This window comes from Pagrus major, chromosome 14, assembly GCF_040436345.1.
Source record: "Pagrus major chromosome 14, Pma_NU_1.0".
Classification (NCBI taxonomy): domain Eukaryota; kingdom Metazoa; phylum Chordata; class Actinopteri; order Spariformes; family Sparidae; genus Pagrus; species Pagrus major.
In genome coordinates, this window is record NC_133228.1 from 12868992 (window position 1) to 12941080 (window position 72089).

Below are 72089 nucleotides of genomic sequence, written 5' to 3' on the forward strand. Positions count from 1 at the left end.
AGGTTGAGTGGTGCCTTTTGAACTCTGACACGTTACTGACCTCGTGGCATCATGGATCCACTAAACAAGCTTCCCTCTCATGAGATTAAGCCTCTTAACCATTTTGATCTCTCTGACCGGAGAGGACCCCCAGTGGGACAGAAGGTGACCCTAACATGCCCTTAAGGCTCCATTCTGATGAATTGACAGCTAAAGGTCAACAGAGAAGAGAGTGCAGGTCCGACAAAGTAAAAAACATTTACCAAACGCATGATCTCACGTACTATTACCTCAACCTTTTGACCTTTCATAGTGCTTCAGAGTTTGCCTTCTACCACCAATCCCAGCGTCGTGGCCAGAGAAACAAAAAAAGGTGCTTTTCAGACATTGTTTAGCAGGTGCTGGGTTGCCTTTCTGCAGGTTATTTTCCTGACTTTCAGCCAAGTACAACCAAAACAGAGAACCCTTATTGGTTTTTTGTCCGCCATCAACACCACACACTGTCCATACACACTTGACGTCGCCTCTTTGTCATGTTTGTGGCGAGAGACGAACTCCCGGATCAAATCAAAACAAAATGATTTGGCATTTCTGTGGACACAGCAGAAGAAGAAGAAGCAATGGTCCGTCCACATGCGCGTCGCTCCGTCGGTGCACCCACACACACTTTTCTGGTTCGCACACACATCAGTATAGCGTGGCACCGCAATATGAGGCTATTTCAGTGACAGATCTCCGCTTAGCTCTCCTCTGTCATCAGCTCTGTCATATTGCACGGTTGCTATGACGACCGTGGCATGATGTCAAGTCGAGAGTAGGAAGGTAAAAAATAAGGTCTTAGAGCACGGCACCCTTCTATTTTTAAATGAGATTGACTTGATTATAACACATGGCACATACTGTACATGCAGGTAAACTGTGGTAATTAATTAAAATATGACACATCTGACAGGATAATATGTCTTTAACAAGCATTTAAAGTGCACTAAAATGCTTTTGACAGCATTATATTATATCACCGTCGGTATGTACCAATAAAAACCTGCACTCTGACCTTCTGTGCTTTTTTCCCCATCCAGTGTGGCTGTAAAATAAATGGCTTGATATTGGATCATAAACAACTGACAAGGTTGCTGCAGGATTAGAAAAACACAAGATTTTATAAGGTGAAAAGAGAGCTGTAAACATCAGCCTGTAAACGTTCTCGTGGCTCCATCCTTGTGAGAACTAGTGTGTTAAAGCCTTGTCACATTCCAATGCCAATGTCACAAATCCAACGGAAACGCTGTGAAAAATGTGCTGAGGCTGATTTTGGTGAACTTTGACCGACAAATTTGTGGCGCTGACCAGGATAGCAGGTTGTCGTGACATTGCTGCTGAGCTCCGAGGGCATCAGAGAAGAGCTAGAAAGTCCAAAATGACGAACGCTATCATAGCTTAGCTTATAAGATGTGCTGTACCATTCACTTCCACAAAAGAGACGTGGTTTTCAGACGGTTATGTGACAGCTTAGTGAATGGTGCATCTTTTGATCAAGCTAAACTAACATGCTAGCCTACCAAGTCTGCTAACTGACCAGTAGCTTGTTAGCTTTGAGTGCTTTATGTTCCTTCTTTTCTTCAATACATTTTTTATCTAATAAATTGCTTACGATGGTGAACAAAATACAGCAACGGGTAAACAGAACAGGAACCCGACCGGCTAGCGAGTTAGCATTCAGTTCACCAGCTAGCCTTGTCACTACACCACCAAGCTAAGATTCACAAGTTAATTTCACTGTACTACCTTCTGGTGCGATCAGGGGCAAAGTCTTCGCTCTCCTGTAAATCGCTAGTTGAAGTTAGAGCTAGGGGTCATGTTTGACTTTTAAGCTAGGACCAGGTTTAAGCGCTCAGTATGCAATTTCTGCTGCGAGGCGCCTAGCAAATGAAAATAAAAAAGGAAGTAGCATAGGGTCATAGAGTCTTCTTTGTTAAACAAACACAATTGCTGATGAAAATCTATCTACATGACTATGAGTGTAACGTTTTACAGTTTTATTCATGTTGTGTTCTGTCACGATTGCCAACTACCTTCCTCACGCTCTGATTCAATAGTTCGAGGGACAGGCGACCAAATAATGTAAAGTTATGAATTTCACTGGGTTTGAACATTGTTGGAAAAATGTTGGACCCACAAGTACACGACTCAAAATATATAACAAAGTTCTAGTCGTTTTGGGACATTTTAATGCAGAAATGTTACATACTATATCTTTAAAGAAGGCTGGTAAGGGTGAGGGATCAAATTGTGTGCAGACTGTGTTTGTGTGTCACCATAACCAGTAGGCTATGTGTGATAAAGGGGTCCTCCACAATCCTCATTAGCATTGTAAAGACTGCGGCCATCTGATCCTTGCATCCTTTTAACCTCTGGGGTCATAACAGAGCTGGTGTCAGAGCTTTGTGTGTGCACCGTCTGTGTTCAGGCTGCTTTGAACATCACTCTGTAATCTATGAAATGACCTGTATGTCGATGCTAAACAGATGGGTGTTAGTTAAAATACACAGCGTGCTAATTTGGTATTGTGCTCTTATGTTATTTCTACATAATATTAAATTTGAAAGGTAAAAACATTTAAAACATCACAAATGACAAAATCATCACAGGCATGTCAATAAAATTCTTCCTGTTGCTATTGTCAATTTTGACCTTTTAAGATGTTGTTGTTGTTGCAAACAAATACTGTATATTGCAGAATGGAATGAAAGCATTCAATTGGACTTTGATGGGTCATCTTCTCCTCGTAAAGCCATTTCTTTCTCTGTCGTATGGCCATCTTGGGGACCGTAAATTTTTTATTGGTCACTTTGGCCGAAGATTGGGACCAGCAGGGTGCTAAAGGCGCGCCCCGTCGATCAGGCGATCAATCACATTTATCTGTGTGTGGATCAGTTTGGGGACCGAAAAACAGTCTGTTTCAAAATATCTGGCAATATTGTGAGCATTAAAAAGAAAGCACAGCAACAAGGAACATTAGTCCCAGAAGGCCTGTGGCTTTCCAGCAGATGCAAGCAAATAAAACAAAATGCACTGTGGGATAGATCGGGTAACAGATCAGTGAGATTCGGGGCCGCTTAGATTTGTTTACCTGGTGATTTTATGACCGTTATGAATGATGTAGCAACAACCTGGACTTTTTGTACGGCTTCATCTGAAACGCTTCATTCATCAATAACATCTGTTAACCATCTGAAGATCCATGATTTTACCTCGAGGAGTAATGACATTTGCAATCTTGGAACCCAGCAGCTATTGTCTGGCTGGACCAAGACCTCCTCCTTAGTCCAAGAGATTACTACATTAGATACAGCATTTATAAAGAAATGTCTTGGGCTGTGCAGTACACACTGAAGAAGACAGAAGCCTGTTAGACTCTCATCACCCACTGAAGCACAAGCTGGGGGTCATCAGAACCCTAAACCATCGGGCTGAGGCCGTGCCCACAAAGACAGAGGGGGAAGACAGAAGCACATCAGCGGAGCACTTAAAACCTTCAGCTACCCAAACTGGACCTTTGTCAAAACCTCTAAAAGGTCCAGAGCGGACAGAGAGGATGTAAATACCTTGACCAGAGAAGACAGATGGTTTGAAAGAGGAGTAAAAGAATCCATCTATTTCAAACTGTGACGGCCGTCTTTGAACAGAGGAGGTGGCCTACGAGGTTACTTATCACCCACCTACAGTGCAGTACTGAGTTCCCTCCCCAGACAGCTTAACAACCATTCACACCTGCGCTCACCTAGCCCTAGCAACCCACATGAAGGCCAGTTGGGTCAACAACCCACAAGCGGCCATAACGACTCTGAAACTCAGAGCTCACACGTGTCCTCAACGCCTCTGACACTCCCACGCAGAGTTTAAAAGCCTGCAACTCCCCTCCAGTTAGTTAGAACTGAAGGAGCCTCTTGGATGAGAGCTGAAAACGTCTTCAAGAAACTGAAACACGTCTAGTCGCCGATACAGCACTACAGTAAATGTAGCATTCTGAATGAGAAGTCTCCCGTACAAGTATTTTCATTTAGACCTCGTAGGAGCAATTGCAGGAAAAATTGTAAGGAAGTTGATGCTTCAGAGTTATCTCGGGTCGCAGGATTAAAACGCCCTTGCAGGTCAAAATGCATAGAGTAAAACCGTGGTAAATCTCGTGCCCAACAAATGACAAAACAACTTGTTAAGTCATTTGTTTGTGTGGTACAAAATCCCCCGCTGACCTGCTGCATAGATTTACCCAATATGGATCTGTGTTCCCGGGGATTTGCCAAATTACTGTATGTTCTACAATCTGCACTGTATTGAGCATATTGACTGTAAGGCCAACCGCTGCCAGTTAGCCAGCCACACCCTTAGCCGCACAGGGCCGCAGATCAATACTGTGTGCTTCTTCACTACATGGGCTCAGGCCCCTGTTGTTATGGACGCAATGTAGCGCACACAGGGCTTCCACATGTAAACTCAACGCGTGCGCCTCCTGCCATGTAAAGGAATTGACAGCAGAGCAAACAAAACATTTGTGGGGCAGGGATTTTGTACACATGTTCATGGCCAACAGTTCCCCCAGAAAATACCAAAGTTGATTTAATTTTTCTGTTTTCGGTGACATCTCCACACGTGTCTTTTGTCAATTTTGTGCTTTTCTGCTCCAGACGGCGTCATTGTTCCCAGTGCTTCTCTGCTGTGACCACACCTCAGGTTGGCACATTGACATAAGAAGCACCGTTATACACAGACATAAGGAGGATCAGGGACACAATAGACCTTCCCTTATCTTCCTGGCAGGCAGTAGCTTGTCCTCTGTCAGGATTAGACAGGAAAAGGGGGCACCAGCAGCTGGAACCAGGAAGTGAGACGCCACGCGACATCGCGGGCCTCACTTCGAGCTCAGTGGCGTATGACTAATCTTGTGTCCTCTGACCGAACACGCTCTGTCTCTTACACTGCTTTATCACCGTGTGTGGGGGGCCAGATTAAGGCCACATTAATTCACAACAGGGAAGCCCTTTTAAACTCAGCCGGTGCGCTGATAAAAATCGAAAGGGCCCTGCTCCACCGAGGGGAGGATGTGCATGCGTAAAGCAGAGGAGAGGGAGGCGGAGAGAGACTTTGTCAAATGTCTTGCAAAAGAGCAATCTAGTGCCTCCCAGTCCAAATGTTTAATAGCATTAGCATTAATACTGGTGAGCTTTATAAAATGATTTTGCAAAACATGTTTCTCAAGGTCTTGCCCCCCTCAGGATGAATCATTACCACTTTGATGATCTTGTATAATTTCCATCTAGTGCCATCATAAGGTCAAAATTTCAATATGTTTTGTATGTCTCTGTTTCATGGCAAAATACTTGCAAAATAAATGGCTTACACACCAGCATCAGCTGTTTTTTGGGTTAGGGCTCATTAACAGGTGTTAGCATGCCCTAAACTTAGAAGGCAAACATTATACCTGCTGAGCATCAGTCACTTCCTTTGAAGCATATTACTATTTCAACACATCCTCATACCTAAACGACTGTATAGGTCGATTGTCAACATCTCCTATCACCATTCCCAAAACAACATGAGCGTTGCAGTTCAGCAGTGACATACGAACGTACCTACATAACCTAGGAAGGCTAACTTAGCTCACATTATGTATGTTACATAACTTCACTTTGTTGCTAAGCTAAAAGAACTCACCGTTGACTTCTGGTTTCACAGTGGACATGAACAGTGATCTCCTGAATTAAAGTCCTGTGCTTGTTAAAACCGACTGTCCATCCCTGACCTCCACTGTATACAGACTTTTCACTGTTTATACTACTACTCCTCACTTCCTCTTTTTCCAGCTATAATAATTACTGCAGTCAATGCGGCCTAACAATAACGGTAAATAAAGGTTTTTTGGACTGTGGTGGGTTTTAGTTTTATTTACACTCATTTTGTAACCCTGAGCATCATAGCATCACACTGTATCTGCATGCTTGGCCAAGCATGGTCCCTGTCCTTATCCCTAAAGCCGAGGGATGTGTTCCTTTGCTTCTCGTCTGCCTTTGAAGTTTTAGGTTAAGTCTGTGTATGGTGTGTCGATGTGTGTGTGTGTGTGTGTGTGTGTATGTGTGCAAGAGGCTGGCCTTGTGCCCCTCTGTAATCCTTTTTAAGCACCTGGACAATAGAAGAACAGCTGGCTTGGCCTTGCTGCACTCTGCAGCGTAGAGGAGAGGATGATGCGCGCGGCATTCAGATGGGGAGCTGAAAATAGAAAAAGATGGACATATCTAGGTATCCATTGATCTATTTCTTCCATCTATCTATCTGTTTTATCTATCTTCCTTCCTCCCTTGGGTCACTGCCGGTGCTCTCCTGGCCCTGGCGCTCCATCCATTCTCATGGTTAAATACTGGCACAGATGTTGTGGAAAGATTGAGAGGCCCACTCGTGCCATTAGTCCAGCAGCAGAGCCTGGGAGCAGCAGGGGAAGACTTCTCTAATCAGTTTTATTGGAGCTCTGCTATTGGGTTAACACAACAGGGGCAGGCCCAGAGCCCGGCAACACTCTTGTGTAAATGTGTCTGTGCGCAGACAGAGGGTATCTGTGTATGTTTACACCCTAAGGCTATAGCACAGATAGTAATGTCTCCCTACCTCTTTGTCTCTTGGTTAGGGGTGGAACCTGAGACTCAGCTGTGTGGCAGATGAGCTCCAGTTGGTTTAGATGCTGTGATCAGATAACTGCGTGGGATCACAACTTACAGATTTATTTTTGGGGGGGGAAACGAGGATGAAACATAGTGTGAATGAATGAAAGGGAAAGAGACTTAAAAGCAAATAAGCACACAGTGCATTGAGCTAAATGCTAACGTCAGCATGAATGCTTAAAACGACTGTTATATTAACATGCTTATGTTTAGGTTGCCTCCCATGTTTGGTAGGATTCATCCTCTGGGAAACATGAATCTGTATTACAATCATTTTGTCACAATCTATCAAGTAGATGTTGAGATATTTCAGTGGATAAGTGAAAAATATGACTTGCAGATGACCCTATAGGAAAAAAATCATTGGGAGTCATCCTCTGGCGACCATGAATATCTGTACCAAATCTTATAGCAATCTGTTAAATAGATATGCACCAGCCAAGAGACCGGCATTGCCACGGCAAAAAACAATTGAGTGTACAAACCAGCTTAGACCAGTCAAAAGAAGAAAGTGTTTTGATCTTGAGCGTAGCATTTTGTCCTAACTGTCACTTCCTGCAAGACGTTAACATTTTGCAGTGGAACAAAGCTCTTCCACGCTTCGTATGCTGATTTTCAGTGAACACAACCTGCTCAGTAGTCAAAGACAAGCCGCTGAGGGGAAACATGAACCTGTGTCCCAGTGCCTGAGGACAACTCCATCCTTATAGGCCACTTGACCCTCCCGGGCCAACCCTGGTGTGAGGTCAGCTGGTCAGACGCCAGTTTGGCTGCTTGCTTATTGAGTAAAGAGGCTATCAAGGTCTCATATTCCCCCCGGTCATGCTGCATGTAGTGGTTAAGTTGCTGTATATATTGAATAGGGAGAGAGAAAGGGGTAACACTGCCTCTGGGGTGTTCGCAATGGTTCAAGAAATGTTGCCATTTGCTTTTCTAAATAGCCTCGTTCAATGGAGCGAAGAAAAAGGAAGTGTTAACGACTGGTTCAACAGTGATTTGAATTGTTTTAATGGCTGACACGCCGAGCTCCAAATGGTTAATTATCACACGTTTTGTCTGTTTTGGAATATGCGTGAATTTGCCTGGCTGCTCAAAGGGGACATTACTAAGATTGGACATTAAAGCACACTGTTTCTACAACAAACCACTAATGAATGATTTTTGCCCAACTGGCAGTCTGCAAATTACGAACAAAAGGTCCCTCTGTGTTTCGTTAAATAGATCCCAGTTTAGCTGTTTTGTCTTATCCTGACTTTTGTGGGCTGACCGCCTATTGTTTCTCTTCTAACTCTGCTCATAATTTGATAATTAAATGACTGGAATCACACGTGCTCCTCTTCTTTTTTTCCTTTTTTTTTTTTTTACAGAGTCAGTCATTTTGCTCGAACAATCGGGATCAGGAGACAATGAGCGGAGGAGAGATAGTCATTATGAGGATTGGATCTGAACGCCGGCCTCCTGCAAAGTAATTAGACAGTAATGAATAGTTACAATGCAATTACTAGAACAAAAAACAGAAAAGGACGCAGCTTTTCAATTACCATCACGTACCATCATTTCCCCTCGGCCTTTAGCTCTGTGCTGTAAGTAGCACTCTAATCGTGTTTTTACCTAGATGAATGGTTCAGAGTGTTAAATAATGTATGGGTTATGGCTATTGAGAGCCGTGTGTGGGTCGCCCTCGGGCTCTTCTCACGCCATTGGCTTTGAGACGCCCGGCTGTCTACGCCAGCAGAAATGCTGCTGTTTTGCATTGATCTTTCCACATGTGGTGTGACGTCTAAAAGTCACGTTAAAGACAAACTTTTTCAACACAGGTGCTTGAGAACTGACTTTGCTGCTAATTGAAGAACCTACAGACCATATTCACACGGCGGCCATTTTCAAATCTTTGTTTGTTGCTTAAAAAGCGGAAATTTAAAAAAATGCTTTCTACTTTGTTCAAGTCTGCAAGTAAAAAAAATGTATCTGAAATCTGAAACACTGTTATAATTTCACCTCTTTCTGATCGATCAGCAACTGAAAAAACGATGGATGGAGGGTCATTGTGCCATATTTCAAGGAAAAATAACATATTTGATAACCTGTTCCGTTAGACAACAGCTAACGTTAGCATTCAACCGCTTCCCAGTTATCATTATTGTTTGATAGTGTTACACAATATGATAGGAAAGGCGTAAACTAACAAAAATATGGACATTGGACTGGAATTGGACACATTTATTTGAATCAGGAAGTGAAACAAACTGGATGTTATCAATCGTTGATGTAAGCGAGGAATCAGCTGAGTGCTAACTTTAGCTGATGGATTATTAAATATGTTGTTTTACCTTCAAACATGGCCTGATGTCCCTCCAGCTTTTCTTTATCCATCTTAATCCATTCTTTATACAACTTGCACTGAATCAACTGAAAGACAATGGGGTGCTGTTTTGAGCATCCTAGAGAGTCATAAATGATATACATGAAGGACACTGTCAAATCATCACAAAACAAAGATCCATATGTTCTGGTGGTGTTTCAGTCCGTCTGCGCTGACGTTAAAGACGCCTCTCCGTCGTATCTGGGTTGTGTCAACGCTGATGTGCTTCAAGCCAAGTTTGTGAGAGGAAGAGAGAGAAAAAGTTTCTACTAGTAACTTATTGAGCAGGCAGTTTGTTGGTATTCTGCATGGCAGGCCTTTGAGCACAGCCCGAATGCGTGATCATCGTTCCTGATTAGATCATGATGCACTGCTCCGTCTGTCGTCAAGGATACTGTGGCCTTTGAACATCTCGGAGAAGGAATAACGCAGCTGTAATTACCTGCCTAGAACTCCGAGATTTCCCTTTTAAAAGTTTATACTCAGATTAAATATGGAGTCCATACTGAGATGGCTCAGAGCTTACCTAACAACTTTCTATTTTCAGAGAGGAACGTGCGAACTGGCCAATTTTCTTTCAATCACAGCCATATAGGACATTATGCTAATGCAGCGTTTTAGGCTGCCTTTGAAGTGCAACATTTTCCCCTGCAGCAAGCTATTTTTGGTTAACCTTTGACTGACTGGCAGATCACACTGACGGACTTTACCATAAAATATGAAACGGCCCGTCCAGCTGTTTGAACCCAGCTCGGCCCTCCTCGTCTTAAAGTTAACTGCCTGTCGGAGGATTTATTGAACATGCAACCTTACAGGTATGACACCACTCTGATGCTGTATTGCCAGTTCGGTTGTTCAGACATCACAGATGATGAAGTAGGCATTTTGTTTGTGCAATATTCCTGATCTGTAAGGGTTCAAATCCTGCGTCTCTTAAAGTTATACGAGTCTCTTCAATTTTATATGAGAGCGTGAGCCAGACATCTGTCCAGTGTCTCCTGTATACAGAGGCAATAGGGGAGGATGATGAAATTGGGGAGAGATGATGGAAAGCGGGTGATATAAACAATAAAAAATATGGGGATAGGCCATAAATGACCACACTGATGATGTCACCTCCAGTGGAAACGGCATTCATCACAGATTGACTTTCCTTTTAGTGGAAAGTGGAACAATAAGATGGAAAATTTCACATTTTTGTTGCATGCTGTTGACACACTTTTAGCTCTCTATGTGTGTGTCCGTCAGCAAATCTGAGCTTATGGATGATCACAGGGCCAGTTTAACCAGACTCTGGTAATATTGCTAATCCCACACTCAGACTGCAAACATCAGCACTGGACGTGAGCAGGAGAGGCTGACAGAAAAAGAACAAAGGAAAATAATAAAAGAAATAGAAGCACCCCCAAAGTTCCTTAGGTGGTGATGTCACCCTTGAGAAGTCACCTTCAGAGGTCAGCGGAGAAAGCGGTGACCTCATTGGAAGGGGACGAGAGTGGACGGAGAGAAAAGGGTTAAGTGTTATCTGGGGGGCTGTATCTGGATCTGCTCCGACGCCCTTGACCGAACCACCATGGTCCTTGTACCTGCATGACTGGTGATAAGAGGGATGACGCATCTGTGCTCTCCGCTCATAGTCTTAGCTGTGACAGCTATTCGTCATGCAGACGCAGTGTAGCTGCCTCTTGACTGGAAGCATTTGCCATAACAGACTTTATATTGTTACGTTCCATTGTAAAGTCAGTCCAGCTACAGTATAAGCTGTACTGACCTCTTGTAAAGAAAGAATGACCCAAACGTCTTTACAAGGAACACTTAAGTTAAGAAAATCTTCAGTACAATACCATGTTGAACACTAAGTGAGTTCCATCCCAGTATATCGCTGAAGGCTGTCCTTACAAACCACAGACTGTACCTCTCATATGACAGTACAATGTGCAGTTTCATATTAATGTGCAACAGACGGACCACAATACAGTAGAACAATATTCTTTATGTAGGCATGTCCTCAGGGAATAAAGCAAATGCTACCATATGTTAATTTATACTGTGAAAGCGTATTAATATTCACCTCTATCTCCCAGAAATTTGTTTTGCAAATGACGTTTTCAGGGGAAATTGATTATAATTTCTGGCAACGTGTTTTCCAGAGAAGGAAGTTCTACTTTTCCGTACCACAGGCGAGTTGTATGGAGGTGGTCAAGTGGAAGGCGATTGACAAAGTACAGGACTTGGAGCCTGATGACCAATTGTAGTTTTAAAAAACAGCATCAATTATGTGTTTAGCTTGTACTTGACTCAGCTTTTGACTTCAGCCAAAAGCAACGTCTAGTGGTAAACTGTCTGAGCAAAATACAACATGATGAGTCCTTCCAAATGTTGAATATTGTAAAGGGACACGTGTCTTAAATCACGGAACATAACCAGCAGTTCTTATCACACATCATCAACTAGAGATGCCACTTATACACACGAATAATGTGCCCTTTAGCATCTGTGTGTGACGTGCAAAGCTTTCCCTTTGGCGTTTATGTGCGCCGCGCAAACTCTTCCTACCAGAAACCCTTTCTAACACGTGGTTACAGTGAAACTGCAGAAGTGGCAAAACAATCTTGCATCACTGTTCGTGGGCTTTAGAGGGTCATGGATATGATGCCGATAGGAAACACCCCCCTGAAGTTTAGCTTCCACAAATCTGTCCAAAGAATTTGACGTGTAGGTTTCCTTACACAAAAAAAGTTCAGCGTGAAAACATCTCATTACAGTTGAACTTTTAATTGTCTCATTCTTCAACTCACTGTCCACGTTTCCAATATTCCACCAAGACCCTGATCTTCCCCTGCCGTTAATCAACGTGCTGTGAGTGCTGAAACACAACCGTAGAAATGTTCATTGACAACTTTTCCTCATTATGTTGATGAAAAATGTAATCTGGGCGGCATTACGTTTCTGTCAAGATATATTTGCCGTGGCAAATTAGCATCCATTTCTAGTGTGACAGGTCTGTAATACCATCACTGCTCTGTCAATTTATCTTTACAGCATCTCTTCCATCTTCCATCCCCTTCTCTGCATCACTCTCCCTTTCCTCCACGACCCCTCCTCTGTCCCCTCATCCCTGCGGAGAGAGGCCAGTTGGGCTGGAAGCTAATTTGAAGCCAATCAATACTAGTCTGTGTTTCTTCCTGTGTGTGTCAGCCCAGTGTCTAACTAGAGAGAGAGAGAGGGAGCATCTGTTTGGTGACTATCGCGCTCTGACTGTAAATCCATGGCGGCCACTAAACACCACTCCTCCGACCATTGTAGTGAGTGCAAAAGGCTATCTGATTGAATCCAAATGAGATTGATTTCGATGCCAAATCCAGTTGTCGAATGTGTGCACGGACAGAGAGCCCTCTCGGTAACTTGATTAACTGTAGGGGATGGCATTTAAACTCCTGTTTGCATTGATTTTTCTGCATTAAAATTTAGGGATTTGGGATTCTGCCGTTTGGCAGAACGTGTACAAACAGATGCAGCCACAACACACACGTCCTTCACTTCGCACACCGGTGCTCAGATACTGAATCTGCCCGAGATAAGACCAGTTACCTCCCTCCTCTCCCAGCCCCCTTCCCTTAAACAGCCAATGAGGACGCCGTCTGTTCATGAGCTGGGAGTAGGAGCAGGCATGTGTAGGCAGCCTCACACAGGAGGAGGTGTGTCTCCGCCAGCCAAAAGTGTGTGTGCGTACCAGTGTGTGCTCACACTGAGAAGAGGAGGTGGCGGAGAGAGAGAGGAGAGAGTGTATGTAGGCATGCAAGAAGTGAGAATCAGGGGAAGGAGTGACAGGCAAGAGGGAAAGAGAAGCGAGGTGCTTTTACTCGTCTCACCACTGATACACTCCCCACAAACACACACACTGAAGGAACTACACCCACAGGCTCCTATAGCAGTGAGCTCATACACGTGTGTGTGTGTGTGCGTGCGTGTGTGTGTGTGTTTCCTGCGCTCGGAGCGAGTGGAGGGGATCTCTGAGGATACACGGATGAGAAAGAGGAGTGGGGGAAGCCAAGGAAGAGGAGCCCGAGTGTGTTTCGCCCCAGGGGGAGCTCACACACACCGCAGACAGCACACACACTCCAGCGGGCACTCGGCACTGTTTCCCTGACAACTAGAATGGGCTGCAATTTGTGCACCTTGCAGAAACGGGAGGAACACTACAAACTGCTGTATGAGATTGCACAGGTAAGTGGGGAGGCTTGTCATCAGTGTTGCTAAACTTGATGACGGCAGAAGGAGAGAAAGTGGAACAGGAATGGACTGAGGAGAGGGGTTTTTGGGAAAGGTTGAAAAAAATGGGGAGAGGGGACCTGATAGAAATGTATTAAAAAAGTGTGAGAGAGCCAGTGTGTCTGTACGTACATATGTGTGTGTGTGTCTGTTCCTCTCTCCATCAAAGTGAGTGCAGCTAGTTATTTCTCCTCAGCAGCAGGAGATGTGAGAAGTTCAGCTCTTTTTTCCCGCGCTGGCTCCAGGGGAATTCATCACATCTCCTCCTCGGTGCCTGCGACTGTCTAGAAGCGGCAAATGTGTTTTGCCTGTTCTCTCCTCTGTTGTCTGTCAGGACCGGACTCGCTTTATTTTTCCATTCTCCTGACCCGATGTGGCGGTTTTCACATTTATTCGTTGGATGAGTTCATTGACCTTTGGCCCTTTTTGTTTACAACATTTCTGCAATGTATAGGTAGAAATCAAACACCGGGAAACACTTTTACCTCCACAAACAATCATTTTGTAATTACGAGCGTAGTAAAACACTGTGAATGTGTAACTTATCTTCTTGTACTGGGCTTGGCTGGAATGTGTTGATTAGATAGGAAGTGTCAGCAAGTGTAAAGCTGCTGAAAAACACCTTCGACATGACGGTCTTTTGGGAAATGGAAAGAAAATGATGTCTGTTCCTTGCCTGTCAGCTGCATTTCAACCAGGTTTCCTCTGTCAACGTGAACGTTAAATTCGAGTGCAGAGGAAGATAAGCATGTGAAGTGTATATGGACGTTTGTACAGCGGAGATATGGTTCTACATGTGGAGCTGATTGTGGGGAAACACGTGCTCCGGGTTTTCACTGTTGTTGAGTGGAGTACGAACGAACACGAAGCCAGCAGCAGCAGCAGCAGCAAGCAGCGAGCACTCATTCATCATTTAGTATCGTACATGGTTACAGACAGCAGGGTAACTGGATACGGCATAATGAGACTGAGCAGTTCTGTTGAATACTTAGTTTTGTGTACTCTTATCCATCCAAAGTGTGCAGTCGTGTCAGAAAAGTGTACATTTATAGCATGGGTTGGGAAAGAAACTCCCTGTTGACCACTAAAGGTGACAATAACTGCCTCTTTTTGTTATCGGCTCCTTAAAATATAGGAAGTATATTATTCCATTGCTTCTAGATGCTACGTTTGTGAACGTCACTCACACTGCTGCAGCCTCAGGCTCATTACGCTCTCTGACTAAATGCCCACATGCTTTAATGAGACGGTGGATATGTGTCTGTGTTGTCTGCCTGTATGGAGCGCAGGAAAATTAGCCCTGTCAGTTTGAGGAAACCCTAGAAGGTCAAGACTCCTTTTGTATTGTTGAGGTTAACGGAATAAACCGGCCAGAACAAAGGGATTAAGTGTTAACATGCTGAGCAGTGTATTGGTATTTGGCTGTTTAAAGACGTACAGCACCAGTGTCGCTGACTGAATTATGCTTATTTTAAGGAATAGTTTCAACATTTTGGTTTCTTGCTAAAAGTTAGATGAGAAGATTGATACCACTCTCATGTAGCCTAGCGAGAGTAGCGGTTGGTTAGCTTCAGACAAGACTGGAAATGGGAGGAAACAGCTCGCCGGGCTTTTTCCCAGGGTAAAGAAATCCACCTATCAAAACCTATAAAGTTAACTTTCTTGCTTGTTAAATCCATTAGCTTCCATCTTGTTTCCAGTTGTTAATGCTAACGTAGCGAACGGGCTACTTGATAGTCTCATATTCACCGTACCGACATGAGACCTTTAAACACGTATTAAATTTAATGTGGCTAATTCAATTTAAATTATAAGTAATATAGTTTAAAGGAATAGTTTCGACATTTTGGTGTTTTGCCAAAAGTTAGATGAGAAGATTGGTACCACTCTCATGAGTATAACGAGAGTTGCGGTTGGTTAGCTTCGGACAAAGACTGGAAACGTCGGGGAAACAGCTCGTCCGGCTTTTTCTAAGGGTAATGAAATCCAACTACCAAAACATCTAAAGCTCACTATCTTGTTTATTGTAGGGACTTCTGTGTTTTGCTGGAAGCCTGTCGCTAGTTAACGTTAACGGACTCCAATTTCTAAACTAACGTTAGCTACTGGTGCTCTCTGTTAGCGGAGCGGAGAGAAGCACTGAGACGAGACTGGGACGGTCGAACTTTTCTTGTCAAACCAGTTGTTTCGTAAAGCCGCTTTAAATCCATTCAAAAGAAGAAGTTTTAAAAATTAGCACTTGCTGTGTAGCTTTCCCTCTTCTTTCCAGTTCTCTATGCTAACGCTACGTCGCTACTGTACTTGACAGCTTCATATTTATTGTGTAGGCACGACAGTGGTGTCTATTTTCTCATTTAACTCTTGGCAGAAAAGAGAATAAGCATGCTTTACAAAATTTCTTACTCTGCCTTTAAGTTTGGACCCTTTTGACAGTATGTGCTGGATGTACTTATCTTACAGTAGACATCCACATATGGCACAAAAGATTAGAGCTATAAAACATCTGTAGCTCACTTAATTTTCATTTCACATATCGTAACAGATGTATGATTGTATCCTAAAGCGTAGTGTTAAGGATATTGGCTTGAACTGGACCCTTATGGTTTCCTTTCCATTTCCACATCGCTCTGTAGGTGTCCTGGCAGTGTGGCAGACGTCCAAGAATATTGCGAGTGTGAGCGAGCACACCCGCTTACTGTTAAACGCGCGGTGGTGTGTATGTGACGGTCGGCGGACACCTACAGTTCTCATTACCAGTGAGAAAGAAAGCGAGAAAGAGAGACAGAAAGAGAGGAAAAGAAAGAAAGAGAGCTCACCAGGCAGTAAGTGTGTCAGTGTGACTTTGTCCCGAAACTGAGGGCTGAGGGGATTCTGCAAATCCAGAGAGACTCCTCAACAATCCCTCTGTCTCTTCTCTCTTTTATCATCCCAGACTCATTTCTTCTCCTTCCTTTTCCCTGCTTTCTCCTCCGCTATAACCTTCATTAGTTTCTCTCCCCCTCTAGTCTTTCTCCCTCTCAGCAATCTGTTTCTCCCCTTTCTCCTTTTACTTTGGCACACACACACAAACACTACAGACTCTAAAAGTGTTTTTGTTCTGTTGCACTTCCAACGGCGCTGCACAATATGACACCACCTGCTCATTATAACAGCAGAAACCAAAGGATGCTGATACTGTACCAGCAACGTAGGGATGAAACAGGTGCAGAGTGGCACTGGACTGGAGCTTTGGGCCTACTGTAACTCTCATTTGTCCTTTTTGTGTGTCTGTCATTTGCTTTCCTGCTGATGAAAATAAGGAAAAGACAATTCACAATTCATCATGTTGTGGTATCATCAATCCATTTTTGATTGCATTAACTTCCACCTTATGGAGACAGGTGTCTAGTTGTGTTTGAACTCTGCACAAGTTTCAGAGCGGCGTGATGTTAATTATGTTAAATCGATTGAAAAAGATGTTATTTGCACTGTTTTTAAAGCTGAAATCTTCATGGTAGCGGCTAAAAGGACCAGGATGAGTGCCAAGCTTTGAAGCCAGTTTTCGTAATGGCAAAACCGTGTGATTTCATCGTCACGTGATGCACTGGGGCCCAAAAAGACTTTTTCCCATAAGCTAACATTGTGAAAGAAGCGTCGGTGGATACATATTTTTAAACGTCACAATCCCTGCGAAGAGACTTTGTTGACTGTCATAATTTGAGCCATTAGATCCAATAACATCTGGAAAGTCTAGAAGAGCCGCACGATTATATTACTTTATCCCCATTCAAGGTAGCCGGGCGCTAAACCGGAAATTAGCCGGCTCGGTCAGCAGAAGTCTGGGCCACACAACATGGAAGATCCAGCTATTTTTGGGCCATTTTAGCTTCATGCACCACTGAACAGCTTTCATAGGAATGAACGGGGCTCCGTCTCCATGGCTGTGTCCAGATATAATTAAATGTCCTTGGTCTGAAGTAGGTGCACTGGCTCGCCCGCACACAGAGGATGTAAATTACATCTTTTCGATGCGATTAGTAGATTTATATCTTTCGTATTAAGTATAACTTTGATTCATAAATTTCTGCCACTGACCTTAAGCAAGCTGTCTCCATAGTGCCCACCTTTGAGGCGATTGGACACTCCAAAATGGAAGAAGCTAACGTAGCTTGTTGTTGTAGCAACCTATTTTCTTACCTATTTTCTGCTGTCAAAGTATAAAAATCACATAAGGAATGGTTCCTAGGCAGTTAGGAGACAGGAAGTAATGGTAAAAATACATTTTGTCTCAATTTATTGCTAAGTTAGGGACTGAGCTAACAAGCTTGCTAACTTACAGCAAGCACTTAGCAAGTTTCTGGACTCTGAGTGTCTTTTTCCTTCTTCAGTAAAACTCCTTATTGATGGACAATCCTGATCCAGGATTGAGTAAATGGTACAGAGCAGAGAACATAGAAGCTATTGTGACTAAAGCCAGCCTGGTCCCAACTGGCTAACTCGTTAGCAGCTAATTAGCCATCAAGAGCAGTCCTGCCAATATAGCTAGCCCTGCCAGTATAGCTTTTATACATCTCAAAGCTGAAAAGACATGATTAATGTTGCTGTGGCACATCCCGATGAGGCCTTTTGGGTGATGTTATATGTTGTTTGTGGACGAAACAATAACACTTCTACAAAACTGATGGCAGCCATTTTCGAGTTACAGAAGCCTAATGATTCCCCCGAAAATGGACATAATCTATAATGTTGGGAACAAACTTGTTTGGCACCTTTCATTGTGAAAAAGTAACAGAGCATTTCAGAAGCCAATTCCAGCTTTAAGCCTGCAGGCTGCCTCAGTGTCTCCTACGCACACAGCGGCTATCTCTGCTCACACAGCCGCTCTATTCTGACAGGTCTGCTGGCTGCCCGACCCCGGCTGCCCAGCGGCCACCGAGAGATTTATGACTCTCGTCAGACCATTTACATTCAACGTTTCATTTGTGATTTGGTGTGTGTGCATCTCTGCACACTCGCGCCGCGGGGCTCCATTCTTGGCTGTAGCAATTGCCATTCCATGTATTTTGCTCGTGGCTGTGTTAAATTGTCCCACAGCCTCTGGCCTCCGGAGCCTGACAGGACAGGTGTTTTGTCACTTTAATTGCACCGAATTTAGCATTTTTTGTGACACACAACAATACCTTAAAGCATAAGTTAAGCTATTAGATGTTGAGCTCAAATAATAGTCAATATTGTCCCCTTTGTACATATGTGGGGGTGCCCACTTGTGACCCAGGCCAATCTTTGGTGTGGGCCTGTCCTCCGGAGGCAGATGCTGTGCCACATGTCCAGCCTGTTAGACAGCATGAAAGGGGGCTAGACAGACACCCCTTCATCCCGCTGCCACCTATGGTGTCCAGAGAGTGCCACACAGAGCAGGGGAAGCTGTGGTCAGACCCACACAGCCGTCACCTCCATATGGCTACCTCAGACCTGGACTATGACTTCATCCAGATAGGGATGTGAAATATGTTGGCGATATTGCTTACAGCAGCCCGAGAGAGTTTTGGAGATACGTGCAAAGCATAAAATGAAGTAAACTTTCGCAAAAAACACAAAATAAGTGATCCAAGAGTGAGCATGCATGTATGGGATTCAGGGAATGGTGATCGATATAATCTGCTCCCAGATCTCACCTCAGATTGATGCGGTTGAGTCATAAAGTGTGCTACAGATGAGCAACAGGGGAAGGAGGGAGATGGCATCACCAGATTCATCAGCTGTCCACTTCTCAGAACTCACTGCTGTCTTTCCTCTCTATTTGAGCTTTTTCCAGAAACTATCGAATGAAGTGACCTTTTCTATTTCTTCGTGCGTTTTTCAGACAAACAAGTTGTCTTCCCCTCTGTGCGGGTCAGTGAGTTTGACCTTTTCACCTGTGAGTGTAATTCCCCTTGACAAGTCTCTCTTGTCCACACACACAAACACACACACCTGGCAAAATCCAAACAACTATCCCTGAAAGACACCTTTATTCTGTTTCCAGTCAGCATGCGTCTGTACTTGCATTTAAATATGGTGATCGGCCTTATTTCTTTTATGTACTTTACTTTCATTCCATCATAAGAAAGCAGTTAAAAAAGTAAGAAAATGACTGCAAAAAAACAAACAAAACGCAACGATCACACTTTCAAAGCTCCGAGGTACTAAATAATAAACTTAGGCAATGATTTCCTCCCTAAAAATGTTAATCTAGCGTTATGGAAATGAACTCTGCCGCTGAACACGGATCATCTGGTGTCTTCCATCATGGTTATAGTTGCTCGTTGGAGCACAGCATGGTGATAATACCACATGATTTAGGGGTGCATATGGCCTCGTCACTGTGGGTAACACGTCTTCTGGTCGCCGGCCAAAAATGGAAAGAGGAAATGGGTGATTATTCAGCATCAGGTTAATGCCGGGTTAAAGGGGCACTATGTAGAAATTCAAACTCAGAACTTTAATATTTACAATATTAATGAGGTAATAACTCAAACTCAGAAATATTAGTTTTTCCCACAACTGAAGAAACAAGCTGTTCTGCCCATTGATCTCCATGCTTAGCTGTCTTTCTTTGTGTATTTGGCTGTATGCAATCATACACACACACCACTTTTATTTGTGTGTGTGTTGGGGGGGTCACAAAGTCAGGGGAAGACCGGTCCCGCCGTGGATGGGGGAACAGCAACAGTCGCCGTTTCGCTCCAGCGGCCAACGATCTCCCCCTGTGTTGGCTCTGATAAGCCCAGCATGAAAGCCCTTTCTGTGGGCAGAGTGACACTCCTCACCCCACCTCCTGCCTCCCCCTCTAGACGAGGCGAAGGATGCGAGCGTGATGCATTCACACACGGCAAACTACACGGCGCCGTTAAGAGGCAGATATGCCTGTTTGCACATACTGTGTAAGTAAAATCACACAGGGTCCATCCATTCATCAGCTTTACAGCGTGTTTTCCTTTTTTTACGACTGTGTAAAAATGTCATTCGAGCTCTTAGCACCCGTCAAGAGGGCTTATCAGTTGTTATCTGCCTCTAGCTGATTACCATGCTCGCCAATTGGCCAAGTGGCCTGGCCAAGATGATAGGAGGTAGGGGGGTAGGGTGGGGGGTGAGGGGGAAATGGAAAGGTAGTGAAACAAAATAAGGGAAAGGTAGGAAGAAAGACGAGATGTGTGCCATCAATAAGTCTTTTAAATCCCCCTATTCTTCTCATTTCTTTCCCACCTCTCTCCCACCTCCTCCTCCCCCTGCTTCCATCACTTATCAGTCGCCAGACACAGTTTCAAGTCCGTTCCGTTCCACTGCCCCTGTCTGTCTTTATGCCTGTTTGTCACTGTCTGTCTATCCGACTCATTAATACACTTTGGCGTGACCCCGCCCTCTGAGGTGCCACGGATGTTCTCCGCGGGTTGCAAAAACCCTGGAAAGAAAAATAGAGTGATGGAAGACACGGCGACTGTCTTGACTGTCTGTCATTCACGTGCTGGAGAGAGACACTAATTTTCTCTTGTCTCGCTGTGAATGCTGTCAGCCGGTCACTGTTATAGGGTTTGAAACCAACCTTGTGCCAGAATAACCCAATAATAAACCTTATGGCCACACGCTGCAGGCAATGTTTTGTCAGGTTAGACAGATGTTACGACGAACCATCTGGAGCCGTTATGGATACGTTACAGGCATTTGCTGCTACAAAACTGCACACACACACAAAATACGCACACAGAAGTTCCCCTAGATATTTAGCCGTTGCAGGGGGAAATGCATATAACACAACTTCTGAGACATAAAACCCCCCAAACGCCCAACATATTAGCATACAATTCCTCTCAGTCAGATCTTTGCAAGAGCTTTTTGGCAGCGAAGGCTCAATTCTCATCTGAGACCAAATGTCAGTTATGCTACAAAAAAGAAAACCTCCACTTTCTTCCTTTGCCAAGAATTTCTCCATCACGCATCATCATTTGGAGGAGAAGGCGGTTTTTGTTACAGCTGTGAGTCGTGAACATTTACAGCCCTTTGCTTGTAATCTCAGTGATGATGTTTCCTCTGACAGCCATCATGACATCTGCTCTACGGCATTGTCAAAGCCAAATAATGCTGCAAACACGAAGGCTGTTAGCTACAGGCTTGAAGATGCACGGTTGTGCTGCCACTGCCATGTGCGGTTTGAACCCACAGGGTGGATCCAGGTGGTCTGAAGGGAGATTGGGTTACAGCAGGACGCTGGTGTTAGATTCCCACTTAACCAACTTGGGTTCAGGAGTCATTAGGCCCACTCAGAGCCTGGCATCGAGTCCAGTTACAGATAGAATGACACTAAACCATCTGCACAGTAGGGGGGATGATTACATTTAGAGCGGGGTGTAATCATAAGCCTTGTGTTGATATGGGAAATGCCCCTCAGGAAGGAGAGTGACCAGAGCACTGTGGATGGGTCTTTGTTGTTGTTGTTGTTGTTTGAGAAAATGTGTTGTCGCTTATATTAGTGCAATTTCATTCAATCTTGTTGGGTTTGGGGGATGTATGAATTATCTCCTTAAATGCAGAGATCACAGCAACTGTTTAACATCAAGAGACATGTAAGATCACTTGAAAACTATGGTTAAACTTTCTACTTGGTTAGGTTCAGGGAAAGACTGTGGTTCGGTTTAGAAATCTACACACAAGGCCCACATTTTCTGGACCTTTCAACCATTTCACTTGGTCTTCTACCAGTGGATAGCTTTTGCTCATTGTCATGTAAGCGTAGATCTTTCTGTTACATTTAGCTCTTTCACAACTTCCCACCCATGTTGCCTTAAAGGTCCTATTTGTCCTATTTTTGAGTCTTATTCAGAACTCGCCAAACACGGTATTATAGGAAGCGGGGAATTTTGAAAAGTTGGCATTGGATGTGAAAAAAAAAACACTTGTCAATCTCCAATATACATATACGGTAAAGTATGTAGAGTTGAATATTTCCATTCAAACAGATGACATGTGGGCCACAAGAAGTTAAAAATCAGTCCCATCTTCTTTGCATACGTTCTTAATCAGTCATCGTCATTTCAACATGCGTCACGCCCTTTTTACATGGAGGCTCGCACAAATTAGGCCTGTGACCCATTTTGAGAATAAATGCTTTGATTTAAAGAGTCAATCTGTAATACAGTCTGAAAATTACCCAAACGCAGTCACTAATCATCATCTGACTGATAATACATTGGTGGCGGATGTGATTAGCCATTCACTCATCATATTGTAGGCTAACGGGAAGTCTTGATTGAGGCGGGTTGAATGAGGACTAAATTGCAACAGTGTGTTTCTCCCACTTAACTAACCAACCATGTTTGGGGATGAAGGTATTTTTCATCGCAGGAAGAGCTGTTTTCGCCCGCTCACAGTTAGCAGAGTGTGAAGTCGTTTTTCTTCTCCACCAAAGGGCGGACCGGGGAAGCTTGGTGTTATGAATAATGCTAATGGGTTAGGTGCTTCCAGTGAGCATAAACATGCAACACTTTAAATGAATAAGGCAAAGGTTTGGTGGGGGGGGGGGGGGGGGGGGGGGGGGGGGGGGGAGGAGGGGAGGGAAAGGATGGTAAGTTCACACTCTAGGCTTCTTAAAAAAAAAACTTAATTTTATGCAAAAAGCAGCACATAAATCTTTGATTTTTTTTTTTCTGCTCCCCAGTAAAATGTTTTCACTTTCCAAGCTTTAGCATGTTTTGCTAATTATGCCCCTGAATCTGGAGCTGGCTCTTTTGCCTTCAACCAAATCCGGGCTCATGTGAATAATAAAGATTCATAGCAAGACTACATTCAATAAGGATGTCCCCTTTTTTCAATATAAGATGATCATTACCCCACTTATTTATGGTGAAGCTGCTGTAGATTAATTCATGACTACAGGATTATGGGTCCCGTGCCCAATATTCTTTCCTCTAGAGTCCTGTCTGTCTGAACTCACAGATTAATGATAAAGATTATAAACGTGGCATTGCTTTTCTAATGTTTCAATGTTTCACAGCTGATAGGCTCTGCTAATTTTCCACAGTCTTAGTCAGCTACCATCTCTTTCTCTGTCTTTGTCAGTTTCATGACACTGTTCAACCCCTGCTAGTGTCCGTATAGTTACCCCACTATTATTTGGTTGCTTGCTACTTTTTTGAAGGTCTATGGCACAGAGGAATAAACTATATCAGGTCTACTTCACTTTTTAATGGGATCTGGTGATGAGAAATACAGCCATATATCACCAGGCTCGTTCTTTAAGCCACATACAGTACAAGAATAGATGACATGCTTGGATGGAGAATGTGTTGTTCAGCTTCCCCATACAGAAGAGTAACACATCACCTCTTTGTGAACCCAGCAGTCTGGATGAATTATGAGGGTCTAATCGGTGACCCCCGAGAGCCTAATTCAAACTCATTGCTAGTATGTGTCAAGGGGCTGGAGGAAGGGCCACTGTATTGTTCAGCCCAGCTCGCTGGCTGTTGTTTTAATGGCAGATGAGAGATTAATGGCGATCTAATGACTGTGGGGAGGACACAGCGCAACAATAGAGTCCTGGTACGACGCAGGCCAAGTACATTAGTCAGTCAAGGCAACTGTCTGCATGGATGCACACACGCAGACACAAACACAAAGCATATATGCGCACACATTTGGTTTATCCCCAGACGCACAAACACATTGGTGTGTACAGATGCACGCAGAGTGCAAATGAAAGCGACTTCTATTGATTTGTCGCTAAAGAAGTTTTGCACTCATCTGCCATCAGTGCACCCCGTCTCATCACGTGCAAAACAAACCGAGCTAATTCTCAACCCGCCAACCCCCCAATGTGACAAAAGAAGGCTAATTTATGCATTGGCGACATGGTGTGCGAGGAATAAGAGTGTGGCAGCGGGGCTGGATGCTCACTCGTGGATCGCGGTAATTGTGATTTGGTTGCTAGGATGTTGAGGGTAATGAATGTCTTGTTGATGCAGTTTGTCATAACTCGTGCCATCCACGGCTGCTTGAGGACACAGAGCCTATTAGTTAAACACAGACACACTGGCCCTGCCATGATGTATGAGCCCAGCAGACAGAAGGCATTAGTCATTTTATGAGCCAAAATGAAGAAAACTGCCAGGCTACAGTTGATGTTGAATAAGATTGTGGATTAAAGTAGGCAGTGTGAAGCAAACCTCTTGACTTCTGCCAGTGGGTTTTTAGTCATTTCATCTAATAGCATACTGAGGTACAAATTAGGGGACAGAATGTTTTAATTGGATTTCATAATGCCTTTGATTACCTCTACGATCATACCGTAGGAGGTTGTTTTCGCTTGAAAGTATCACTGGCACTCCTGCTACTGTGGTTGTCTTATGAATAAAAGAAAAAATACTTGTATTGTGTTTCCAAAAAAGCCAAACACAAGACAAAATCATGTTTCATTCCAAGGTTTTACCAGTGGGAAGTAGCTGTATTCATGAAGCCTAATTGAAAGGAAGCCCGCCTTGAATATGGAAGTGGCACAAAGAACAGGAAATGAGAGGGTTCTTAATGCGTTCGCTGACAGATGATAACCTTTGATTTCCCCCCACTTACATCAGAAATGGCTGCTTGGAATGACAGTCACAAGTCAACAGTGTGTGATGTGTGCGTGCGTGTTCCTACCGCTGGTGTTGTTGCGGCGGGGTGGGGAAGGATAGACATGTGAAGAGCGAGAGGAGAGAAAACCCTCGAGACACACACAAAAAGCACATAGGTAGAAATAGAAAGCGTTGTGCTGTCTGCTTTTAGAGTGCTTTGGCAAAACACAGCCTTTCTTTTTACCCACTGAATCTAAATGAAATGGGCCGACTTACAGTGACAATGACAGACAAAAAGGAACACGCTGACAGCAAGACAAAGAAAAAACATCCAACATAAAGGAGAATAAGATAACATGAAAAAAACCAACTAGACATTTTAAAGAAAATAGAAATTTACACACTCCAGTGCAGATCAGCAGTAAAACTCATTTCCAGGCGCCGCCTCACGGTTGTGGAGGAAAAACATACATATATTTATATTTTATATTTTCAGCCACCACCTTATCTCACCTTGTTCTGCCAACATTCAACTTGTAGACAGAGAAAATGAGAATGGAAAAATCATACTGTTGAAAAACAGTGTGAGAAAGTACCCCCATTCCATCAGGACTTATTATTTCATTATGACAATGACAGACCAGACGAATTTACTGCTGCCTAGTTCACATTAAGTGATAATGACTACATTACTGAAGTGCTTGAGATGAGTTTTTTATTATTATAATTGTTCCATTTAAAGCAGCAGGATATTTAGTGATGGATATGTAGTTTTCCACTCATGGCAATAATGATAAACAGCACATTTAATTGCCACATCTGACAATTAAAGCTAATATAACTTGATGGTATGGCAGCTTGCAGGCTAAAGTTAGCGGCTGAGCTAACGTCAGCTAATATAATAGTGTCACAGAACAAGCTGCTGCTCAGCTCTGAATGTTTGGAGATCCTGATTGAGGAGATTAGATGCACATCTGATGTAACTGAGGGATTATGACTGTTGTTGACCATCTAGCATTAGCTGTTGGTTAGTGCTTCAAAGATGGTTTATTGACCGACAGACACATCACTCTGTTGGTCTCTATGGAGGGTAAAAACAAGTAATTTTGGCTGTGAGTGGCATTTCACTCCCTTAAAAACATCTTTGTCAGAGTGCACTGACACAGCCCTGTTAAGCACGTTTGCCAGACAACAGCAAACACTTCATTTAGTAGTTAACTCATAAAATAACTATTGGCAGCTTATAAAATCTGAAACGTGAGAACCCTGCCAGCACCACCGATCCTACCAGTGATTTTATGGGGGGCAACTTGGCGGAGAGAGAGTGGAGCGAAGAGACTTTTTATGGTTTTAAGGCGTTATTGGTGCAAAATGGCACTCTGGCTGTTATGAAGATTGTCTTAAGTGATTCTGGAAAACGTACGAAACACTATTTTGTTTAAGCCCTCCGCAGAGACATAACAGTGGATGATCAGCTGTACAGCAGCAAAGTCGATCTTGTTGAAGGACACTTCAGCAGTGCGTGAGGGGCTTGCATGCAGGATAACCAGCTGAAGGACAGTTCACCAGCCTGTTGCTTTTAGCGGATGTTATTGGACGGGGACATGTGGGAAGCACTGCTGCGAAACCATTTGAAGCACGCGACTCTTCTGCCAAAAGTTAATACATTTTTAACTCTTAGGCTCCCTCTGAAGCTAAGATCTAAAAGGTAAACACTGTGAAGGGCTTTTCCTCGAGAAAACACAGGCTAATCTACTGCGCACAGATACTCTGTGATGTAGAAGGGATTGACCCAAGCGGGCTACTTAACACCGGTCCCGACAGCAGCTATTTAATCCACGTTTCATGTTGTCATGTGGACCTCCTCCACGCAGAACTAATTGGTTGTTTTCTCCTGTTGTGCAGGAGGCCATGTCTGTGAAAAAGTGTGAAGGACACTCATTACAACTTGGGCGCACAATCGCGGGCGTGGACACGGATGCAGTCATGGGTGCAGACGAGCGCGTAAACACAGTCAGGAAGAGCTGAACTCTTCCGCGACTGAGAGTCCTAACACGAGCGCTGAGCGAAATCTCCTTGAACCCATTGCCATAGCTTATCACACACACACACACACACACATAAACCGAGCTAGCAGCACTACCACCAACACAAACACACCTCTCTCTTTCTCTCTCTCGCCACCCCCCCTCCACACTCTCTCTCCATCTGATTTGCATTTTGGTTAACAGTCTAATTGCCTCTCATTAAATACCTTGTCAGTTTGATTAATTGGCGCGATACAGAAATGTAAAACAGCAGAGCATTACGATGCATAATGAACAGGCGCTGATTGGGAAAGACGAACAGGCCCCGGTTCAAAAATGCAAAACAGAGGTGAAATCCCACCAACTCCTCACTTTTAAAGTTGAGTCAGGGTTTTCTTCTACTCCTGGAGTGAATCTTTTAACACCTGAGAATAAAATGGCACAGTTAAGGAGAACTATCTCACGATTCTGACTGAAATGTAGGCAATGCAACGAGGCGCTGGTGAGCTCTCCTTGCACCTCAAAAATTCATCTCTCTTCTAATCCATTTCTTGTTACAGGGCAAAGATAAATGCTAAGGGCGCCATGAAATAGAGAATCAGAATAAAGGAAGGCCGTCAGAAGCCGGTGGTTGCTCTGGTTAACGGCGCTGAATGATGAGAATGCTGCTAAGATGGGATTCAAAACGCTCCAGAAAACTTCCCTGGCTAAATGTAGGTTGAAATGAATCAGATCAAAGCATAACAGCAGTCATTTAAAGCAGTGAGTCATCATACTCAGCTTGAAATTGGCTATAATTGTGGTGAATTATATATTTTTCTCTCTCAGCCACATCCTCAACAAAGCTACGGGATTCTCTGTCTCCTTTGAAAAGGCAGGTGCACTAAATGCGAGGTAATGTCAGAGTCACTTTCTGACTTCAGAGCACAGAATTTAAAAGTCGCAAACTAAACTTCACTGATATCTACCGTTTGAAGAAGTAGCATGTAATCTTACAAAATCTTGACGTACAAAAGTTCCGTAAGAAGAATTCTGACATTTTTCAACCTGGCAGACGTCGTACTCACAACCTCTGCTGGGGAAACGTTAACTCCGGCAGAACAACGGGTTCCTAAACCTTCCAAATTCCTTATATCATAGATAAATCATTTCAAAACTTTTCTCTTCGTCCAATCGTTTTCCCATTTGCAAATAGTTTAAGCTGTTATAAAATGTTGGACATTAGCTGACAGTATGGTAGAGTGAATAGTCAAAGCAGTTTGAAAACAAAGAATAGAATAAAAAGATTTATTGATTCATTGATTCTGTTTTGCTAGCTCGCCCTGGGTGCTGGGTCACTCAAAAGCAACACTGTAGCCTATTGTCATCCCGAGCAAGGCTAGGGGTCAGTGTGACTCAGTTGACCCAGCATGGCCCACCAGTTAGACATCTCACAAACCTGATGCACAAAAGTTCTGTAACCTAAAGAGAAATTCTGATATTTTTCAACCTGGGAGATGTTAGCTAACAATGGGAGATGCTAACATTGCAGTCACCACCACCGGAGAGGACATTCAGGGAAATGCAAACTCCAGCTTTCCAAATAAACTTTTATTGTAGGTAACTAATTTCAAAACTTTTCTCTTCATCCAATCAAAAGGAAATACAGAAATTAGACCCCTGGATTAGCGACTGACTGCGGCTAAAAGCATGAGGAATTTACGGGGCAACTTGCTAACCAAAGCTGCCTTCAGAAATCCTTTTTTTGACCATTTGAAAATAGTTTAAGCTGTTGAACATTAGCGGATAGTATAGTAGAATGTTTTGGAAAGACAAATAATAGAATAAAACAAATGTACGTCTTCCATTCTGCTTTGCTAGCTCGTCCTGGGTGCTTGTCACACATGCATCAGTAGCATCATGGTATTCTCATCGAGCGCAAGGCAAGGGTCAATGTGATTCAGTCGACCGAGCATGGCCCACCAGTTGCACAGCCTGCCACTCAAATTTATGAAACCATCATCTTCTTTGCCGCCGCTGCGCCGGGTGATATTGCATGTCAGAGACTTTTATTATTGAAATGACACATTTATGACAGGGAGCCCTCGCCACACGAGAGCGGCCCCCTGAATCATCTCAGCTAAAGGAGGAAGAGAAATGAGATATGGCAGATTATCGGAGCACGCCACCTGCGCTGCGTCACTCATCACAATATGCCATTTTCCATGAATGAAAAAACAATCTCACTTGTATTGAGCTCGAGTTCACAAAAATCATGATCTGGGGGGGGTTTGTGGTTGAAAAGCTTTCTGGTGGTCTCCTCAGGGGGAGATGAGGTCGGCCTTGAATAGGCGGGGGGGTTTCTCTCCTCGGATGCTTATTGTTTCGCGGTCCACTGTGAGCCTATTCAGTCGGAGATAGCGGCATTCAGTCGAACATAATGCAAACAACCGCATTGTAGAGCTGTTTTAAGTCCGCTGGGAGCTGATGTAATGTTTAAACTGTTTGTGTGCGTCGGCTCACAATGACACCATATCTGACTGATTTAGCTGTGAGGTTGAGTGGCTTCCATCACGCCCTTATCTCTGCACAGCAAACACACCCATTCACATATATACACACACAGAGAAACACACATTCTTATCTGTTGGCTTTCCTTATCGCCCGTTTGTATTCAAAAGTGGAAACAGCATTTAGCCATCTTAGTGGCCAACTGATTACAGTCAGTGACACATTTAAAGGTTGACACGGGCCCCTCGCTTAAGCATATCGAGAGCCTCAGGCCTGGCACCAATTTGCTTTAACTGTGCTACTTTCAACCCCGTCTCAACACACGCAACGGCCGTTTCCACACCATGGTCCACTAGTAACCTCTCATAGCCAGTGATGTGTGTAATTGGTGCATCCCAGGCAGCAAGATGTTGTATTAATAGGTAACTGAGACTGACCGTTTTCTTTCTGTGTGACCTTAAAAGTCTGTGAGGAGTTGTGTCAGGAAGTGAAACATCAAATTAAAACAAGCCAGAAAGTGAAAGATCAATGTGTATTCGGGCTGAATTCACAGGACTTTTCAGAGCACAAGAGGAGACAGTGCTGTGAATCAGCTACAGATACATTTACTTTCCTAATCCTATACTAGCTAGCTTACCTTAGCAGAGTATGGTTAGCAGTAACTGTCATCCAATCTCCTGAGTTTAAGGAATTCGGGTGCGTTCGAATGTTTTTAGATGCCACAGTAGGGGAGGGTGAGACGAGGGGCGATTAGTTGGTTGCAATCTGCAACCTCAAACCTAGATGCAACTAAATACACACTGGACCGTTCAGCTACCCTAATCCCACATTCAAATGTATTAAATTATAGATTAATTCATTTTCTTCATCGATACTGTGTTTACCTTGCATCCTAAGACTGTATAATAATCAGGACTTAAGATATGTGGCAGATTTTGTTTAAATATTTCCTTGATCTTCATAAAATGAAGACAATTGGCTAACTAATCAATGTATTTTAGCCTTCTATCCCTTTTTTTCCCATTGTAGGCCAGTGTAGATAGATATAAGAACAAAAGAAAGAACCATGCCATAGGTACCTGAAAGAGTAATAACAAGCATACAAAGTGGGCTGATAACAAGAAAATGACATTTTCAGTAAAGGCTGTAGATCGATGATGACACACAAAGTAGAAACACACACACTCACATAAGCTATAGTACGTATGTTCTGTCCAAGCTCCCAAACTGTAGCACATCACTTTGAACCTCGACCTTTAGGAAGAGACAGACAAGAAGCTTTGGTTTAGGGCTACTGGGAACCATTTTTATTGGCAATGGTAACCTTTAACTTGAGAGGTATATGAAGGCTGCGCTGGATTGTTGGTTCATTACAGCCGTCCCTGCGGACCGCCGTGAACTTGGACTATTTTTGGTGTTCTCGAGGAGCTTTCGTGGGTTATACCAGATGATGTAATGGGTTGATATTGTCTCTCCGTCAGCTTGGTCACAGGCGCGCAGTTGAGTAATGAGAAAGGGAGCTTGTAATCAAAATGGAATTACTGTTTGATATTGATGGAATCCGCACACCTACACGTCTCAGTACATCTCACCCGCACTTGTATGTTCTCCATGCATGCTCGCCCCACTCATACACACAGATAGAAGTTAAGATCCCATACTACGACTAAATTAAAGTACAATCCCTATGAGGAAACAACCTGTGCTAAAGTAAACAATAATAGGAACCCAAAAGAAAAAAATACGTAGACGGAAAATGAGGTTATTTCCGCCTCTCAACTGTCACAATGCTTTAAAACCCTCCTTCAACTTGTCTTATCCTCTTTATCTCCTCATTTGTGATTTAATTACCTCAAACGCTGTGTAAATCCAGCGTATACGATCTACAAAATGTGTGTTGCGCGCAAACACGTACACACACATAAAACCTGCTCGTTCTGAGCCATTATCCCCGGTCTTTGTCGCATCTGCTGGCTATTAATCAGCCCCCAGTTAGCTCATCAACAGGCAGATTGAATAGAGGAACAACAGCAGGTAAACACGCTGGCAGGTGTAGCCGCGCAATCACTTCCTGCCTTCCAGAGCACTCCCTCTGATTGGAGATTAATGTGTCCATCTGGACCTCATTACAACTTAAAACAAGTGGAACTTTCTCTATCGTTTTTTTTTCTGAGATGCACATAGGTTCAAACGGGACGATAAAATGATGCTAATGTGAGTGAAGGGGAAGTTTTATGTGGCAAAAACATGTCATAACGAGAAAGGTCACGGGTCCGATGGAGCCATAAGTTAAAGGAGCACTCTGTAGTTTTGGAGAAGAAATTAAAACTCTATATAATAATATTAATGAGGTAATAATTCAAACTCAGAAATATTTATTTTCCATAACTGAATAAAGAAGCTGTTCTCAGTGGAAGCTAGAAAGGTGGCAGGGTCCGCCACATATAAACAAAGTAAAACAGTATGAAATTGTGTTGTCCTTTAATGTCAGTTTGTTTATTTGGTTTATTCACACATGAAAACAAAGAGAGTTTGTTTATTTGGTTTGTTTGTCAAAATGTCTTCCCCAAAACTACATACTGCACCTTTAATAGCCATCATAGGTGCAGATGGCAGTAGGATGAGGACTGATAGGCACCTGTAGCTGCAACACTTTTCTAACTTATTGCACTTATTAGGGTTAGTGTGTCAATGAATTAGTGTGTGTGGGTCCAACATAATGGTATATTTGTTTACATACCCATCCATGATCTATAGTAAACATGATGTCCAATTTGCTGCTGCTAAGCCCTTGAATCAGGCTAAATTGTATGAGATATATCAGAATACAGCTCTTCATATGTCTAATTTGTTCTCCCAATAATGATGCTGACATTTGGCATATGCCTCCACATTTTAACACTCTGACACTGACTCAAAATCAATGCAAACGATCAATTCCAGGGTGCGGCAGGCTGAAAATGAACTTGGCATACAGAGGTTAAACTAATTGGGTTAAACTCAGCGTCAGAGAGTGAGGTGTGTGTGTAATCTCGCAGCTGTCAGTGTGACATCTCTTCTCCGCTGATTCCCTCGTGGTACAACCTTGTCTGATCTCGCAAATTAAGTAGGTGCTGCATGCTAAAACTGATATTCCCCATGGAGTGAGGTCCTCCCCCGCTGCTCCTCCTCACTTTACTGCTCATTTGCTTTAACCAGTATTATTATGTGTCCAGTGGCCTTAATGGTAAAAATGTAAATAATGCTTTGTGCATTGAGGTAAAAGAGATCATTAAAGGTGCACTCAAAACAAATAGGGGGCAGCGGATCATCAGAGTAATCGCTAACTGCTGCTAACTGTAGCTGCCGTAAGGATAACTGGAGTGATGGTGCTTACACAACAAGCACAGGACAGCCTGGGGCTAGCTGGGCCAGACATCAGCCGACATCTCCTTATTATAATACATATACGTCATAAAGTCAGAAATTTAACTTCTTCACATTCTGTTGATAATTTAAGTCCACTTTTGATTGTTTTTCACCTAAAATTCTCACACATTGCACCTAAAGGGGTTTTCTCCTTCAACAAATGCTGCAATCTGGTACATTATCCATTCTCTGTAAATCTGGCAGTAGCCAAAAGGTTAGACAAGTGCCTTTGTGAAAAGCTGGTCAGCAGTTAAAAGGTCTGAACCTGCTGGGGAGGCACGCTGTGCAGGGGAAACAAAGGAGAATATGTCATTTGCTCCCTCCATCAAGAATTACTGCCAAAGTGCCCTTTATAAAAGGCACTTAACTTGTAGTTGTGTTTCTGGAAGCTGTCCGGTGCCTGAATGTGAAGACGTGTGGAGGTACTGTGAAGCTCCCAGGTGTGAATGGGAAACAGTTTATTGCCGTAAAGATCGTGCATGTCTGTCAGATCGTCCTTGGATAAATGAAAGTTAAAACAAAAAGGCCCTGTGATCTTTTAATCTTTGAACACAACGTCTTTTCCCCATAACATCCAACATCAGAGGTGCCTGATTTGGTCCAATCTTCCCCCAGGTGAACGCACGCGACTTCTCCAAGGTCGACCATGACGAGGCAGTGGTGGAGGCCATCAGGCGAGACCCCATCGTCGTCCAGGTTCTCCGGAGAACCCCCACCAGAGCCACGGCTGCTTGCGGACACAACGACAGCGGCACGCCACAGGATGTGTGCGTGGTGGATGTCTGCACGCAAACGGACATCACCTTCGAGCACATCATGGCACTGGCGAAGCTTCGGCCTGCCACCCCGCCCGTCCCTGACATCTGTCCCTTCCTTCTGTCTGACAGGTACAGTTGTAACCAGTAAAAGAATGCTCCATCTCCTGAATGTTAATTAAACACACCGAGATGAAAATTATTACCCTATATTTTGTTATCTGGAACCAAGAGATAGTTCTTTCCATCCCAAATTAGCATTAAGCTTCCCCGAGGCTTCACTGTGGTTCTCTTTCATTTCATGGTAGTTATTAAACAGTTGTATCACAGTGTGGAAACCCCCAGCATAGCTAAGTACTCTGTCCCTGTGATATCATTATGCAGAGCCAAACCTGCATCCAATAATTGCTTCTGTGTGCTACATCCATTTTCTTTAATGGGAGCTTTTGCTGGGCGATTAAAAGCCAATGGGCTGATAGAGCAGGCTTTCTGGCTCTACGTCCATTCTGTGGCTATTTATAGGGCTTTGCGGGGCAGCAGATGAAATCAATTTGTCCTATAAAACCACAAATCTACCAGTCTTGGTGAGTGATCATGGAGAGGCAGTTATCCTAGTGACAATCGACAGAGGTCATGGCTTTGATGAGGCCACACATACAAAATAACAATACTTTTATGTTACGTAAATTTCAAATTTGAGATAACCAACATGGAGACACATAAGGGTGCAAACATTAATGATCTTTAACATGCGCGTCTCTTCTTTTTTCTCTCCAGCTGCCATTCCATCCACACGATGGAACATGAGTTTTATGAATGTCCAGAGTACCTGTCCAATACCCCAGCTGAGGTGGAGAGGACTGAAGAGTATGAGTATGAGGTACAGTTTGACATCTTTCTGCTGAATGTGTACGAATAATGTTTTCCCCCTTTCTTTTCTGATATAATGCTGCATCCTCTTGCACCTCCGACTTCCAGAGTTGAGAAGCCGTTCTTCTGACTTTGGAAGTGTTCATGTGCATCAGTTCGGAGTATGGGTAGCAACATGGATGCCAAAAAGAAGTTTGTCAACTTGTTACTCATTATTTCCATCTTCAGTCTGACATTGCCTCCCACTCTAACTGATTTACGTGGGGGAGGGGCATTTTGGTTTCCCTACTGGCCAACATATTCACCCAAATATTACGTCATTTTAAGTCGACACCAATACATAGCCCTGCTGAGTTTAAGAGTGAAGCAGAGCGAAGTAAGAACAGACTACGATGTTGAGTGATATTGAAAGGACATGCTGTCTTTGTAAAAGCTCAGTTGGTGGAGCGTGTGCCCGAGGCTGTGTACTTGCTGCAGCAGACCTGTGGTCCTTTGCTACATTTCCTTTTTCTTCTCTCTCATCCTGTTTCCTGTCACCCTCAGTTGTAGTGTCAGAATAAAAGCCATGAAAAGACCAAAATAAGTTGCCGTTGTTGGTCATTACTCCCCCTTGGTTATGGCACACCGCCTGTGGTGCTGATTGGCTAATCATTAGCCCCGTGACGACACTCGCTGCATCATCTGCTGTTTCAGACGAGAAACAACTAGTCACAATGCCAGATGACTCAGTCAACTCGGTGGAGTGGATGGATTGACAAGGTCTGGGCCCGGGCAGGTCCTATTCATCTGTCAGTTTGACCAGCTTTGGTCCAGAACAAGATAACTTGACAACATTGGTATCAGATTTGGTATACATTTTCATGGTCCACAGAGGATGAATACTAATGCATTTGGTGACTCCCCTACCTTTCCTCGTATGGCAAAATCAGAAATGTCTTTCTTAAGAAAGAAAGAAACATTAAAATATAATGGGTAAACTTCCATGGACTTTACAAATCAGCCTTCCTCTGCTGCTTTTGTTTGATTGGTTCTGAAAAGGATGTCTCAAACTGGGAGCTTGATAGTGACATGCACAGCGTTGAGTTTTCCAATGGAGATAATGCTGTATCAAGCTCATATGAACCCGCAGGATACACACAGCTCATTACACGGGACACAGAAACGCTCAATTGTGAAGCTATTTGTGGCTCCAATGTAAGTGCATTGAATAGGCTTAACATTTTCTATTGAAGCAGTCGGTCACAAGGCCACTGTTGTGTCAGTAACACACAATATCCCTGGACATAATCCAAGGCTAGCCCTGCCATGCGATGCTCACAGGTCCCATAACAATACAACAAAAATTGTCTACCACAATAATAGAGGAAAATTGGCTGCCCCTTGTGAGAATTGCACCCACTCTTCAGGTTGTTTTGTGTAGCATAGCGAAGTCCCTGGGTTTAAGACGGAAGGCCATTTTTCATTCAATCGTACCAAAAGAAAACCCCTCTCTGAAAGGCCTCCCTGTTGAATTACCTGTGTTTTTCATTCAGACCGCTGTTAGTTTCCTTTTCTTCATGCGCTGTCCCTCAGAATTGTTTGAGCCCCTTTTCAGACAGCCACTTAAAGCTGAACAGAAATTGTGAGTATGTTATGTGTCAAGAAGGACATATTCACTGGAATCAGAATGGATTTGGTGGGCTTTCCATTTACAACTCACAAAATGATTATTAGAGCATAGTTTCGAGGTTTGGGTGAGCAATGACCTTGCACTGATTCATTAATCCGGTTATGTTCATTATTAAGTTATGGTTGGTGGTGTATCTGCCATCTGTGGTATGTATGAAATCAGTTTTATCTACTGTATGTCCACCACTTATACAAGTAAACCTCATAAATAGGAGGCAGCAGATTGTGAATGGAATCAATTCACTCATTGCTCGTTTGTAATGCAACAAATTGTGCTTCTTTACAACGCAAAATGCCTTAAAGCTGCATTACTTCCACATTCCCCTTAAGTAGACATATATATAGTCGAAGATGAACATCTGCAGGCCTGCTAGGATTCTTTGAGGCCGTCTGAAGTGCAACGCTAAGTGATAACGTTGGCGTGCTAACATGATCACAATGAGAATGCTAATGTTGACCCTGTTCATCTTACTTTAGCATGTAAGCGCTAACCTTTGCTAATTAACACTAAAACACAATGTAAGGCTGAGGCTGATGTCGATAAGTTTGAGTTTAAAAAAAAAAATAAAAAAATGTTTTACCTGATAAGAGCATAGAGGAAACATCAGGGGATCACCAAACGACAAACTTAATTACCTGTATTTGTATCTGTATGCAGGTGGCGGGGCTTAATCTGGAGAGGGAGGTGCCTGAATATGAAATGGGTGGGGTTTACAGGAAGTTGTTGATTTAAGCCTTAAATTGATATTGATGGTTGTAATTAGAAAACTACGAAGATTTTGCTTCATCAAGGGTACGGATGTGGAAATACTCAGACGTTACTCAGTTCAACCAAGTGCTCACTCAACCATAGTCGAATGAATATTATAAATAAAATCCAGGGCCATATAATAATTAGATTTTTCACTTAACTCAAGCACTCCCTGTAGTTTAATTGACCAACTCCACTGGCCTTTGTTGAACTGACAACAATTGAATCACATATAAGTTTGTCCAAGTAGCTGGTTATGAATGATGAAACCCAAAACCTGCCTATTTTATTCATACATATTTCATTCAGTGAGCAGCTCCAGTTATGCCAGCTTAAGGTGTACGTACTTTAAAATCTTGTGCTCAGAAGAGGGCAGTCTGCCATTCAGTCGAGTGTCACCCTTGTCAAAGATGCATCATGCCAGTACGACAGTGGCCCTCGGGGTCATGCTAGGTGACAGTGATGGGTGACGTTTGCTACTGTCAGTGGTCCCCCCTGGTTTAATAGGCACTTCCTGGCTCAGTGAACTGCATTGTGGGTCATTAGGATTCCTCTGCTGCCAGCTGTGGCCTTATACCTTACAGCGTCATCTGGATGAAAGAGTCTCCCGTGTGTGTGTTAGAGGTGGGAGCGGGGGTGGGAGGGCTCATGTGTGGTAATAGCAGTAGTATCAGAACAAGGTCAGCTTTACACACACACACACACACACACACACACGTACAGTCAACTCCCACCCCCACCTGCCAGACGTACACACACCAAATCAGCCATCCTCACTTACCTCTGTCCATCCATGTGTATCTAACTGAAACATGAATGGCTTTTCTCCTGGATGGAACAGAATAGGGCTGCCATTACTTCTGACAGGTTTAGCTTCACTTCCAACTGATTGTCCACATGGGTACTCCTGCTGTCATAATACTCCTGCTACTTCTGCCAAATCTACCAAACTATAATGCTGCCAAGTAGCAGACAGTGGATGTAGTAAAGGAGTTTCAGAGCTAACAGTTTTACGGATGCTTTGATTGTTAAAAGTTCACAGTGGAATAGCACGATCCCAATCGCAATTTCCAAAGTTACTAAAAATACTGCTGCGACTATCAGAGTTAATCATGTTCTCAACAGTTGCACCCCTTTCGGATATTAATTTACTTCTCAGGCAAAGTGATTTTAATGAACGCTCTGTTTGGTCACCAGGTTACACAGTGCTGTTAATGAACTGGCAGCAGCCTGCCAGAAAGCAGCCAGTCAGCTGTTTGCCGAATTAATCAAAATAAACATGTCTTAATTATGAATCGTAAACCGGTGCCAAACATCAGAAGCTGGATGTTTTATTAATCCTCAAAAACAAAAAATATTGGTATTCAAAGGGCGTACAGGGGGAGTGTACAGCATATTAGGGGACTTAGAAAAGACAGATTTAATAAAGAATGGTCAAAATTAATGCAGCCTGGGCTAAAATATCCCAGTTTTTACTCTGTCGTACGAGCCAAGCACAAAAATGCTGGATCCTAGAATCCAACATACTGTGTCCTCATACCCTAAACAACTGAATAGGCTGGTTGCCAGCTACTCCCAAAGCAACATGCGAGTGCCAGCACCTGGCAAACTGGACCTTCATCATACACTCGCTGTTTAGTTAGCAATAGTTTTTAAACACAATCCAATAAAACCCCTGATGGCATCCTTAGGGTACCTTTGTCACATTTTGAAAAGCTACCCTCCCCAGCACCAACTGGTTTGTGTTGAGGTTGTCAATGGCCATACTCCCACGATGTACCACCAAGTAGCACTAATGCAAATTAACAAAATGCTGAGGGAAGCTAAAAAAAACATAATTTGTAAGCCTTTCCTGACAGAATCATCATCACTACACTTCAAAGACTGTTGCTGTAAAAACAGTGACAGCTGGAAGGATATCATCACCTGCAAAGTGGAAACAATGAGCCAATGAACAGTAATGGCAGTAATGTCTTTTGAATGAAGCATTAGGTAACTGTTAGGTGCATATTAAAATGAATGTTTCTAACAGATGTGTAATTTGGCTGTAAAAGACCTATTGTCATACGTCTTCATTCCTCGTACACCTTAGTAGCATGTGGTAAATGTGATCTCCTGTTGAAAATTGGGAAAACACAAACAGTAATTTAAGAAGATAAATTCCATTAGTTGTCACTATGCATTATAAGACACGTGAAATTAGTTAGACATCACTGCTGGGCCATAATCCAAACTCCACAGTGGCACATATTAGGATCCAATCATCACTAAATGAGCCTCTCTGCAGTTTCAGCACCCACGGCTCCACACATCTGGAGACCAATCACTGGTGGGCTTCGCTCCACCATAACTGACTCCAGTAATCCAGTAAAATCCAGAATAATGTGCACTGACATTAAGGCGTGCTAAATGCTATCTGATCTCACTGTCAGGGTGTGTACAAATCAGACAGTTAACTTAACCGGTGAGGAGCGTGTGTGGGTAGTCAAGACCAGCATATGGTGTTACTATATTATAAACTCCTAACACACCCCAACCTTTGAAGGTCAGGGCTGTCTGCACAGGGGGTTAAATGCCACAGAAATTAATTACTTCCCCTGTCAATCTCTGCTATCGTGGTTTCCCATGACAGAAAAAAAGGGGGTTGGGGTTTAATTCTTGCCCCCCCATCATCATCCCCTTTTTACCCCGCTCCCCTCCTTTCACAACTTCACCGTGCTGAAATGAATTTGGCAGCGTGGGGTTAATAAAGATTACCCCCCAGAGTTATCTTTATGTGATTACCTTTATACACAGCGGGGATCAAAAGGAGCCAGTAGCTGGTCGGGGGCTAAATTTAGAGATATTTCCTGTGGGAGGGGACCAATCGGTGAAATACCACCACTACAGCCATCAAACACCTGCCCTGTACGTTGCCACATGCTGGATTCAGTTTGATACTAACAGGCTGTTATTCCATTGATGTACAGAACACATGCTGGGGCTGTGTGTGTTTGTGTGTGTGTCTCTGTGTGTGTGTGTTACATTGTACCTTACACTCTATTGTGTGTGTGTACATGTTCATTCATTGTGCTGGCAAGACACCTTTTTCTCTGATAATCTGAATAATAGCTAACAGCCTAGCAGGGTAGCAGCTTGATTTAAGTTATGGAAGATAACCAAAGATGTTTTTTTCAAACTCATTTAGTAATCATCCTTCAAGCTGCACTATATTTATATTTTTATACTGAATTTACAAAAAAAAGACAAAGTGGCTGTGTCGTGGGTGACTGCAGTTGCCCTTAGCTCTAAAGAGCGTTAGCTTCTCTCAGCTAACTGTTTTTAACGGCAACAATTTGACCCTTTTGGTGTACTCACATGCTCTATTCAGCACCATTTCTGGACACAGCAGGCAGTTAAGTTGAAAAATTCTGATAAACCCACAATACATTGTCCAGAACAAATGACAGAATATGTTAGCAACTAGCTGGTGAACATAGCGTAGCATTAAGGAGCTAAAGAGATGTTTCTTGTTCCTGGTCTCTTTTGGAAACTATATTTTGATCTCAATGAGACTGCCTGGTTAAATAAAGATTAAATGAATCCAAATATATGAAATATTTCCTTCAGGAGTTGGTGGAGACCAAAGAAGAGCAAAAAGAAGAGCACCAAATGAATACTAATTTTGCTACGTGTCTGCTGGATGTGTAAGCAGGCAAATGTTTGCCAACACTTTAGTCATATCAACTTAAATTATCAACAGAAAACAACGTCAGTTCTGATAATGTGTCAAAGACGTGGATGTATTGTGTTGCAGAGGTATCTCCTGAAGTTAGCATGCTAACAGCTAGCCCCTGCCATTTCCTGGGGTAGCAATGTAAAGAAGACAAAAACTCACCCGATGCTCGGAGCTCTCAGTCTGGAGCACTAGCTGCATGGCTAACTGATCTAGGCTAAAGAGAGCTACTGTTAGCGAATGCTCAGGTGATATTCTGCGCCCCTATTTCTTTGGAGTATGAATTTCCAGGTGGCCAGTTCTTACATATTGCACCCTTAAAAGCCTTGACATGATAGATAGGCAATCAAGAACATGTACTATTGCAGCCATGTCTCTTAAATAGTCTACATCCAACTGCTTTGGACACCTCCTGTATGTAGCTAGCAACTGTAATGATTAAAGTTCTCACTGGTTATGTTTGGTGGTTAGGCATGTAGTTGTTACAGTCAAGGTTAGGATTAGAGGCTTGGGAATACACTATGCAACAATCCTCGCGCCTGAAGCAAATTCACTACTGAACAAAAACACTCCCAAAGTGATTAGTTACAGTTATGTAGAGCGTAACCATCAAGTTGGACTTCATCTCCCATGGGTGGGGGATGAAGGGTGGGTGGTATCATTTCAGCTGTTCTGTAAAACAGATGAATAAACTCTGCGTTTGAGTTGATATGGTTTTGGAAACCATCAAATCCACTAGGGAAATCATAGGCTCCCAACAGGTGGCCCGTGGGAAAACTTGTTTGGTTTAAAACATTATTGGTGTATTTGTGTGTGTTGTAACAGGAGGTGGAGCTGTGCAGGCAGAACAGCCAGGAGAAGCTTGGCTTGACACTGTGCTACAGGACTGATGATGAGGAGGACACCGGCATCTATGTCAGCCAGGTAGGTACAAAAATACTGTTGCACATTGTTATTTAACTATCTTCTTTTTAGGATTTAATGGCAATTGCTTCTTCATGTCAGACAATTACCTTCCACATAATAGATATTTACTGTTCTGTAAAATAAAATGCGACGCTCAAGAGAGGCACTGGAGTAGAAACAAGCGCTCCCCGATGAAGGCTGCAGGTTTGTTAAATCAAACTCAGGGCGATCACTTTCCTTTGGAGCAGGAAGTTATTAAAAGGTGGCATGAAATCCCATTTGAATTTCCATCCTCACATCCTGAAGCAGGGAGCAAGTCGAAATCAACTAGGGAGTAAGGAGAAAGAAATGTTTGCCAGTCAAATATCAACTCTGAATGAGCCACGCATGGCCAAAGAGGAAGTCAGGTTTGAAATGTGAATCTCATTCTCATTCCTTCTCCTTTAAAGTGATTTAATTGACGGTTTTAATTAGCTCTGAGCTACAACCCTCTCCTCCCCGCCCCCCCGCAGTAAGTGAAATGACACCCATTTTCCCATTTACTGTACCCCCTCTGAATACCAAACACTCACAACAAAGAGGGAACATATTGCAGAGATTCCTTTTTAAAATTCAAATCATTTGCAGCTCAGGAAAAAAAAAAACTTCCTCTTGCAAAATTGTTGATAAGAGAAAATGAAAACAGATTATTGCATTATATGGAATTATTAGGGCTTTAAGCACTACAAGCCGAATTAGAAAATGTTTTGTCTGACAGCAGGTGCGGTTTCAATCCAGTTATGAAGGAGAAAAAAGGCGTGGGAGTGAAAAGTAAAAGCTGTTATGAGGATTAGAACGCTGCCATAACAGTGTGACTGGCAGAAATACAAAGACCTGTGGCTCCTTTTAACCTTTTTAAGATTGCTTATATTTCTCTGGTATTCAGATGAACAATCTGAATACAACAAACAACACCGGTACCAGCTGAACCTCAGCAGATTGTTAAAGCAGCTTCCCTCCGTCATCTATTTTTGTATGTTTGTTAAAACAGCATAAAAATGCTAATTTCCCCTCATTAAAATGTATGTATGGATAGTATCAGTGCAACTTTGGGAAGTGCTTGATACATTTTTTTTCCTCCACATGTAGCTATCTCTCTTGATCTTCAATGTGAGAACAACAAAGTTTATGAAATGATTATCGAGGGCTTGTAGTGTTGTTGCAGATCCGCCGGGATGCGTTTTGAAAAAACGCGAGGTGTTGATTCGTTCAACTAAAATAGAATCACGTCTGTGCCGTAATCACTTGGGACTTTTCTCGAGTCTTCTCCTCACGGTCTCTCGTGGTCTTTCCGCTCATGCTTCATTTATGACTCGCAAGCATCTTTTGTATGATGTCAAGGACTTACATGTTACCTCAGTCAGTGTCGCCAGCTATTAAACTCAGGATAAATGAGAAGCACTGACACAAGAACCTGTGAAAACCCACCTGTGTTGTATGAAAAAGACAGGGTTGTCAGCAGGAAAATAAGCAAAAAGAACAGACTTTTATTCCTGACGGCAGAGATGAGAGAGTGTTAGTGAGAGAGCGGTGCATCAGTGGTGTGTCAGAGATACACAACGACCGGTTGTCAGCATTGATTTTCACCTTCTTTTGTGCAGGTGGAGCCAAACAGCATAGCAGCCAGAGATGGACGTATCAAGGAAGGAGATCGTATTCTACAGGTGTGTGTTTTCATCTCAGTACATTCTCGACAGATTATATTACGAACTCACGTGGCTTTACACATGTCAAGGTTTAAGCCTCAGTATTCTTGACATCACGGACAGGATAATAACTTAACTAAAAAAAAAAAAAAAAACCCTCTACTTCTTGCTTCCTTTGCAAACATGCCATGTAGATCCTCGGAGCCACTTGCAAGGCGGTCTGTTTAGAGGATTTCCAATCTGCTGGTGTCCCCAGTCTGGGCAAGCATATGTATATTTAATGACCTCGTTTTACCAGGGAAATTAAAGTCCCTGGTCGCAGCTACACCAGGCACTACATCATCTCAAGCACTCCTTATCCCTTCTCAGTCTCATTATGCAAAAACACCTATGGGGGTCGGAGATTGTGGATAGTCCTCTCTAACCGAGAACGAGTGAAATGCTGCAACCTTATATTTACTTTCCCAACATATTTATTCTTTGGATTTTATCTGTATCTGTACAGGATTAACAAAAGGTTTCTTGACTCCAGGCTAGCCACGGTAATAAGTCCCTCGTTAAGACTTAACGAGACATCACCTATGCTCTCTATGTTTGATACCAACTCAGATATGGGTATGTAGAGGTGTTTTCTGCATTCATTAGATACTCCTGTAGGCGTGACCTCACCCTATTAGTCGCTGAAGTCATTGAAAACACCTTCTGCCTCTTACTTGCCCTCCTGACATCTGTAAGTTGTGCTGAAGGCTTACAGATCTGTTCGCCTGTGAAGAGTCTCACAGTTCCCTTTTAGTATGCTTTCCTGAATGATGAGGTCATTGCGCTGCAGAGCAGTGTGGTCTTCTTGTAAAGGAGAGGAATATGCAGTGGCAAAACACCTTTTCAAAAATGAGTCTGTATATTGCAAAGACGAGCGCGCCGCTTTGAAGCCATACGCTCAATTTCACCAAACATGATGAAATTTCTCTTTTCAATATGAACTGACATAGACACTGCCCTCAATAAAGAGGGATAAACATCTCAGGCATGTCTCTTCAACAGTGAACTCAGGGCACTTCACTCAATCTTATCGCTTTTGATCATAAGTCAAGTTAGAAAACACACACGTCAGCTTTCAATGCAAAATTTACATTATGCATGCATCCATACTGTAAAAAGATAAATAGAAAATGTGTATTTATTTTCAAATAGAAGGGTTAAAAGGGTAAAAACTGTCTTTATATAATGCAGGTTGAGCTGCAATGATTAATCGTTATTGAACAATTACATGAATTGCAAAACTATTTTGAGAGAAAAAGTCAAGATTCTCTGATTTCAGGTTCTTAAAGATGCAATATGTAAGAATTGGCCACCTGTTCAATTCATACTCCCGACAAATAAGGTCAGCATATCACCAGAGTAACAGCTAACTGCTGCTTACTATGATTGTAGCTATTGTTAGCTAAGTTAGCCATGCAGCTAGCCTACTGGGAGAGTGTTTACTGTAAACCACTAGCACAGGAGCTTTGGGCCGCTAGGAGAATGGTTTTTAGGTCTGGTTGGCTAAGCTGGTTAGCATGCTAACTTCAGTTGATATCGCTGCAACACAAAACATAGCAGTCTTTGAGTCCTGCTAACTAATATTCTTACATATTGCTCCTTTAAATGTGAATATTTTCTAGTTTCCTTACTCCTCTATGACAGTAAGCTGAATATCTTTGGTGTTGTGGAGAAAACAAGACATTTGGGGACGTCATCTTAATCACTAAGCAACATTTTTCATAATTTTCTGACATTTTATGGACCAAACAACTAATCAATCAATCATAAAAGAAATTGAGAGATTAATCGACAGTGTAGGCTACTTGATATTAAAGTGTTCTGTAGTTCTGTATGCGTCCATTAGACAGTTGTGACAGATAGGAAGGCATTATGTACTTTGCCGAATACAACATTGTAGTGGAACTCTGAGCTGTGACATTCACACAGAAAGGAGTACTTTCATATTTATTCTTGTTAGTTTATATAAATCTGATTTCCTGAGGTATTTCCATTACATGTAACGCTAAAATATAGTTTGATGTCGTCTTGTGCACCAGCATTACCTCTCCTCCATATTTATTGTCTATACTGTAACACTGAGTAGCTCTGTTCTCTCCACTGTAGTGCTTCTGTGTCCCAGTGGTGTGAGTGATTGTTGGTAGCGGGGCCTGCTATACTCCAGGCCCTATTATCTTCTCCTGACAGCCCCATTACTCTAGTGAGGAAAAGATGAACGCCACCTGTCAAAGAACAGTTAATTGTGTGTCTGGATGTGTGGTGAGAGCAGACTCTCGTGAGGTCGGACTACGCACTCGCAATTGACTTCCTTACCAAGCGTGCAGTCTACCCAGGCCTTTCCTGGGGTGCGTGGAGTTGGACGAAGTGATGGCAGGAAGGAGGAGGAAAAAAAGTGTGAAAAAAGACTAATGGAGGGAGAAAATGGGTAGAAAGAGTGAGCGAAGAGGAAAGGTGTCAGCATGTGATTACTATAAAATGGATGATAATGATAAAAAGCACAGATTGCCTTTCTCGGGGATGTCTTTGGGACTTTTAACAAGTTCGTTCTTCTTAACATGACCATCTGTACTTGTCTTTGATGTACAGATTAATGGCTGTGAAGTGCAAGACAGAGAGAAAGCCGTTGCCTTGCTGTCAAGTGAAGAAGCCAGGAGCATCATACTACTGGTGACAAGACCAGAAATCCAGGTAAACACACACAACCCTGAACCGGCTCTTTGCCCTATTTTTGACAACCCATGTCATGTCAGATAACAACAGCTGCCTGCTAAGTGCCTTCTCCTTTCCTTCGAACTGTCAGCATGATTGTCTGGAGTTTCTACACACACACAAACACACATACATCGCACATGGCAAGAGAGACAGGGCTTCTGACAGGATTTTGTGATTTCAGCTGGAGGATGAGGTATGGCTTGATGAGGAGCAGCAGCAGCTTGTGGAGGAGCTGAAGATGGAGATCCTGGAGGAGAGGAGGAAGCAGAGGGAACGCAACTTTGACAGGGGAGATGAGGTGAGAGCGTAAACTACGAAAAAACAAGAGACAAATCTCCAACAAAGAGGCAGAAGGGTGTCAGGAAAAGCGGGAGCAAATGTATTGGGGGTAGGGAGGAAGGATAGACTAAATAAACAAAGGAAGCAGAGGAGGAAAGATGATGAGAACACAGGATTTGATCTATGCAACGTTACCATCATTCAGTCCTTTTGCCATACAGGAATGTCGCTGGATTACATTGAATGCCAATGATGCAAAAATTCTTGTTTTTAACCCTGGCAACTCCGGTATAGTGGAGGAAGATCGTGGCCATTACAAATAAACAATAATGAAGCAGGAAAGATTATGATTTTGGTAAATGAAAGGGCAAGCATTAACTGTAGGACTTTGACAGGACAGAAATTTCAACTCTCTAGTGTGAAAGTCAGACGTGCTAATGTCAATCAACCACGGTGAAATTATCACCCTGACTGTCAGCCTCTTTATTATCTTACTCTTTTGCCCTTGAGGAGGACTAACAGTATCTTTCTTTATACACCAGCATCAAGCTGAAGAAGAGATGACAACAGATACCGCTACCTGTTCCTCCAACAATCAAGACAAAGACAGTGGGTTCGGACGATGTACAGACAGTCCGGAGCACCAACCCTTGCTCGGTAGACTCCACAGGAGGACCCCTGCTCATTGCCTGAGGGACCGATGGCGAGCGGAGCATCCACACACAAGACGAGGGACTGTAGTGCCACAGGACACCCAGGGTCCAAGGACATTGTCCAAAGGCCAAGGCCATGAAGGGGTAGTCAGTATTCGCAATGGTGGAGGTGGGATCCTAGGTTTAGAGAATCGCTTCCAACAGCTCTTGGAGCTCAAGTGTCAAATCAGGAACGGAGGCGAGTGTGGGGTGTACTCCATTCGACACAGTATAGAGTGTAGTCTCACTGAGCAGGGAGGAGGGGATGGAGATGACATAGATGGTGTTGGAGGGGAGAATGGAGTGGAGCAGGAGTTGAGGATGCTAAATGAGGAACTGCGCAGCATTGAGCTCGAGTGCCAGAGCATCATGCAGGCGCATCAGCTCCGCCAGGCCAACCAGCTAAACGCCTCACAACCCGCGTCCTCACCTGGACGAAGCCCCAAAGATGGTCACAAGCGGCACGGCAGGTTGGCCGACATCCACGAATACCCAGAAAGGTCGGACAGCGATAAGATCCGAGAGAAGGACAGCTCCAGCGCCTACAACACGGCGGAGAGTGCACGGTCGACACCTCTAGGTATGGAGAGATCTCCTGATCACTCACTGCAGAGACACATCAGCATCACCAACCAGAAAAACCTCAGACTGGCTTCCTCCACACCCTCCAGCCCCATCCCTATCCCCAAGCTCCAGGGCACACCCAGTCATAGCAGACCGGCAGACCCAGGCTCTGTTATCTCAAGCAGCCCAGACCAGAGCAACCCTTCCCGGTCTGAGTCGGATCCTGCCCTTCCTGCAGATGATGAGAGGTGTGAAAAAAAAGGGAGGACCAGAGATTCCAGGAGGGGGCTTCCCTATGGGTCTTCTTATCAGACAACCCCCTATACAGGCCAGGGAGGATCCAGGCAACTTCAGGTAGGTGAAATTGAGACAAGACGTGTCAACCCAATGCTGATATACCTTTGAGGTGTGCTAACAATGTTGTCTGTGTTGCAGAGCTACATGCAGCTACTACAGCAGCACTCATCCCTGGAGTATTCCCAAAGCCAGCTGAGCCTGCTCAGTGTCTGTCGAGATCCTGTGAACCGGAGTGGGCGCCCTGGGGAACCTCGTCTAGAGTGGAAGGTCAAAGTTCGTGCTGATGGCACACGTTACGTGGCCCGGAGGCCCGCTCGTGACCGCATTCTGAGAGAACGAGCACTAAGGATCCGAGAGGAGAGGAGCGGAGGCATGACCACAGACGACGACGCTATGAGCGAGATGAAGATGGGCCGTTACTGGAGCAAAGAGGAGAGGAAGCAGCACTTGGCACGGGCCAGGGAGCAGAGGAAGAGGAGGGAGTTCATGCAAAAGAGCCGCCTCGAGTGTCTAAAAGAGGGGCCGGCCAGTGGAGCCGAGGGCAGGAAGGAGATCAATATCTTGGAGCTAAGTCACAAAAAGATGATGAAGAAACGAAACAAAAAGATCCTGGATAACTGGATGACCATCCAGGAGCTCATGAGCCACGGGGCGAGAGTCCCAGAGGGCTCCAAAGTACATAATGCCTTCCTATCTGTCACAACCGTCTAGTGGACACATACAGAACTACAAAACACTTTAATATCAGGTAGCCTGCATTTCAGGAACTACTGCTTTATGTAAAAATATGTCAGTTTGTGAAATGAAAACTGTCACTGCTGAGGACGTCTGTAGCATCCCGAAGGCAACTTTGTAACTATCACTTTAAGAATGTCCGAAAACTATCATTACAAAACCTCAGCCTTTCAAAACACGACTTTTCACTGTTCTTACACTGGCTTTTTGGTAACGCAGATGACTTTGGTAGCATATTGGTTCAAACTGATGACAAAAAAGTGACGAACCAACACATTAACTTCATGTACACTGTGTATCGTGTCTCCATATTCTCCACTCTTCTGTTTCACTGCGTATGAAGCGACTTCACTTGCCTCGTTCGAGGCGGCATTTTTTTACAACGGGGAAAATACAATATTTTTCACACTTTATAAACTCGGTAACTTTTTGTAATGAATTTTTCTACACTGAATGTCAATGTACTGTAAACATTTTATTGTAATTTCTTATTTATGTTCGTATCACCAAAACCCATCAAGGTCAGAATTGACACTATTTGATTGTACTGTAGCCTGCATCGTATGCCGGACCTACACGAAGAGACGACAGGAGACACTCGGTGAATCCACATTTCAAACGACCCCTTTCCTGAGAAGTTTAGAGCACTCAAATTGAAGCACTGGAAGTATCGTTATGCTTTCTCTGAAGCTCATATTATTCATGAGCTGGGAGGGCTTTTCCTTTTTTAACAGTTTTACCTCAACTTACAGTCACAACTCTGATTTATCAAGGGGTAGAATACCTGGTTAATTCAAACATTGACCCAAACAGTCCTTGGGTCACACCTGAACCATTACTATGAACCATAACTGTGTGAATTATGTTTAAAATGTGAAATAGATTCATATTTATATTGTTTACTGTTATTTCTATTTATTGTAAATTAATTTTTATGGTCCGTCTGATAAATATTTCACATTAAGTGGCTACCCTTGAAAGGCCAACATGTTTCAAGGCATTGTCAAGAAAATGTATCATATTGCAGCCTTTCAACTTAAATCTGCTGCTTTTCACTGTAAAGCTCATTGAAGAGGCCTTGAGTTCAGTATTTGTTGATGGTGATATTTGTAATAAAACAATAATATTAAAAAGATTTCACTTTTAGTCACTTTATTACCTGTACTGGACTTAACCTTCACATGTCAATATATAAATCTTAGTCTTTTAGTCTTGCTAAAGTGTGATACCGACATCTCAAAATTATCCAGTTTTATTACCACTAACACGGCTGGAAAATGTCCAGCTTTCTTTCTACTAACACGGCCGGAAAATGCCCCGACATCACCTAAAAATATTCGGTTTTGTTGCCACAAAGATGGCTGGAAAATGTCCAAATGTATCCTCCACAATATCCGGTTTTGTTGGTGAAAATGTCCCAATGTCTCGTCAGAAATGTCCCAACGTCTCCCCAACACTATCCGGTATCGTTGCCACTAACATGGCCAGAAAATGTCTCGATGTCTCCTCAAATATAGACAGTTCTGTTGGCACAAAGACAGCTGGAAAATGTCACGCACACCCAGTGGTTTCATGCTTACCGCCTCGGACAGCGGTCTCTTCCTTGGCAGCTGTCTGGCCTAGCTCTAACTCCACCACCATCCCCTTCACCTCCTGACTTGACAATCAGCTCATATACGTGTACCGTGGACGTGATATGACCTGTATTTAGTCTAACAGATCAGGCAGAAAAAGTCTTCCTCAGTCATTTTTGCATTCAATAGATATCCTCCATACACTGAGCGGAAACAATCCCAAGTGACCTGGCTGGTGACCTTCTGACTACTTTCTGTGGAAAAACTCAAAATCAGCCACATCATGTTTCTGCTCTCACCCCCTCTGCTCAGAATGAAACGCACAGAGCTCCAAAACTTTTTAGTAATTCAGTTTGAACGTGGTTCAGCCAGCAGTGAGTGATGTCTCCATCATACCCAGCATGCATTATGCATGCAGGCCGGCGGTTCACATGTTTGGATTCGAGAGGCAGAAGAGCAACACCGGCATCTCCCTTCTCCAAAATAAAAACGTGCGTTTCTTTGTGTGGAAAATGTATTATTACCTGCAGAGAACAGCACATTTGATCCGGTGTGCTCGTGCGTGAGAGGAGCCAGGTTGTTTATCTGCTACATCATGCAGGAAAATCCTCGTAAGTGCTGCTCGTGATCAATACCTTGCAATCAGCTTACGCTCTGAAAACAGAGCGTCTATTTGTGAGCGATTTACAAAGAAAATGATTGCGAATCGAACACACGGGAGAATTAGATGGGAACTGCGATGATTGCTGCACCTGGAGAAGTCCTCCACCTTCCTCCAGGCTGAACCAAACCAAGCCTCCAGATCTCCATATTCACACTCTTAGGAAAGTCATAAAGCATTTTGATGTTTTGTGGCTTGATAGCACACGGAGTAATTTACCCTGTCGCTACAGTTTACAGTATTCATGTATTCACACTGGGATGACTGACTGACGGTGTGTGGGGGGTGGGACACGGGTGCACGGAGGCTGTGTGCACGTGGGGGGGGTGCGTGTCCATTTAGCGATAGGAGGCATCAAAGCTAAACTATACTCCCATTTCAAAGCATTAAGGAGATGCCGGTGAAGTCTCCTCATCCCCTGTCAATCTGCTGTGTCTGTCCACAGCCCACTGAACTGAAGAATTAATGAGAGGCATCAGACTGGCATCCCCAGCACCACGGCTTTTTATGCATAATATTAAATCAGGTAAGCACTGCACCCACTTTTTCCTCCCAGCTACCCATCTCTTCTGTATAATATCCAACCGGTTCTATCTGTGTGACAGAAGTGGCACAGGAACTGAGGAATGATGCGTCGCAGTCATCTGACTATTATAAATGATTAATCCCAACGTGCACAGCGAAGGTAATTGAATGTATTTGAATGTTGATCTGTGACAGAGGTAACAACAGTGTGGTGGCCGGCGCTGAAATTGGTGTTGGATATCCATACATGTAATGAAGAACAGTGGCATGACCAAAATACATAGCTTAGGTCTGAGGCGTGACGAAGACATGATATTAAAAGAGAATATCATTATAATTCTGTGACACACTGTAAACCAGAAAACCCCACAGTTTGTTTTAAACTACTACTGCCTGATTATTGAAACTTCACACACTACCTTTCTTATACCTTTCTCATAATCATATATATTGTTAATCATGTGAAAAGTGAAGTATTTTGAAATTACGGATGAAAAAGCAATGAGATAACTATAAACACATAGTCTGGAGTAGCTTAGCTTAGCATACAGACTGGACACAGGGTGAAATAGCTAGCCTAGCTCTGGAAATTTGAAGGACAGCAGCACATCTAAACCTCAATAATTTACCATCTCATTGGTCTAATCCATACAACATTGTCTTTATGCTAAGCTAAGCTAACTGGCTGTAGCATTGTATTCAATGGACGTATGGGGCTATGAGATGGTGGTATGCTAACGTAAGCTAACAGGTTATAGAATATGTTGTTTTACTTTGAAATATGGCCCAACGGATTCATACTATTCCTTCATCTTTTCAGTTGCTGATCAATCGGTAAGCGGTGAAATGATAAAAATGTGTCAGATGTTTATAGAACCTGGAACACGGCAGTCACAGACCTTTTGAAATAAGAGGAAAATGTGAAGAAATACTCCTCACACGCCTTCACACAACAGCCTGCAAAATGTACAAAAACCACCGGTTCAATCCAGGTAACATCCATTGATTTCCCTGTTAAAAAATAAAAGCGCACGGGGCAAAAAGGTTCTTCAACTCCAGGAGGAAGACACCGTGGGGATTTTGTTCATTCGGTAATTAGTGTTTGTGGAAGAGTTGGGCCGGTGTTTGTTGAGAAACTTTACAGCTGTTTATTCTCAAAAAATCTACAGCTCCTCTCAGCAGGATCCTGCTCCAAAACACATAAACACGAATATGTTGAAATCCATATATCCTGCCTCCTCTTCAACCATTCTTCTCATCTGTCTCATTCAAATTCCAACAGCTGAGCGGCCCGGCGCAGCACAGATGAAAAAGCGTGGTATCCTGGCTCTCTTTAATCTAACGATGCCTTTGAAGCAGCTGCGAATGAGTGGGAAAAGAACAAAGTCAGGTGTGGTTTAGCGAGACGGCGGTTTAGGCGACGTGATGGGAAGTAGGTGACATTTTGTGTGTGTGTTTGGGTGTTGACGCCGTGTGTCCTTGAGTGTGATTATACACAGTGTGCCATTATAAACGAAAAATGTAACTTGGGAGATCCTCATGAGATGCTCCCTTTATAAGAGGAGGAAAATGTGGAAAATAGCACGTCTGTGTCCTGATTATTCAGAATGTTCAGGCCACATAAGATCTACACATTCAATCTAAAAATGACATTTTAAGAATTGAACCTTCACTTACCTTTTGTCGTCAAGCCTGTTCCCATTAGTCAGTTATGCTACTGTTGCTTTGCCTGTCACGTTTTCTGTTCTAGCACGCTACAATGGCAAGAATGGTTGATTTACCTCTTCAAACTTGTTGTAACTTTTGAAAAAGTGGATCATGCAGTTGCTGGGAGTGCTAGCATTAACGCTAATGAGGGCAGTAATTAGTTAGCTGGGAATGCTAACATTAACACTACTGCAGGCAGCAAGCTAGTTAGCTGGGAGTGCCAGCATTAACACTACTGCAGGCAGCAAGCTAGTTAGCTGGGAGTGCTAACTTTAACACTATTGGAGGCAGTAACCTAGTTAGCTGGGAGTGCTAACTTTAACACTATTGGAGGCAGTAACCTAGTTAGCTGGGAGTGCTAACTTTATCACTATTGGAGGCTGTACGCTAGTTAGCTGGGAATGCTAACATCAACACTACTGGAGGCAGTAAACTGGTTCGCTGGGAGTGCTAACTTTAACACTATTGGAGGCAGTAACCTAGTTAGCTGGGAATGTTAACATGAACACCAATGGTGGCAGAAAGCTAGTTAGCTGGGAGTGCTAACATTAACACACTGTTGATGCTTTCCTAACAATTATGCTCTGTTGTTGCTCTTTTTGGGTTTGGAAAGGTGATTAAAAAGAAACTGGTTAGCTGTGAATACTTACAGCTTACTTCAGAGGAGACAAACACACTGTTTAATTCTCAACCCTTTTTCTCTTGCGTGTTCTTGTCGACCTGCCAACATGTTAATAAATTCAAAACTTTATAGACCTGCAAGGCCTAGTTATGGTTGCTATGTTTGGATGATCATAATAAGGAGGATCAGTTGGAGATCCTGGGTGAACAATGAATGAAACATCACTTTTTTGTGTTGCTTTAGCTGACTTCAAGATAAGGCTTTGTTGGTGGGATATTGCATGTTCAACTAATCAGGATGAATGTAGCTTAAAGGTTGCTTAAGCTTGCCTCCGTGTGTAAAGCTGCTCATTTGAATCTCTACACCTTGTGGGAAAACCTCGGTGCTGAATGAGTAATGGCTCCACCTACGTCAGCAGCTACCAGTCAGGGGCCCTTGAGCGTGGCAATTAACCCCCTATTGCTCCAGTGAAGTTGGCAAGCGGTAAACGGTGTAAGGCTGCGGATGTACTGGGTCGCTCCCAGGTATTAATGTGTCTCGATATATTACTGAGAAGAGAGGCAATGAGGGAAAAAACACACACGATCAGCAAAATAAGAGGAGAAAACAACGAGCGATGCAAAGTATTGTTAAATGAACGACCTGCAGATGTAGATTTGATCGGAGTTGTTTGTCGCCCCAACAACAGCCAAGTCTGTCACACATTATTATATGCAGCTCAATCAAGAGTTGTGCCTTATTACGGGATAAATGACTGATTGGGGTTGGGGTAATGACTGATAATTTTCCATTCATTACACTTCTATTCATGGCCTCGATTATGTGTTAATGGCTCATTCCCAATTCTAATTAACAAAATGGGTATTTTTCACTGTCTTTTTCTCATGAAGGACACAACTGACTGTACTCCTGTGGAACTTCAGTCACTTTCAAACTGAAATTTTTGCCATTATCTTTTTAATTATTTTCTGGTGCAAGTGAATTACTCTTCTCCCTGCATTAAAATACCGTCATGTTGCTTCAGGCCTCGCGAAGAAAGCCTGTACTTTCTGAATATCTTGTTTTTTCACAACACACAAATCAAGCTCTTGTCGTGTCAATGCCGTGTGTATGCTCTGGTTAGGCTTAGGCACAAAAACCACTTGGTTAAGGTCAGGAAAAGATTATGTTTTGGCTACAGTTTTCCTAGTTTTGCCGCAATCAACACGGCTTGAAATGTCTTGACATCTTGTCAAAATTATCCATTTTTCTCACCACAAACATGGTTGAAAATAATCAAAAATATCTGGTTTGTTGCCACAAACACAGCTAATAAGTTGTCCCAACATCTAATTTAAAATATCCAGCGGTTACACTCTTACAAATGTTGAAATGCAATGGTCCCCCGTTAAAAACATCCAGTGGTTTCATGCTTACAGTCATGTATCAGTGCCATCCTCATCTAGAATTACAACGAATGAGTAGTTGTTCAATGACACAATGTTACAGAAACTCTTTTTTACCACTGGACCACCCTATTTCCACACAGGGAGAACATTGTAGCATTTCAACAGATGAACATTTTAATTTTGCCGGCACCGCTGCAGAACGTTCAACGTAAAGAGCTGCTATTTCAGAATGAAGGCCCATGCAGAGCTGTAGCAGCAACAGTAAAGGTGGCTCAACTCGTGCTTAATGAGCGACTATAAAATATTCAGAGGACCGGTCCCACACAGATTTAACACTGGAGATAATTGGAACAGAATACGTACAGGAGAAGTGGGGTGGCAGGGATCGGAAAGGCTGTAAGTGCTCCTCTGTGGGATGGTGGAGGGAGGAGAAGATGTTATATGAATGACAGGAGCCAATGGCATTCTGGGATTTTCTGAGAATATTGCACGGCTCCCCTAACACCTAAATGAATTAAGTTCTTTGAAATTAAGTTAATAAGTTAATGTTAATCTAACTTATTAACTTAATTTCAAAGAACTTAATTCATTTAGGTGTTACCAATTGAAACAATTCAATTAAGTTGGCCCAGCTATTTTCTTTTTTCAGGTGGATTAACTGACAAAAAGCTAAAAACAAACGTTGTATGCTCAAAACAAATGTACACGTGTGTACAAATGTATCTTTGCTAATTATATGTTGGATTCATTTTAACGTATATATTTTTAGACACATTTAATTTTAACAAAAAAATAAAAACTGACAGACTTTATTTCTTGTTTGTTTGTTTTCTTTCTTTTTATTTGTTTGTTTGTTTGTTGTTTTTATTCTTTCAAAATGTAAAGACAATAGTTTTTACATCACGTCAAAGACGTCTATGTATTGTTTAGCAGAGATATCTAGCATGCTAACCAACTAGCAGAGCTCCGAGCCCGGGCAGAGTCAGCTAACAGGGCCTCGGCTAACCTAGCTAACTTGCTAACGGCAGTTACTGCAGCAGTTAGCAGTTACTCTGGTGATATGCTGCCCCCTATTTGTTTGTAATATGAATTTAACAGGTGGAAAAAAAAGAATCTGAAGCCTTTGAGCACATTTGTTCTTTGTATTTTAAGAGACTGACATGGGAAAAATAAAAAAAACCTCCTACAAGGTGATGGATACCACTTTATTTATTTATTTTGTTTATTTTTTTCTGGATCCACCTACAAGACATAATGCAATGTGAGCATGAAGCTTTGTAACGGTTGTTTTTCTGTCTCTTCAGTGACAATAGCGGTTGGTTGCAGCTGGTTTCATAATCCAGCCGATCTGACACCTGGTTCATCCTGAGAGACAAACATATTCTGCTTCAGTCTCTCCTGTGACGTGAAGGCTTTGATTAGCCCGTGATGTGCTCGACTATTGATCTGACTGACTGCTCCTTACTCGCTCAGTTATTATGGGTTTACTGCAGGCGCTCTGGTGGGCTCTGTGGTTTCGAGTGTTGTGCCGGGAATGTCATCTCTGCTCTGCGGATTCAAAGCTCTCCTGAGTGCAGTGGAGGACGTGAAAACAAAAACAGCGTTTTACACAAACTAGTTTTCTGTAAAATGTTCTGTTAAAAGGCAACATAGACACAACTTACTTTCAACAATACTGTTTCAATTATACAAGGAATCAAAGGCTAGGACTATTTATCTACATAACCTTAAAGAATAATTATAATAATTGTAAAATAGTTTTTTATTTATTTCCTATAATGATGCTCATTAAAACTTGAAAGTATGTGATGTGTTTTTCACAGCTTTTGTTTTTGTCTCTTCGTCGCTACATAAAGAACTCAACAGTGTGAAATGATGGCATAGGTTAAAAAAATAGTTTCATTAAGCGTGATAATCTGTGAGATGAAGTTGTGTCATGGAAACACAACGTTACACGTGTCGTTTAACACGCTGTCTTGCACTAGTTGAGGGGGCGACTTCACAAGTTGTTTTTAATGTATTTAAAGGACAAGTTCACCCAAAAATGATATTTTGTGATTCATTATCTACTCGCCGTCATGCCGACAGAACGTTGGTTTGTTGTGAAGCTCCCGAAATGTTTTTCGGGAATATTGAACTGCAACCAGAGTTGCAGCATTCTCCTTAACAACTGAAGTAGATGGGGACTTGTTTTAAAACATTAAAGAAACAACACGACAAACGTAAATTGGCTCCATACAGTTCTTCCGGCTGATCCAAATCTACGGAAGCCCTGAGATCCCAAATGGATTTCAAAAGAGTTTATGCAACCATGTTCAGATGGGGGTGTGCTAACGCTTTTACCTTTGCAGCTACAGTGAAAGTTTCGGCTTTAGAAAGACTGTAAATAACGTCTTTTCAAATCAGTTTGGGTTTTCAGTGCTTCCAGAGACTTGGATTAAGGCAGGGAAGCTGTATGGAGCTATTGCAATTGTTTTATCAGTTGTTTTTTTTAATGTTTTAAAACAAGTCCCCATCCACTTCAGTTGTTTTAGGAGAATGATGCAACGCTATTTTGCTGTGGAGCTCATTTTTGGGTGAACTTATCCTTTAAGTTATGTTATCCATTAATGATCCCTGTAGAAAGGCTGGTTACCTTTGGCTGTTATTAGCAAAAGTTAGCATTAGCGAAAGTTAGCATTCTAAACCATGATGGTACAACATGGTAATTATACCTGCTAAACAATAGCACGTTAGCACGGTTGCTGTGAGCATGGTAGCAGGCTTACATTTAGCGTGAGTGCAGCCTCAGAGAGAAGCTAGCTTTGCTGTAAACGCTCATTCTTTAGCATTGCTCACTCCTGTGCTACTATTCATCTTGAGAACAGCACAGTTACGTACAATGCAGAACAATTATTTGTTCCATATCCTCTGTATTAGCATTCTTGAAAACATTTTATAAATGCAGTTGATTGAAACTCGCAGAAAAGAACATGAACAAAATTAATGAATAAAAGCAGTAAGTAAAGAAATAAGTATTCCACTTAAGTAAAATAGCACAGATCCCTTTTAGGCTGTGCACTTGCATTTGATCCTTTCAGTAAGTCTATTGACCATATGGATCATTGGATACTGAAGTGTTTTCACCATGTTACTTCATCCTCCATGAATAGCTCCCTGAATGGCCTACTTGGAAATGGGAGCCCTAACCAAGTGTCATTAGGCCTGATGAAAGCAAATTGATTTCAGTGGCAAGAGGATTTCCAGAAGAACAAGTGCCTCTGTGAGATTATCTTAAACAAAGAGAGGGTGTCTCTTTTTTTCCGTCGTTTGGGCAAAGTTGCACAGATGGCGCTCCCTTCTTCTACAGTCCCTGTGAAGCTGTGAAAAATGAGGACAGGAAATTAGACAAAAATCAGGTCCCACTCGGAGTAATTGATCTGGCTTTATGAGAAGCAGCACTGAGATGATTGGGGCCCGTGTGCCAATCGTGCTGAGAAAAAACTAGGTGAAAGGCTGCTTAAAGCTGCACAATAAGTCTGGTGAAATAACAGAAAAGCAATAAAAGCTCTTCAATATGTCGCCTTCTCATTTGTGACTAAATTAGGCCCTGCACGTTTAGATGAGTCGAAAACACATTATGCCCTCATAGTTGTGCACACATACCAACTAATAAGTGCCATGATGTGCCAATGTCATGACGTAGGAAGGACTTAAAAATTCTGCTAAACCTCAAACTGTGTTCCTGACAACAGCCTTCAGCAGCAAATCACCAAACATGACATAAAAGTGAAGAGGAGCCGGAGCAGAACGCTAAATGCTAACGTCAGTATGCAAGCACCCTCACAATGACGGCACTTAAACACTGATGTTTAGCAGGTTTGAAGTGGACCATGTTCACCATCTCAGTTGAGCATATTAGCATGCTAACGCTTACTACTCAGTAACTGCTGGATGTGTAAATAAGCAACTATTTGCCAAAAAGTTTGCTTCATCAACCTGAAAGGTAACGTGTCAATGCTTTTTTTCTATTCTGAAGAATTTTCACTGTCTTTCCATTATTCGTCCATTTAAAAATTAATTTCTGAAGTTATCCGAAAAGATTTTAGAAACGTTTTCCATCTCTCCGTTGTAAAACTGTGAAAGACTTTAGAGGACTGAAGATCCTCTGAATAGAATCTGTTATATCCTGACAAGGCGGCTGTGTGCTGCTGACTCTCGTCTCTATCCTCTGAGCGTGCGTGACATGTTTCGTCATAAAGCCTGAAAACCAGATCTAACTTCTCAAAAGTGCACCTCTTGAATTTTGCAGCAGAGCAAAGACATTTTGAAGGTCGAAATCAATAAAACATTCATCTGAGCGAGGAAAGTAAGTCGGTGCAGCAAAAGAAAACACGAGGAACATCGAGGAATATCAATAACGGCGGCTTTAGAGAAAAGCAGCTTCTTTGACAGCATGACAGAGAAGCGTACGCCGCGGGATCGATGACGCTAATGAACTGTTTCACACAGCGGAGCTCTGTAAATATCAGCTGAACAGCCGGTCAATAAAGACAAACTCAGTACGTTCTACGTGTTGCATTTGTCTCAAACTTACATTTGCTTCACGCGCCGATCGATTGAGTCGCTGTTGTGAAAGAATTTGTCACGCGAGTCATCACCTGTCGCCTGCATCGACAGATTCAATAACCTCTACTGTAAACGATGGGACACGTTTCCTGGTTGTTTTACAATAAACATAACACATTTCTGAAGCACAGAATGAGACACTGAAGCATAAATGTGGGATTGATATGTGAGGCTTACTTTTCAAAATGGTGCCGCAGCAAGAACTGGGACGAGGAGAGTTCATGCGATGATGTTGAAACTTTTATCTCTCAAAGGCTTGGGAACAAACTGAGGTTCCCATACTTCATACTGCAACTTCCAGTTATCCAAGTTTAAAAGTAACTCAATGAATAAATGTTTTAATGTGTTTAATACATTCAGATTGTTTAAAAGTTTCATCCTTCATTGTGATTCTTTTGACTTGAGAAAATACTGCAGAAACTAGCAAGAAAATTGAACATTACATATTGATTTTAATATTTCAATCAATGAATCTGTTTATTTTTGTAGTCAATAAAATATCAGACAGTTGTGAAAAATGCATTTATTGTGGTGGAGCTGCTGTTTGTTCCTGTGTGTTTGTGGTAATGTCCCAACAACCCATCAGCACATGAGTCTCTGTTCAGGATTGACACTGGACATACGCTGTGGATTCACTTTATGTTGTGCTGTGAAAAGCCTGGACGAAGCACTGCCTCTCCTTCCTCGCTCGGCAGATGGTTCAGCAGAACCTCTTCATGACCTTGAACTCCTCCTGCACCTCCTTTGCGCTTCCTCCAGTCTGCTGATTCCTGAAACATCAGCCCTCTCGCCTCTCAGCTGACCTCGCCTTGAAAATGCCGGTGTAAGTAGCTCTCCTTCCCTGCTGCACAAACCCCTAATGATGTCATCAGGGTTACTTTCAGGGAAACTAGATCAATAAAACACTGAAACCAAGTGTTGTTTGAATCTTCAACTTTATTCATTTTAACCATTCAGAGTCAAGTGTAAGTGAGGAGCGATAGAAAGCATCCTGACTGGAAACATCACAAACTGGCATGGTTCGTCACGGCCCAGGACACGAAGGCTCTACAGCGGGTGATTAAATCCGCCCAGAACATCACTGGTACCTGTCCACAGAGCATCGGCGAAGTGAGATGTCTGCACAGAGCCCAAAGGATACTAAAAGACGACACCAACCCCAGCCACAGTCTGTTCACCCTGCTGCCATCGGGCAAAAGATACAGAAGTATCCACTGCCATACCACCAGACTGCAGAGCGGCTTCACTCCTCAGGCTGTGAGACTCCTGAACTCACTCCATGTAGCAGGACTCAAGGACTCTAACATTATTTTGTTTTTGTAAAAGCAAAAACGCCCACAGAAAAGTCTCTTTTACATGAGTGCACATTCAACGAGTCCTGCTTACAGTGTTTTCATGTGTTTCCTTCTCCCCCAGCTGGTTGCCTCTGCCCACATCACAGCCTCCCTGCAGGGCTCTTTATAATCATGTAATCCATCCATTCACTGGATGAAACCTCCTTAAATCCACCTTATATTTACCCCCATGTTCTCCTCGGAGTGCTGAGGCCGACTAATAAGCAATGAGCTACAGTGGAGCTAATGCTACGACTCCTCCAATCCTTCATCGCTGATAGGAGGAAAGACCTGAGGAAAGCCGTGAGGGAGCGAGATAGACATGGCTATTAACACTGGACCACCTCAGCTGTGTGTATATACAAACATTCACATGTGCACACACACACACATATAAACACACAAAGGGCCCCTGTAGACAACTTCTATCTCCCGGGCCCTCTGCTTCGCTTTCCCTATGACTGAATCACGGGGCCGTATGTCTATACTACGTGTCAACACACAATCTAAATGCAAATGGTTAATCGTGTCTTCTGTAGCCCACAGCCTCCCAGGAATCAACGCGCACCCCCAACAGACATTCGTGCCATTATTAGGTTTGTAGGGAAGCGATCACAGGTACGATCAAATAATTAAACCTGCATTTTAAAAACCCTATATTGCTGTGCCGAAAGGCCAAGGGACTCCGCTGCTGTACGTCTGTGCTGAGACTCAGCCGGTGGATGCTACTGTGCAAGTGTACATACTGGTGATTATGGATACTTCATGTTACATACTGTGATCATTTTGTAATTTTCTTTCAAATGCATATTTAGAAAAGGTATTAATGCTGTTTTTGTGTGTAATATGCAATCAATATTTGTGTTTCTTCTTTCTTCCCGAGCTGGGAGAAAAGCTTAATTACATTTCAGTGCCGGTGTAGGCATTTAACCTTTTCTGACACCAATACATTAGCTACACTCCTTGTTCAATATAGCACCGGGGAATAGATCCTCAGAGTCAGACCAATTATTGGTTGGTAGTGTAAGTCTGCACTCGCTCGCCTCTCTCTCCTCTTCTTACAATGCAGGAGAAAGTCTCTCATACTGGAGCCGACGGTAATTAGGAGGGTGGAATATTACAGCAGAAGCTGCTTCTATAGTGGTTTGAATATCACATTATTTCTGATAAATGAGGCCAAATTTCCTTCATTTATAACCCCAAACACCTTCTGCTTCATGTCGGGTATTAGAGGGGATGGTGGTGACAGCTGGGCAAGTGAGAGATCCAGAGCCAGCGTGAAACCACTGGCTGGTTTCAACATTTGTAAGTATGAAACCACAAAGTATTTTTAGTGACATTTCGGGACAATTTCCTGCCATATTTGTGGCAACAAAACTGGACATTATTAACGCGAGGTCAAGCGAGAGACCTCTGTCCAAGCCTGATGTCAAACAAGAGACTGCTAAGCCTGTGTTTAAATAGTTGTAAGCATGAAACCACTGGATATTTTTAATGACACACTGACCGGGACAATTTCCAGCCATGGTTGTGGCAACAGAACCAGGCGGGGCAAGACATGGTCTTTTCCTAACCCTGACCAAGTGGGTGATGAGGTTGCTCTTAGAGTAAGTTTTTGGTGGGTTCAGGGGTGGTGAAATGTCTCTTGAAGGAGGGGCGCTAAGCTTTAGCGTGCTATCATGCAAAAGCAAAAAAACCTGTTCTTGAGAAATCCCTCGAGACTGAACTCAGACTAAAGGCTTCAGCATTCAACTTGTGGCTTGCAGCCTTTTCTTTTTGAATAATTCCTCACTTGCTGAATTAATAATTGCCTTTATGGTCTAGCTGAGAAAAAGACACACAGCAGGGGGGGCTATTATAATGCTATTGTGTCAAAAAAAAAAAAATGTATTGATTTCAGTGCTTGTGGGACTTTTGATGATGGGAAACCGTTTTGGAAGCAGGATCGGGCTGTATCAAAAAGGCAGGGAGACCACCCCTTCGTGTTTTCTAGCACTTTGGCAGAAATCCCTAAAGACTGTGAAAACTGCTGGCTTAGTTAAAGAACTACCAGAGGGCAAGAAGAGAAGTGGCGTAGAGAAAGAGAGCGAGTTTAATGTACTTTGAAGCGCAAGGAAAACAAACCAGATTGCTGCCGTTAAATTGCTGGGATGCCTCGCCGTTAAACTCCCCGCCGCTTTCTTTAAACAACTCAACGCATCACAAAGACGACTAATTCACCTCCAGGCGCCGACGGCGTCTTCCTATTCAAGGCCCCACCCTTTTTTGTGCCTGGTACACATTCATGTACAGAGCATCTGTCAAAATACATATTCTCCCCGAAGCATTCCCAGACACCTCCATCCAAGGACAAATCAATTAGCAGTGAAAGACAGGCAGATGGTTTTGAAGGACGTCGGTGCTTGTGCCTCAGGTGAGAGGCATCGGATGGTAGCAAGCAACTGTCAAGTAGGATACTCGTCTGAGTGATTCCCCGATGTCATCCGCACACACACACACACACATTTCCCTGAGAGCCTCTGCCGATATCAGACACAAGCTGCCACAAAGAGGCAGCTTACTGTGGGATGCGAGAATCAACGCTGAGAGAGAGAGAGCCAGAGAGAGAGAGAGAGAGAGGGAGGGGAGAGTGAATATTTCATATATATATTATCAAACTGAATCCTAGATTAGCGTTCCTTCAAAATTACCCCAGGTGATGCTAAAGAGGCTCTGTGGAACCCGGGCTCGTGAATTTCTGTGCAAAAACAGGAGATCAGAATGTGAATAATTTAAAAAAAAATATCACAAATTGCAGGAAAAAGAGAAATCAAAAGCATATTGTCGACGCTGCAGCGGCGCAGTAAGCAAGCTTATCTCTCCGCTGATCGCTTACTTACAAAGGGACAATGCATCAAAGTGGCTAATTAGGTGATTTCCCGCCGTCTTTCATTCTACCTTCCAACCGATGAGATAACGAGCTAACCGAATTAGCCTAGCCGCTTATCAGCAGGTAACCAGGACGACTGTTTTGGTTTGGTAATAATTGAGGGATGGAGGGAGCAGGTACAAAGGCAGCCATTTTGAGGACCTGTGGCAGGGAATGATAGAGAACCTGCGAGCTGAGAGAAAGGCCTATCAGTTTTACGAGAGCCATTGTCTTCAATTCAGCCATAATTAAGGCGCACAAAGACAAGAGGACCCGGCGCACAGTGGCTAGCGTGGAGAGACAAAGCAGCAAAGATAGGAAATCATTAATTATAAGACAAAAAGGCATCAACAACAGCAGCAGCTGAGAGAAAACAAGGGAATAAAGGCCTGATTTTTTACAAATTCAGCCCATAGATTTCTGTATGAAGCTTAATCTTATGTCAGCAATCACTGACGTGTAAAATAAGTTACTTTTTGTCATATTTCAGTCTGCAATATTTCTCTCTAGCTGTTTTCACTCATCTATTAGCAGCTTATTACCTCCGGCTGACAAGCAGGCCGGTTCCAATCATGGAAATGGACTCCGCATAACTGCCAAAAAACATCCTAATGCTTTGCTAATTGAGATTCATAGCTTCAAATACCAATCAGATAAAGTGATTAAGTCTTAGCTTGTCCAAGATCTTTAAATCACAGCCTCCCCCTCCCAGCTGATCGTCCATGTCTCATCATTTCATTATTAATCTTTTCTTTGTTTTGGAGCGGCGTCGCTCCCTCGAGAGCGCAGACTCAGTTCAATCAGCAGACGTAATTATTCCTCTGCCGCGCTGTAAATCTAAACAATCTATATATCTGTTCTGTGTCTTCAATGAGATTGCCGTACTGTGTTTTGAACACGTGTAAGATCACAATGAAAGACGTGCCAAAGACATTGTGCATCAAACTTGAGTGTGGTTGTGCGACTTGTCACATCAGAGTGGTGCACGACAAAGAAGAAACCACAGCTGGTAAAAGTGAATAAACACTTCAGAAAATGGACAAACAAAGTAAGAAATCCTTGAAAAACGAAACGCTTTTGTAGATATTCATCACTGTAAGCCTTCTGTAAGTCCCTCTTAATCCAATCCATCCCAGTTCATTGTGTACCCTGCCAGCAGTCCTTTGTCAACATCTGCAGCTGGTTAGTACGACAGTATGAGGCAAAGTGATGTGTGATGTGTTAGTAGTGCTGTGTTTTTGTGTATTTTGGGACAATGGCTTGGGCTGGACCAAATGAATTAGCCTACAATTACATGACAACAGGCAGAAACAATAAATATCTCAAGCTGCACTGAAGTGCTCGAAATGGAAATTTGAACATCTGATATGGTGAAAAAAAGCTCCAGAACAGCTACGAAATAGACCGTGTGGTGATTTTTCTTTTGTTGTTACCGAGACAGGCAACGCACAGGATGCGTTCAGGCACAGTATTTAGTGTAGTGCACCTGTGTTTTGGCCAGAGCGTTATCACTAGTACAAGAGTCTGGTCAGTGGCTGTACGTGTCTTTAAGTTTGTTGCAGGTACCTCTCTAGCATCACTTCTTGAAGCGCCCTGTTAGAAAAAAAGTTTAAAGAGTGAGAAAAGTCCAAGTCAAGGACAGACTGGGGTGGTTGGACGGGTGATACACTGGACTTTTCCTCCAGAGACTGGAGTTTGTGTCCCATTTGTGGCTATGAGTCAAGAGTGATGTAAAGTAATGACAGTCCAAAAGTCGTAATGTGTCATATGTGAGCTGTTTGTCAGAAAGAAAGTCCAACCAGATGTTGAATATGAGTAATATGAGCTAACTTGACTTGAGTCTTTCATGTACAAAATGACCCTAGAGGAGTAGAGCATCATAGCTTGAAGCTTGAAGCCACTCATTACTTAATTAAAGAGACCTAGACCTGCTCCGATTGAAAAATGAGATAACTTGTAATAATTGGCGATATATAAATAAAATTGACTTGACCTACACTGATGTATTTGAAGAGTTGGGAGTGAGAAATTGGGTTCCAACAACCACTGAATGGCTGGGATCAGTTCGCCGGGGTGGTTGACCCAAAAGACCGACCAACAGACCAACACCGCCATCGTTAGAGTCTTGCCCACTCCTCATGATATGAAATAATGAGGCGAATCCAAGATAAAAGCCTGGGTTTCTTATTGATTACCCTCGTATTGATATTACATTCTCAGCGTTTCATCTCTCCTGGATCGTAAAGGGGAACAAATGTAGAGCAGATTGCACAGAGGTGACATTCAGCACATGTCCTGCTCCACATTTGGACTCAGCGTCTCAAGTGGCACACACTCCAAAATGCAGATATAGAATACGGCTCGAAGATGTTCCTCATATTTTGCACACTCGGTGTATTTTATAGATATTAACTAATAAATTAGCTCAAGTTACTTTCTTTTCTGTGCCACTGTAATTGCCGTTAGATATTGAAAAGCGGTGTGTATCATTACCAGGAAGCGGAAATGACCTTCCCCTCTAGTGACAGCTTAATCGCTGTTGACCATTATTAAGAGCCTGAATCACCACTGATCAAAATTTAAAGCTTTAATCAGCGTCCGCCGATATAACGCTGACAGTAAGCTGTAGCCGGCGTGACAACTGAAATAGTGTTCACTTCCGCGACGAGAGTGTCTTTTTATGATGGCACTGAATCAAAAAGGAATTAACCACTTTGCAAACACAACATTACTGTGATGAGCTCAGGATAAATTATGATTAGGAATTGTCGTCGTACCGCATACATGGATCATTTTAGTTGCCATCTGTTTTTATTGCTCCCCGGTGAACAAAGAAACGGAGGGATTTTTTTTCTTTTCCCAGAGAACGGTACACTGACAGTACGTCTTCCACCAGCTGTCGAGCTCCAGTCCATATATGCGGCTCAATCAAACGATATAACAATCTCCAAATCGAAATCTTTTTCATTTTCAGTTCACTATATCCATGAATACATCTCGGGCCAGCTGTGCTATTGAAGACATGAGAGAGTGTCTTTTTGGCTCTGAAATGTTAATTAAACCATAAATTGAATCCAGGCCATGAAAAAAGCAACAGCCCATATCTCTGATCGGTATAGGAGAGCCCGCGTTCAGCGAAGACGGGAGGGGTCCATTCATCTTGACTTTGAAGAACATTAGGCCGATGGCTGAGCACAGTCCACTCCTCTCACACACACACACACACTGACAGGGAATGTTCCACTGGATGTAAAATTAATTTCACATCTCGAGTCATTAACCTCTTAATGAATGAGTCCTTAGAAAGTGGCATCGTTCCATCGCAGGACACCCATTTCACTTCTACTTCACCGTCAGAGCGGCAGGAAAAGATCCGGAAGTCGTCACGCTGAGCTCGACCTTGACTGGGACTGTTGCGCTGTGTTTGAGATGCCCGAGCCCTCGCCGCCCTTCCTCTTCAATTGAGTCGTTCCGTGTTCAAAACCCAACATGTGTCAGTGTCTTTTTATTTTGCTTTGTTACCCCTGTCTTCCTCCCAGCGTGTCTCCACGTCTGTGCTCTGGAAAAAGCGAGAGCCGTTTTCTTGCCCCAAAGTGGCGGTGATCGGACTGCTTACATAAACTGTCAGCACTGAGGACGCCGCGTATTCCCAGATCAAAGTGAGGCCTGTCTGAGCAGCTCAAGCGCCCTCAATGTGTTCGCCTCAGCAGGGGGATCCACAGGACGGTTCGGCCTTGTCTCACTGCTGGTTCGTGACTCGATAAGAGACATTTTTATATCAAAGACGGACGGATTAAAGCCCGTGACTGCTCGGGTTTTCAAATAACTAAAACATGGTCTTATGTGCATTTTAAAAAGCAAAAGGCATAATGGGTTGTTGTCAAGTGGTATTGCTAACAATGACTAACAATAGCTAACCGGGTATCCCGACTTAATGTACTGGAGAACAGTATTTATTTTGAAATATACATCAAGAATAAAAAAAATAGTTTGGGATCGATAAAGTTGTTCCGACAGCAGTTGTCCCTCAGGGAGTCATTGACAGGAGACATGACTGTTGACGGACAAACTGTTAGCTGTAGTCTTTGTCTCTCACTGCCTTGTACAGTGTTTTTGTATTGACCTTTTTACTTCACATCTTCTCTCACTCTCCCTCCTTCCCAAGTCTCCCCAGACGGTATGAATCCATCTTTGAGCGAGATGAGTTTCCCCCAATTATATCCTTTTCTCCGTGTTCCTTCGTTAGGAGGCCTCGTTAGTCCCGTGCGATGCTATCAGTGATTGATCACAACCATCGGCCTCATATCCTGTCTCACATCCTCCGCCCGGAACATCAAGAGCTCTAGGCCCGATAAACATCACTGATAAACGTTGAATGCATGTGATTACGGGGGATTTGGAGCCGCGCCAGGACGCCTCATCATTAGTCACTATGCATTTTACCCACTATAATCATTTAGGAACCACAAAGCAGCCGGTGACAGAGCTCGTGTAACTGCGTCACTGCTTTTACCTGGGGAAATAATACAGCCGTAAACAGACATTAAGCCACATCACTAAATTAAGGCGTTTGTTTATATGTGTGAGTATCGGCCCTAATGGGACACTTTAACCTGTCCATCACGTAGCATAACGGCGAAAGTAAAGGGCTTTAATTAACGGAGTGGATCCTTATCGTCATGGGAACAGATGTGATAGGTTGTTCGCGACGTGTTTTGCCACCTTGACAGGTTTTAGAAATACGTGGTGTGAAACAGCGCGCGCGCACACACACACACACACACACACGAACACGCTGTGCTACCATCAATTTGAAGCAGACATTTTGCCTTGTCTTGACAGAGCTTTAGAGCCTTACATGTGTGTCCAAGCAGATCAATAGGTGCTCACTATAAAAAGGACCCAGGCGTAAATTAACACACCGGGGAGCTGCCTGAGCAAGACACGGGCACAAGATTCACCGAGGTGTTATTTCGACAAATACACCTCAGCTGCCTGAGTACACAACAGGTAGTTGGAGGTGCAATTTGCTGTACTGCTCTCCTATTTAAGACGGTAGCTTTCTTTAATGTGATGCGTTATCCTTATTGAACTCAGAATCGCAAGTCAGTAAAGCTACTGTAGGCTGTAAAAGAGCATATAAAACCCTTCAAAAAACATGTCATCATGCCTGGCAGGTTTACGTTGCACGCATCTATTATACATGAAAACATGGTTAATATAGGGTGTAAAAACACTTTATACATACTATATTTTCAAGTGCGCCGCGCTGCTGATCCTCGCCATCGGCTAAATGTGATTATGGTGATCTAACGTGCCATCATCCACATTTTACTTCCACTTGTTACAAACTGCTTTAGATAAAATGCTTTAAATATATTCTTTGCTTGTTCACAAAGGCTCAGACTGCGCGGGTCTAACGGGAGTTCGAGATAAAAGCCAACACAGTGACGGAGACACATCACAACAGGTTCGTATTTCAATGCACCGGCGTCACCAATATAGTGTAAAACCAGTAGGATCGCGCGCCACGAGCTCTCACCTCTTGCAGTTAATGCAAATGAAAACGGCTTCACGCAACGGAGATTTCACACAGAATTCAACAGCTTGACATCTTTGTTGGAGTTTGAAAATGTCCACGGTCAGAGGGCTCCGTCCATATCTGTATCTAAGGTTGAGCATGAATGAGCCTTAACACAGAGTGTTAGAGCCTCACAACCCGCGCAAAATGACTTTTACTGTCAGAATTTTATCCATTTGGTCCAATAACATTTGGTATGTCTAGAAGAGCCGCACCATTAAATTATTTTATCCCCATTCTAGTTAGCCGGGAGCTAAACTGGAAGTTAGCCTGTACAGGCCTCACAACACAGAAGATCCGGGTATTTTCATAGCCAGGAAGTCGATATATCTGCCGTTGTGGCGAACTGCACGATGCCAGCTATTTTTGTTAACCCATGATTGCTGTTTATCTTTGATGATATGCAGCTTTCTTCTTTTTCTTTATCCTCTTCAGGTGTATTAGTGAACTGGAGTGGCAGCTATTTACTCAAAGCATTCAGACACTGCTGCAGTTTTTTCTCTTTGCCACCCTCCACTTACTTTCTGCTCGCGCTGAGAGAAAACCTACTCTGGTTTTGCTCCATAGCGGGGGATTAAAATGTTAACGAAGTAATGAACATGACGTGGTAAACGTGCTGCCCGCTGAATCTAAACTCCTCCAGCCTCCAGGCAAAATCACGCTGCTCAGCTCCCGCTGCACGCCGTTTACATACCCTGAACGCAGCACGGGCATTTACCACCTACAGTCCACATGTTCACGATGACAGTTAGGTTGATTTTTATTAAAAAACACGAACTTTCTAAATTGTCCTCCGTCGCTGCCAAGGTAAATGATTAATTAAGTGCAGCCTTCTCTTGCAGGGCGTCGGCTCTGACACACACACACACACACACACACACACACATACAATAGACCCTTTAGCGCACACAAGCACGACTGCTTAGATGCATTTACAGTACAGACAGTCACTGTTAGACTCACACACTCACACACGCAGGCAAATATATGCACACAGACAATAGCCTGCAACTCCCCTCCAGCCTGGCAGGTAATTGCTGTCTATGGGGGGACAGGTGCTTCTACAATAGAGCGCCAGTGTCCAGGCAGGCTCTATTCAGCACCACTGTAATTACCTAATTGAAAAGCTCGCAGGGGAGAGAGAGAGAGAGAGAGAGAGTGTGTGTGTGTGTGTGTGTGTGTGTGAGCGACAGAGAATGTGGAGAGTGGGGTAAAACGAGAGGAGAAAGGAAAAGATAAGCTCTGGGGTTTTGGAATACAAAAAAGCTATACACTTCACACCACACACACAACTATACACGTACTCACATATTCATACACACACATATGCGTCCAGAGTGCCATTTTTGCACCCATGAGCAAATATTCACACGCGTAAAGACCACACATGAGCACTCACTGAGGTATTTTGTGGATCAGATCGCTCCCGGGGGTAAATATTGTCGAGCTGTGATTGAGGCGTGGAGTGAAGAAGAGAGCAGTAATGGGAAATCTATTGTTGTACGATGAGGATGCGGGAGGGAAAAAAGGAGGAGGGTCAGGGTACGTCGAGATATAAAAGCGCCATGGCCACTCTCATTTCTGATGTCAGCCCCTCTATCTCTGCTTCGGCTTTAAGTTTCATATGGGATTCATAGGCAGGGGAGGGCATGAGGGGTCTGTGTGTGCATGCAGTCCCTGTGTTCATATGTATTGTGCACATGTGCATATATATATGTGCCAATTTGGGTTCCCATACTGCTAATGTTGTAAATGTACTTGGAATATTATTTAATAAAAAAGTTGCTGCAGCGTGTTATCTGGGACTGTTTGGACTGATGTGATCTAAACTTTTTACACCATGTACAACCTCAGAAAACACTAGCCTCCAGTCTATCCTACGTTAACAGTTTGAATTTGAGTTTAGCCTGAAACAAAACTTTTACAGGGAGGACAAAACTTACTTACAACTAAGTATTCTAATGAAAATTCTGTACTATGTTGATAGTATTAACTGTATGTTTTTAAATTAGTTTAATTAAAAAATGCTTTTTCGCTTTCTTGAGGAGAGTAAGACGAGAAGATTGATACCATACTCATGTGTGTACAGTTAATATGTAGCTTTAGCCAGCAGCTAGTTAGCTTAGCTTAGCATAAAATCTGAAAGCAGGAGAAAACTGTTTCCCTGGCTCTGTCCAAAAGTAACAAAATACTCCTAACAGCACCTCTAAAGCATACTAATTCACACAATAAATCTTTTTGGTTTAATCCATACGAAAGCTGAAGTGTAAAAGCTGTGTTCGGTTGTTATGCTAAGTTGCGGTGTAGCCTCGTATTTAACAAACAGATATGAGAGTGGTATTAAACATCTCGGCTAGCTAGAAACAGCTTGCCTGGTTCTGTCCGAAAGTAAAATAAACACTTCCAAAGCTCACCAACTAGCTTCATAATTACTACTTAGAGGTGCAATATGTAAGAATTTTAGTTTAAACCACTTCGAAAATGACCTAAAGTTATCAATGTTGAAACAATTTTGACATTATGTTGTAGATTATCTACTGAAATTGTCATGCTAACCAGTTACCCGCGGGCTTGAAAACCTCTTTCTCCTAGCTGCATGGCTAACTGAGCTAACAAACTAAAACGTAGCTTAAGTGATAATCAGAACACAGAAAGCAGCAGTTAGTTACACTGGTGATATGCTGCCCCTATTTGCTAGAAGTAT

General features: G+C 43.0%; 1 protein-coding gene across 1 annotated transcript; it reads left to right on the plus strand.

The window, feature by feature from the left end:
* The first annotated feature begins 13209 nt into the window (after positions 1-13209).
* On the plus strand, positions 13210-48453 carry pdzrn4 (PDZ domain containing ring finger 4). The gene is made up of 9 exons (XM_073480885.1): positions 13210-13278; positions 33425-33696; positions 34342-34444; positions 41394-41492; positions 43115-43177; positions 45785-45886; positions 46092-46208; positions 46732-47799; positions 47881-48453. The coding sequence occupies exons 1-9, from the start codon at positions 13210-13212 to the stop codon at positions 48451-48453; spliced, it is 2466 nt and encodes an 821-aa protein (XP_073336986.1).
* Positions 48454-72089: the final 23636 nt, after the last annotated feature.

Excerpts from the sequence above, each read along its gene's own strand:
- pdzrn4 (XM_073480885.1), top strand. The coding sequence starts at position 13,210 with ATGGGCTGCAATTTGTGCACCTTGCAGAAACGGGAGGAACACTACAAA. Across the intron at positions 33,697-34,341 it reads CCCTTCCTTCTGTCTGACAG|CTGCCATTCCATCCACACGA; the intron begins GTACAGTTGTAA and ends TTTTCTCTCCAG. Across the intron at positions 43,178-45,784 it reads AAGGAGATCGTATTCTACAG|ATTAATGGCTGTGAAGTGCA; the intron begins GTGTGTGTTTTC and ends TTTGATGTACAG.